The 54802-nt window shown below is 35.0% G+C and overlaps 2 protein-coding genes across 2 annotated transcripts; both read right to left on the bottom strand.

The window, feature by feature from the left end:
* Positions 1-5538: 5538 nt before the first annotated feature.
* Positions 5539-27292, bottom strand: LOC110096285 (serine/threonine protein phosphatase 2A regulatory subunit B''beta; the record flags this gene model as incomplete). The annotated part of the gene is given in 7 exon segments (XM_028692912.1): positions 5539-5680; positions 19757-19847; positions 20063-20168; positions 20621-20720; positions 20806-20911; positions 21214-21462; positions 26611-27292. Coding segments are annotated over 7 exon segments (953 nt in total), but the record flags the coding sequence as incomplete, so codon positions are not given.
* Positions 27293-28858: 1566 nt separating this feature from the next.
* LOC110096278 (casein kinase 1) lies at positions 28859-47870 on the bottom strand. Its single transcript, XM_020822141.2, has 15 exons — positions 47726-47870; positions 47146-47627; positions 46999-47039; positions 46257-46326; positions 46029-46177; positions 45787-45882; positions 40931-41001; positions 33327-33388; positions 33176-33239; positions 32990-33074; positions 32632-32758; positions 32475-32548; positions 32330-32390; positions 32086-32213; positions 28859-29671 (listed from the first exon to the last, which is right to left on the bottom strand). Exons 2-15 carry the CDS (start codon positions 47219-47221, stop codon positions 29369-29371), a joined length of 1407 nt encoding a protein of 468 aa, XP_020677800.1. The 5' UTR covers positions 47222-47627; positions 47726-47870; the 3' UTR covers positions 28859-29368.
* Between the last annotated feature and the right edge of the window lie 6932 nt (positions 47871-54802).

Raw genomic sequence — 54802 nt, 5'->3', positions numbered from 1 at the left:
AGAAGATCTCAACCGGAGGGGTTAATTTCAAATACTTTCAAATGCCACTCAAAAAGTCCAAAAATCCAAAATTCAAAATATTTAAAATTGAAATAAATCCATCAACGCAGTTAAAGCAAAATCCATCCGCCCTCCGCAACAGTTTGTCGAGGCGGACAAATTTAAATAAACTCTAGCTCACAAAGAGCGAAATGCCTAGTCGAAAATATCACTAGGATCCATTCTCAAACAATCTCTTGCCAGTAAGGGCGTGGTACGTGTCCTCTAACCGGCAGTTTCGCCGCTAAATGGCACTGCAGGTAAACGGTTATGACCCGGGGCCCTCTGAACCGAGTGGTTTTGCCGCCAAATGGCACCACAGATAGCGGTTATGGCCAGAGCCAATACGCTCCTTAATGGCGTTAAATCCTTGAGATATGAATCAATAGGATATGATCGATAGGGCACAAAGCCCTCTGTTAGCTAAGGTGGATTTAAATTTGTCCCCTTAGACAAACATCAACCCCGGTCTACAAGGTCCCCTTGGACGAAGCAACCCATGGCTGCCGACAAGGATCCTTCTGTCAGGTTGGGTCGACTACCTCCTCTGACTAAGTAGACCAGGGACCATGATGGCCCGGGATGACGGAACCATGGGATCTTGATCGGGTCCATCATCCATTCCCCCACCATCCGCTTTAAGTGCTAGATGGTGAAAATTTCTATTTTAAATACCAAATCTTCCAAATATCCAGACTTCCCAAATTCACAAACCCAAATCCAATTTCTACCAATATCAAAATCCAAACCCATTGCTGCTACTATATGCCAGATAACATGTATTTCTATACATATCTGATCGACGACTAGCCTTAATCGAAAGTTCTCTCTCATTATCGAGAGAGGTAATTAACTATAGGGGCTTGCGCCTATAGGAAACCAGAACTCAGATCATAAAGTCCTCGCAAATGAGGGCGAAATCTCTGGGTAGTGTCTTATCTACAAACCCATCTGCCTTCCAAAATTTACCTCGGAACTTAGTTCGTTAAAACTCCCTCGCCGAATAAAGAAAGAGCGAGCGGAGGCCGGGGCCGAATTTTCGGAGCCCACAGTGAATCACCAACTAAGATGAACATTTCACCACCCACAATAGCCCGAGATACTGCAGGCTGAGCCATGACATGGAAAGGAAGAGTGGTGAAAAAATAACGATTCTTAGGTAGTAATGGTTCTTGAATATTCACACTGATGACACCAATCCCCACATAGATTTTTCAGATAGTTGATGGAAGGAATGAACAGCAGCCACAGATTTCTCTTTGACTAAATAGAGAAGAAAGGAGTTTAAGTGCAAATGAGTTTCATATAAAAACCTATAAAGCAACGCAAATGAAACATTTAGGCTTCGTTTGGAACGACTTTCTTACTTCTTCTTTAAACAGTTTTCTAGTACCTAGAAAGCTGCTTTAAGAAGTAGAAAGAAAGGCGTCCCAAACGAAGCCTTAGTCCTCAAATGTAGGATGGTTAAGGGTCTAAGCCTCTAGAATTACTACTACTACATAAAATAAGATGCACAATAAAAACACAAAAATCAAAATCCACAAGTGATCAATTTTTTTTAACTAAGATGAAAACCATTCACTGTTAACATTAAAAAAAGGGAACACACTTCTTTCAATGTAAATAATAATTTAATATTTACTAAATTTTAAATTTCAAGCAAAAACAAAGAGCGGATATAAAATTTCAGCAATAATTAAGTTTCACACCAGAAAAAAAGAATTTGACCTGTATCACAGTTGCCAACTCTCAGTCACCCACACAAAACCAATGTTAAATTAAACATGAAAAAAAGGAAAAACCAACGCCCACGCCAGTACAATGAGACTCACCCCAAAAGTAGCCATTAATACTTGTGAAACACTTGAAGAAAATACATCCAATCAGCACAAATATAAAAATTAAAAAATTTTGAAATTCTTATTGCAATACTAAATGTTCAATGATTTAAATATGCCTCAAGTGTCTAATTTATAGCTAATAAGTAATAAAGGACAAAAATTAAGAAAGTTGGAGGTAGCAAAATACAGAGATATTCAAATGGTAGTTAAAATTATTTATTATCATGCATGCATTGAGGGTAATTAGAAATTAATTAGGGTTTTGAATAAGACCACCAAGTTTTAAGATAATTAATTAATTAATTAGATATTCAAATGGTAGTTAAATTTTACTATTATTAAGATTTTAGCATTATTAAATTATGATAATCAACCAAGTTATAATTAATTAATTAATAATAGTAATTAAAAACAGTGTGCCATTTAATCTAATTAAAGATCAATTAAGGTTTAAATTAAGCTCATGAATATTTTAATCATATTAATTATGATAATTAAGTTGATAATTGATCAAAGAAAACAATAATTAGCTATTTACTTAGGTTAATTAGGGATTAATTTGGGTTCTATTAACACTATTAAAGCTTTATTTGTTAGAATTATGTTTATTATACATAGGATAATTAACTACAAATTATAAACAATAAATAAATATTTATTATGGTATTATATATTAATTAGGATTTTAATGAAGATAATAATCTAAGGTGGTTATAATTAAAAGAGTAATTAAAAAATAAGTCTTACTAATTAATTTTATATAACTAATTAAAATATTAACTAAACTAATAAGTTATTATTAATTAGTGCTTATGGTGATATGTTAATTTAATTAAGGTTTAAATGATATTTAATCGGATTATTTATACTTGAGATTAATTCAATTTTAAATAGGCTGAATTGATAATTACTTATAAATTAATTAGGTTTTTAAGTTTAGTTGCAAACTTAATTTATATTCTAGTTTTGCATATAGAAAATAAGGAGATAACCCAAACGTGTGTTTGTTTCAAGCGAAAATTCAAAAAATAAGAAGTTAAACAAAATAAAAACGAAAGCAAAACAATTCCAACCATGGTCTAGGTAATTATTTTTCCCTGCACTATTACTAATTTAGATATGACTGCTCATGTAATAAAGTTCCGTTCACTTAGAGATTGTAAGCAGCCGTTTCTTATCATTGGGAGTAGTTAAAGTGGAACGTTACCAACTGGGGTTCAGGAATTTAAAATATTCAGAAGAGTTAAATCCATAGGGAGAGATTAATCCGTTGGGAACTATGAAAACTGTTTATCAATATATTTTATTTTCAGTAGGGTTAGATTGGCAACATCCAATTGAGAAGATGTGAAGTTTGTAGGTTAAAGTTGTTACTACCGTTGGAACTTTTTATTTGAATTTTTAAATCTTTGCTTAGAGGTGAATATTTGATGTTTCATGCTCAGAAAAAAAATTGGATGGTCAAGATTTTGAGCTGGTTGGGCTACTACTAAGAAGAGTTAATTTAAGGATTAACATGGTCATAACTATAAAGTCTCTATGATAATGTAAACATTAACAACGATTCAACATTATCAGATCACAATAGCTGGAAATCTATGGAACCATATTAATATTTCTCTTCAACATAAGACCAAATACATTTATGAATAGAACATCAAAAGCAGCATGAACCACTAAAATAGCATATCAGAAATTTAGTGAAGGGGGGCAACAGAAAGTATATTCCTCATGGAGCTTCCTTTCGGATATAACAAATTTTAGGAATCTGTTAATTGATTTCTCACCTCAAAACCATGTTGATGTCCTCTTCCTCATCAGCATGTTGCATAGCAGCAATTAGATTTCCACGCTTAAGCTCTCTAAGGGTTAGATGACCATTACCCGATCTATTCACATAGTAGAATATTCGATAGATGACAGTTTCAGCTGGAAAAAAGATTTGGATCGTGTTTAAATGAGCATGAAAAATGTTAGTTCGTTGGAGAAATAAGTAGCACAATAGGAACTGAATCAAGCAGAAGAGCTCCTAGATTTCAATATTCAAGCAGAGGTACAAGCGTTTAAAGAAGGGCAGTCAAACAATATGGATGAATGAACCATTGCAGTACCATGCCCTTGCATAAACTAGATTTAGGCTTCGTTTAGGACGGCTTTTTTATTGCTTCTTAAAGCGTCTTTATAATAAAAAATTAAAATTTTTATACTAAAAGTCACTTTAAGAAGCAGTAAAAAAGCCATCCCAAATAAAGTCTTAAACTCAGCTTAACATAAGATTCACAAGGAAATTAAATACATCATAACAGTAATATTTTTTTTTTAAGATTAGATATAAAAACATAACATTAGACAAGGAAGAAGATTTAAAAGCAACAATATTTCTTAGGTTTAATTGAATTTGGGTTCACAGTTTCTAAAGTATAGAAGTCTCTCCACTTTTATTCTGGGATGCAGGCTTGACCGCTCTTTTTAAAAGTGCCATTAACCAATATCGAAAGTAAGGACCAAAATACAACACAACATAAAAGTAAAAGGGTATTATATATTAATTAGGATTTCAATGAAGATAATAATCTAAGGTGGTTATAATTAAAAGAGTAATTAAAAAATAAGTCTTACTAATTAATTTTATATAACTAATTAAAATATTAACTAAACTAATAAGTTATTATTAATTAGTGTTTATGGTGATATGTTAATTTAATTAAGGTTTAAATGATATTTAATCGGATAATGTATACTTGAGATTAATTAAATTTTAAATAGGCTGAATTGATAATTACTTATAAATTAATTAGGTTTTCAATTTTAGTTGCAAACTTATTTTATATTCTTGTTTTGCAAATAGAAAATAAGGAGATAACCCAAACCTGTGTTTTCTTCAAGTGAAATTTAAAAAATAAGAAGTTAAACAAAATAAAAACAAAAGCAAAACAATTCCAACCATGGTCTAGGTAATTATTTGTCGCTGCACTATTACTAATTTAGATATGACTGCTCATGTAATAAAGTTCCGTTCACTTAGAGATTGTAAGCAGCCGTTTCTTATCATTGGGAGTAGTTAAAGTGGAACGTTTCCTACAGGGTTTCAGGTATTTAAAATATTCAGAAGAGTTAAATCCATAGGGAGAGATTAATCCGTTGGGAACTCTGAAAACTGTTTATCAATAGATTTTGTTTTCAGAAGGTTAGATTGGCAACGTCCAATTGAGAAGATGTGAAGTTTGTAGGATAAAGTTGTTACTACCGTTGGAACTTTTTATTTGAATTTTTAAATCTTTGCTTAGAGGCAAATATTTGATGTTTCATGCTCCAGAAAATAATTGGATGGTCAAGATTTTGAGCTGGTTGGACTATTACTAAGAAAGAGTTAATTTAAGGATTAACATGGTCATAACTATAAAGTCTCTATGATAATGTAAACATTAACAACGATTCAACATCATCAGATCACAATAGCTGGAAATCTATGGAACCATATTAATATTTCTCTTCAACATAAGACCAAATACATTAATGACTAGAACATCAAAAGCAGCATGAACCACTAAAATAGCATATCAGAAATTTAGTAAAGGGGGGCAACAGAAAGTATATTCCTCATGGAGCTTCCTTTCGGATATAACAAATTTTAGGAATCTGTTAATTGATTTCTCACCTCAAAACCATGTTGATGTCCTCTTCCTCATCAGCATGTTGCATAGCAGCAATTAGATTTCCACGCTTAAGCTCTCTAAGGGTTAGATGACCATTACCCGATCTATTCACATAGTAGAATATTCGATAGATGACAGTTTCAGCTGGAAAAAAAGATTTGGATGGTGTTTAAATGAGCATGAAAAATGTTAGTTCGTTGGAGAAATAAGTAGCACAATAGGAATTGAATCAAGCAGAAGAGCTCCTAGATTTCAATATTCAAGCAGAGGTACATGCGTTTAAAGAAGGGCAGTCAAAGAAATGGATGAATGAACCATTGCAGTACCATGCCCTTGCATAAACTAGATTTAGGCTTCGTTTAGGACGGCTTTTTTATTGATTTTTAAAGTAGTTTTCTAGTAAAAAATTAAAATTTTTATGCTAAAAAACCGCTTTAAAAAGCAGTGAAAAGGCCGTCCCAAATGACGTCTTAAACTCAGCTTAACATAAGATTCACAAGGAAATGAAATACATCATAACAGTGTAATATTTTTTTTAAAGATTAGATATAAAAACATAACATTAGACAAGGAAGAAGATTTAAAAGCAACAATATTTCTTAGGTTTAACTGAATTTGGGTTCACAGTTTCTAAAGCATATAAGTCTCTCCACTTTTATGCTGGGATGCAGGCTTGACCGCTGTTTTTAAAAGTGCCATTAAACAATATCGAAAGCAAGGACCAAAATACAACACAATATAAAAGTAAAAGAAAATTAACGCTGAGCCCCAAAAAGCAATTAGAGCCCATAGTATATAGGGCCCCAGAGGCAATTGAAATTGGTGCATATTTTAGTCCTTACATGTGCTATCAATGAGGCCTCGAATAGCAGTCTTCAATAAGAACCTATATATAACAAAGCATAACAACAGAACTTACATGACTTCAGAAAATTGTGGAGGCCCAAAATTCAGGAACCGGCAGTATTTCTAAACAACTTTCTCAAGGCAATCTTTAAATGATGCATCTAGTTAGCAGCCATTTTGATGCAGTACAATTTCCTTTAATATTTAATATTAAGTCACAAGACTATTTTTGTGATTGTCTTTATTTATATTCTAATTAATTAGTAGATATCAGATATGTCCATTTAGTTCTAAACAGGCTGTACACATTACATATATACAATAAGGACATTTTTTTCATAATAGTCAATATGTATTTTAGGTATTTGTTGTCGTGAGTCGAGATAAAGGGTTCCAATCTTGCATTAGGGCGCTTGATGGTGAGTTATTGAATATTGAACAAACTTTTGGGATATTTTCTCTTTAAGCCTATGCTATTCAGCTCTATCTCCACTTCGCATGTTTCTCTCTCTCTGCCTCCATTTCTTTTGATCCTCTTCGCTTCATTATTTGGTATCTTAGAGCATTTGCATCCCATTGCATCTAAATCAATCTCTTTCACCCACCCATACGCTCATATATTAGTCTTTGAAGCCAAAGTTGACCACCCTCTCCACCTTAACATTCAAAACCTTACCCCAGCAAATTGATCAACCTCTCGGCCACACAACCACCCAAGCAAGCTTCGTGATCGCATTGCCAAAGCTTGCATAAGCTTCCATGCCCCCCAACGATACTCCAAGGGTTCTCACTAAACCCTATCTATCAATCAAGCGTGCATGTCTCATTAATGATCCCAATCACGATGGGTGGAATGATAATCCATCAAAATTGTCCACTCTCATTCTTCCCTAACACATAACCTCAAGCCTATTGCTACATTGTCAGAATCACACCATAATGCTCTACATGCCCATGCCTGCAACAGCTCTCTAATCATGCATGTGACTTTAAACAAACCCTCCTTGCTCACAAATTCTAACCCAAGCACACAACACATGCTCAGTTGTGCCCTTACTACCATATGTAAATTGATCGAGATCTACAACAATGACAAAACAGTCACATGCCCCCTTTCCTTGCACGTCTTCTATAAAGGCATCAAAAGGCTTCCAAATATCCTTTCATAGCTGATCATGTTATTGATGATGGATGAAGACCGTCTTTTACTAATATTGCAGATATAGTGATGTTCTTCTCCTTTGTCTCTTTTCTTTAGGATAGATTTTTTATTCATTACCTCATCTTTAGAATGGCCTTCATATCGTCTCTCCTCTTTGAGATGGATCACGCCAACACCATAGTACAATTGAAGAACTCAAGATCTTCTTCTGGCAAGAAACAACATTTTAACTCTATAGAGTAGAGCTTTTATAATCCAAGGGAATAAATGTCGTGCAAGTTCATTTAGTATTTAGTAACAATCTTTTTTTTTTTGTTCCCCTTTATTTGTATTCTAATTAATTATTAGCATAATTATAATGTGTTAGATACCTCCATTTAGTTTTAAATATATTTTTAAAATGTTTCAAATATTAATTTCTTTCTTAATAGTCTTTATGCATTTTATGAATGAATAGGTAGTCTTGAGTCTACATAAGAGGTTCAAATATTATATTAGGGCACCTGATTGTGAGTTATTGAATATAGAATAAAATTTCAGGATATTTTCTCTTTAAGACAATAGTTATTTTCTTCCATCACCCCTTCTCACACCACTCTCTCCGTCTCTTTTATGTCTCTTCCCTTCAATTCATTTAGCATTAACTACAAGATCAACTACCAAATAGAAATCATTAGTAAACTGTTTATTACTTGAAAAATCATATGCATGCAACTAGAGATATGCATCTTTTATTTATAAATAAATAAGCTAGATATAGGCTTGCCACTTGACCAGGCGTTGACCCAAATTAACTAGAAACTAGACGAAGACATAAGAGAAACTAACTATTATATTAGTTACTGTTAGAATTCATAGAATTTGAGAAGGGTAAAAATACCTTCTACTTATTATACAAAATTATCCCTACTTATAGATCTATACAAGATGTCTTAATAAAGAAATAAATAACTTCTAATTGATACATAATTGCCTCAATATAATCCTTCCTAATTCAGCTACCCAAATATAGAAGGATATTGGCGTGATCCAAGTGAGCCTCCCACGGATTCTCATCCTGACCGTGAGATCAAATGCTAAGGGATGACTGAGATTTTGACAGTCCCCCTCAAGTTGGAGACCAGCTTGCAATTACTCGCTCAGATGTAGAGCTGCATTGGTTATGGATAGGATATCAACCACCAGAGAAAGCCGGCAATGAAGGCCGATGATGGAAAACTATCCTCAAAATTCCGACAATTAAGGTCGGTTGTGGGAACCTGTATTTCTCATAATTCCAGCAATAAAGGCCGGTAGTGGGAACTTTTATTTCTCATAATTCCAACAATGAAGGCCGGTAGTGGGAACCTTTATTTCTCATAATTCCAGCAATGAAGGCCAGTGGTGGGAACTTTGTATTCCTTTGAAATTCAGCAATGAAGGCTTCACGGAGAAAATTTCTCTTGTCGACAATAAAGGTCGATGATAAAGATTTTCTCTCCTTTTTCACTAAAAAAGATTTTTTTTTTTTCTGTCCGACAATGAAGGTCGATTTTTTTTATTTTTTTTTTTTTTTCCTTCCCGATTTAATAAACAAACCGGGCCGCCGACTCTTAAAAGGAGTCGGACCGGGTCGCTTAGGGCAGGCACGCAGGGAGCTGCTCGGCTCCCTTGGTTCGCAGGATGCTTCTTGGTTGGATTGGAACGCTCCTTCGACAATCTTCCCTTCCTGTCAGATCGAGATGCTCGACTAGGCTCCTCTCCTTCGACGATCTTTCCTTCCTGTCGGATCGGGATGCTCAACTATGCTCCTCTCCTTCGACGATCTTCCCTTCCTGTGGATCGGGTTTGCTGCTTCGCAGGAGGCTTCTTTGGCTCCTTCGTGGCCGTTCGTCTACGCTCCTTCGACAACTTTTCCGTCTATGGCAATGAAGGCCTTTCTTCACGAAGGTTTTTCCTCTTGAACCCCTCCGACGCTCTGATACCATGTTAATTTGAGAGGTACGAGAGGGAAAAAGCTTGTCTTTATTCATTACAATCTTCCCTATTTATAGATCTATACAAGATATCTAAATGCGGAAATAAAGATTACATATTTAATACATAAAAATCTTTCCTAAATTCGTTCCTTCAGTATGGCATGATCCATGAGAGCATCCCAATGATTGATCTTTGTGTCCATTGGATCCTTTGCACAGGGAACGGTTGGATTTCAACATGCACTTAATTCTTCTATAATTCGCACAATCTTCTGCATCACCTTTATTCTTAAAAATAGGAATTGACACACTATATATATATATATATAAGGAGGGGAATCAAAGAAGTGGACAAAAGTGCACATCAAAAACCAACACTACAACAAATCAGGCTAACCTAGAAACGCAATCCAGCTTCAGAGATCTCAATAAAGAAGATACTCATAAACTAAAATTTCTGATATCCCTATAAAAACCACCTGCATCTTCTTCTCTAGCACTTTCAGATAAGTTTTCTATAAACATTGGATTAAGTGCCTCTAGAAATTATTTGAAAAGATTATGGATCATTGACTCAGGAACCACAAATTACATGACACACTCTACTATCCACTTCATCAGTTGATAGTTCTCTTACCACAGTAGTAAGCCAAGGAGACATAACCTTATCTCCCTCCCTCACTCTAAAAAGTGTGCTCCACGTACCTCAATTATCCACAAACCTAATCTCCATACAAAACCTTACCTGCGACCATAATTATCAAGTCTTATTTAACCCTACTTGATGCTTATTTTAGGACCAAAGATCGGGAAAAAGATTGGACTTTTTAAGGAGGAGGATGGACTATACTACTTAGAAGACCTGAATGAATCTAATATTATTAATAATGGTTAATCTATGTTATCCATATTTGATAAAAAATCTACTATTTGGCTTCCCCATTTTAGATTAGGACATCCATCTTTTGGTGTTTTAAAAATATATACTTCAAACTTTTTTATAAGTTGAAAAATGAATTTTTTTTCATTGTGAAATATATGAGTTAGCCAAGCATAAATGGGTTTCTTTTCCAAACAAACATAAGGGATGTAATACTCCCTTTCACCTTATTCATAGTAATAATTGGAGACCCTAAAAATTTTCTAACATCTCAGAAGCTCGATGGTTTGTATCCTTTATTGATGACTGCACTTGAGTCTCTTGGATCTTTCTCCTTTAAAACAAATCTCATGTAAGCACTATCCTCACCATTTTTCATACCATGATCCAGAACCAATTCGGTATAAAAAAAAAAAAATTTCGTTCAGACAATGTTAAAGATAGCTTTAACCAAACCCTATCCTCGTACTTTCAAAATGAATATATCATTCATAAGTCTTCTTGTATTCACACCCTACAAAAAAATCGAATTGTAGAAAAGAAAAATAGTCACCTTCTAGCCTCCACCCGTGCACTTTTATTCCACCACACTGTACCCAAATCTTATTGGGGGAAGCCCTTCTAACTGCCATATATCTCATAAACCGACTACCTTTAAAAACCTAGAGACTAAAAACACTAATAGACATTCTATCTTCTTTTTACCCCAAATTCTGAACTCATAATAACCTTACAACCAGAATCTTTAGGTGCACTACTTATGTTTACATTCATAGCCAAAATAGAGAAAAATTTGATCCAAGAGCATCAAATGTATCTTTGTTAGATATTCCTCCACCCAAAAATTATAAGTGTTATCATCCATCAATAAAAAAAAACTCTTGTATATGTTGACATTATCTTTGATGAATAAAACCCTATTTCACCAAACTTCATCTTCAGTGGGAGACTGAAATTGAGGAAGATGAGGAAAGTGAGAAATTGAGGAAGATGAGGAAAGTGAGCTTTTCCCTCTTGACCTTCTAGCTCCACCTCAAATCAATCCACAGACAACTAAAATCAAATCCAGGGAACTAAGGACAAAGCTATTATAGATAACAGGAGGTTTGGGAAAATGTATTCTAGGCGTACAAATTCATATTATGCTCTAGAGCATATCCAACAAATTTCAATTTTGTATCCTTGATGCAGGCAAACTAGAAAGAAAAGTCAAATAGGAGAACACTAGGACAAATGAAAACCAACTCGATTCAATCTAGATTGCAAAACTCCAAACAAACACCAAAACAAACGAAAAGTCGAATCAAACGAAACAAAATTATAAAATAAAAAGACAATCCTCAGAACAACCGGCAAGCAGTTTCCTCACACGCAACGAGAAGTAGGAAAAATATGATAAAGTGCTTAGGCTTGCAAACCAAGGGTCCACCACAGCAAAAATGATCCAACGTCCAACCAAACTCCTGCAAATGTCTCCAAATCAGCCAACAAACATCTTCCAATAGCTCAAGAAGAAGGATACAAGTGAAGTGGAACTTGCGTAGAGAAGAAAAGATTAGAAGTCAAGACGAAATAGAGAGGAAGAGGTGGAACAAGCTCTCAAGCTTTTCCAAGAGAAGAAACCCTCGGGTTTTTAGCAACTTATCTCAAGTTAATCAACAACCTCTTCATGACAAAAACAACTCATATTTATAGAAGAAAAGGGAAGTCAAACAGCCAACTTCCACCTCCAACCGAACCAATCAGGTCAGGGGAAGAGGAAGACCAGCAGGCAACACAAAACAATTCCCAAAAGACAACACAGGAAGTCACGGAAAAATAGCCTGGGAAGAAACCGAAAAGCCAACACAGAAACCGGGTAAAGGCAGCCACAGGAAAGCAGCCAGGGAGGAAATCGAGAAGGCAACCCAGGGAACCGAAACCAGCACCCAACAACCAGTCACGGGAACAGCACAAGGGAAACAAACGAGGAGACACAAGAAGGGGAAGAGGCAAGCTCCAACTCCACATAATGAGCTAAAAGAAGAATACCTATTCAAATTTATGAGCTAAGTAGTATAATTACTCCTCCAAATAATGAGCTAAACATCAGTTCAAGCATTAATGAGCTAGCACCAAGAAGATCACAAGTTTTCAGCTCAAAACCAAAGCAGCCAAAGCCCAACCCGAGAGCAGACATGACCCAAATCGAGAGGCAGCAAGCAGTCCAAAGAACAAAAGGACCTAAAATGCTAACAAACTCAAGACTTGCCATGCCCAAGCACAACCTACCATGATCATTGGATGTTCTCCATCATTGGATAGCATAAAAAAAAAACATAAAACACAACTATAATATTCAAATTACATCAAAACAAAAAAAAGCCAAAATATGAATACATCAATTCCCCCTGGTGGGAGAATCTCATCTCCTGATGAGAAGGCTTCCACAATTTTCTGATAAAAATTCGGATGACAATTTTTCAACTCATTAGCATTCATCCAAGTACAGTATGTCAAGGGAAGATTCTTCCATTTTGCCAAAAACCTCTTATTTTCGTCATGTCTAGTTTTAGTAATCCTGACATCAATAACATCTTCAACATGTTCATCATTATTTGGAACTGATGTAGAGAGTGGCAAAGTTTCAACTTCCACAGAATCATCATAATTTCCTTCATACAAAGAATGATCAGAAACATTAAACACATGAGAAGTGACAACAGTAATAAGAAGATTTAAGAGATAAGCATTTGTGTCCAACTTTTGACGCAGGAGCGTCCATATAATAAAATTGTATTTTCTTGTTAGTGATTGGTGTAGCTCTATTTCTTGTGTAGACTATTATGTGACTACCTGAAGTCTATAAATATAGGCTAATGTCTTGTAATAAAGATAGATTTTGAGATATGAATATGATGTGAGTTTAGTCTCATGTGTTTACTGTATCCTAAGAGTGATTCTTAGATGGTGGATCTTTCCTCCAAGAAGTTCTTGGAGCGATGTCCGGCGACCGTCACCGGATTGTCGACGTGGATTCATCGAGCCCCCTACCTGGCCGGTGTCATTTGGTATCAGAGCCGGCAAGTTGCTGGCGTTCTTGTCCGTTGTCGTATCGCCTCCGTCGCCGGCGTCATTTGGCATTGTTCTTTTGTATCCTGAATTTCCTCAGGTGACGGTACCCTGTGCTGGTCTTGGGTCCAATCTCTGATCCCTTTCAGGTGGTGGTGTTCTCGTGTGGTTCTTGATTCCAAGATTTCGACGAATCAAGCAGCCGATTGCTCCAGTGAGACGAATAATTGTAATTCACAATTGTATCGCATTCCCTGTGTTGATCTTCGTTCTCGTGACCGCGACGTCTCCTCCGAGTCCGGCAGAGATACTGGTGTTGCCGACGGTGCCCATGAGTTTTTCTGATTCGGAAGGAAGAATCAATTTCTTGGTGGTGAAGCCAGGCGAAGGAAGTAGATGCTCGTGGTGACGTTGCTCTGTGGAATAAACCAGCTGTCACCTCTCCAAGAAGCAGGAGCGGTGTCATTTTCTTACCGGAAGATCTTCTCATCTACAGTACGAGAGAAGAAAAAAAAAGTTTGTTCTTGTATACCCACTGGAGTTCAGGTGGCAGGCCGACAGCCACCTTCTACTGGCTGGATCGCAATAACAAATCCCTGTAATAAATTGAAGGCAAGATATTTTGTTCTTGAAAACCAAATCCTCTTCGTGTAGTGAGGTGGTGCTTCCTGAGAGTGTGTGAGTTTTCTCTACTCTGGGACGTTCCTTTTTGTTGGTGTTGGTGCTCAACGCAAGTCTCAAGCTCTCTTTGTTTTTTATGTGAGATCCTCTGCGATCCGGCGTCAAGTGCTAGGCTCACAAGAAAGTTGTTGTTAGTATATTCTAAGCCACCAAGAATCATAGAATTCTAATTCTTGGTTCATAAATTAACATAGCAAGATGTGGTCTCGTCAGACTCGGCAGCGATCATGTCAAGAAGCAGAAATCGAAGATCTTCTACAAGAAATCGCCCGACTCAAACTAAGATTGTCAAGGATTGAACGAAGATCCTTACAAACCGACGCCGACGACGAGGTCATTTTAGATGATCAAATCTCATCCACCCCACCCTCGATCGAGTTCAGCTTCAAAGAAATTGAAGATCCATTGCTGAAATCGCCGTCTTTGCCTTTCTTTGATGAACCCGTATATGACGTGTATGAGGATGACATATTCGATGGAGTTCTTTATCTGGATCAACCCATAGATGATAAAGATGAAAAGAGCAAGCCAATTCAAGAGGATATTGCTGAAAAGAATAATGGTGGAGTCGACCGAAGTGTCGAATGCAATGGAAATGTTGATACCATAATTTCTGCATTTGAAAGTGTTCATGATGGATGGGTTGTTATTGAAATCAATGAAGGAGACCATGTTCTTCCTATCTTCACAGGAAAATGCAAGGAAAATGTGCTTTGTATTGATCTGACCGTTGTTGATCTTGTGGTGGCAAGAGGTGCAAGAATTGGAATACAAGTATTTCATTTGATTATGCTACATTTAAGCAATTGAAGATTGGTAGGAAACTTGACACCGGGTGGAAATATCCAGACCGATTTAGCCAACCAAACCCACCTCCTTATGGTGGCCAATCGGATCTCTTTCTACAAGCTCAAAGTTCCCTCCTACCCCGGTAGAATGACGCAGGAGCGTCCATATAATAAAATTGTATTTTCTTGTTAGTGATTGGTGTAGCTCTATTTCTTGTGTAGCCTATTATGTGACTACCTGAAGTCTATAAATATAGGCTAATGTCTTGTAATAAAGATAGATTTTGAGATATGAATATGATGTGAGTTTAGTCTCATGTGTTTACTGTATCCTAAGAGTGATTCTTAGGTGGTGGATCTTTCCTCCAAGAAGTTCTTGGAGCGGTGTCCGGCGACTGTCACCGGATTCTCGACGTGGATTCGTCGAGCCCCCTACCTGGCCGGTGTTAACTTTCGTAGAACATGAAAAGGCCCAAATTTCTTCCTGTTTAATTTTACAAAAGTACCAACAAGAAATCGTTGGCGACGAAAGTAAGCCATAACCAAATCTCCCTCCTCAAAATAAACTTCCCTCTGATATTTGTCAGCAGCAGATTTGTATTTAACATTAGCAATTCGAAGTTTTTCAAGGACTTGTTGTAGGACAATTTTGATATGATCAAAAGTTTCAGAAGCTTCAGCACTAACTTTATTAGGCAAAGGCAAATAATTTCTATCTAAAATGTGAGGTACAGGGCCTATAGGCTGACCATAAATAATCTCAAATGGAGTTTTACCAGTGGAGCGAATAAGAAAATTATTGTATGCAAACTCAGATTAGGGCAATATCAAATCCCATTGAGATGATTTTTATCCAGCAAGGCATCTTAGTAAATTCCCTAAGCTTCGATTGACAACTTCAGTTTGCCCATCGATTTGTTGATTATATGCACTACTAAATTGAAGAGTAGTTCCTAATTTTGCCCAAAATGTTCTCCAAAAATGACTCAAAAATCTAGTCTCCCTAACATAAGTAAATGTGTGAGGAATATCATGAAGACGAACAATTTCTTTAAAAACAAATCAGCAATATATGAAGCATCAGAAGTTTTCTTACATGGAATAAAGTGTGTCATTTTGCTAAATTGGTCCACAACAACAAAAACAGAATCAAACTTTCTAGTAGTAACAGGCAACCCCAAAACAAAATCAATGGAGATATCCTCCCAAGGCTTATTTGGAATAGGAAGAGGAGTATATAAACCAGTATTTTGCGAAGTTCCCTTAAAAGCTTGACAGATTTTATATTGTTTTATCAGCTTATAATTTGCTTTCTCATATGAGGCCAGAAATATTTTTCCTCAACCAAAGCAACAGTTTTTCCTTGCCCAAAATGTCCACCCAAACCCCCACTATGAAGTTCTTGCACAAGTTATTCTCTTAAAGAATTTTTTGTTGCATCATATGTTGCCAATCCCCTTGATTATCAGTCATTTTTTTATTTTCTAAAGAAAGACTCACACCAACCAAGGATTTGCTAACTCGCTCTAATACCAAACTTGATGCAGGCAAACTTGAAAGAAAAGTCAAATAAGAGAACAATAGGACAAATGAAAACCAACTCGATTTAATCTAAATTGCAAACATCCAAACAAACATCAAAACAAACGAAAAGCCGAATCAAATGAAACAAAATTATAAAATAAAAATATTATCCTCAGAACAACTGACAAGCGGTTTCCTCACATGCAACAAGAGTAGGAAAAATATGATAAAGTGCTTAGGCTTGAAAACTAAGGGCCCACCACAGTAAAAAGGGTCCAACGTCCAACCAAACTCCTCCGGCAAATGTCTCCAAATCAGCCAACAAATGTCTTCCAATAGCTCAAGAAGAATGATACAAGTGGAGTGGAACTTGCGAAGAGAGGAAAAGATTAGAAGCCAAGACGAAATAGAGAGGAGGAAGAGGTGGAACAAGCTCTCAAGCTTTTCCAAGAGAAAAAAACCCTCGGGTTTTTAGCAATTTATCTCAAGTTAATCAACAACCTCTTCGTGACAAAAACACCTCATATTTATAGAAGAAAAAGGGGAGTCAAACAGTCAACTTCCACCTCCAACCGAACCAATCAGGTCAGGGGAAGAGGAAGACCAGCAGGCAACATAAAACAATTCCCAAAAGACAGCACAAGAACCGGGTAGAGGAAGCCACGGAAAAACAATCAGGGAAGAAATCGAAAAGCCGACACAGAAACTGGGTAGAGGCTGCCACGGGAAAGCAGCCATGGAGGAATCCGAGAAGTCAACCCAGGGAATCGGAACCAGCACCCAGCAACCAGTCACGAGAACATCACAATGGAAACAAACGAGGAGACACAAGAAGGGGAAGAGGCAAGCTCCAACTCCACATAATGAGCTAAAAAAATAATACCTTTTTCAAATTTATGAGCTAAATAGTGTAATTACTTCTCCAAATAATGCGCTAAACATCAGCTCAAACATTAATGAGCTAGCACTAAGAAGATCCCAAGTTTTCAGCTCAAAACCAAAGCAGCCAAAGCCCAACCCGAGAGCAACCAAGGCCCAAACCGAGAGGCAGCAAGCAGCCCAAAGAACCAAAGGACCCAAAATGCTAGCAAACCCAAGACTTGCCATGTCCAAGCATATCCTACCATGATCATTGGATGTTCTCCATCATTGGATAGCATAAAGAAAAACATAAAACACAACTATAATATTCAAATTACATCAAAACAAATAGCCAAAATATGAATATGCATCAATCCTTCCATAAATTCTCACTTTCACATAAAAAATTTTTGGGTACACTAAATGATTTTCATATTTCTAATGATATTTCTGAGGTCTTATGTAATGAAAATTAAAAAAGTGCAATGAAATATGAAATATAGGTCATAGAGAAGAACGATACATGAAAGATCACCGACCTACCAATAGGAAAAAAACCAGTCGGCAGCGATAGGGTATTCTCTGTGAAATACAAAACTGATGGTACATTGAAAAGGTATAAGGCATGACTGGTGGCGAAAGGATACACTCATATGTATGGCATGGACAACCAAGAAACTTTTGCACTGGTGACCGAGATGAACACCGTGAGGATCCTCCTCTCACTAGCAGCTAATTACAACTGGCATCTGGAACAGTTAGATGTCAAAAATGCATTCTTATATGGGAACTTGGAGGAAGAAATATTTATGGAGATTTCATTAGGATTCAAGAAGAAATCTGAGGGAAACAAAGTGGGCAGGTTAAAAAAGACTATATCGGCTAAAGAAGTTACTTAGAGTTTTGTTTGGAAGATTTTCAAAAGTTATGCTACTTAATGGTTATCGACAGAGCCAAGAGGACCATACATTATTCTTCAAGCACTTAGACTCAAGGGAAGTCACAATTCTATTAGTTTATGTAGATGATATCATCTTGCCTGGAAATGATGAAAACAAGAAAGTGATTTTAAAGAAATGTCTTGCCAAGAAATTTGAGATCAAAGATCTTGATAGATTAAAATATTTTCTTGGAATTAAAGTGGCCCACTCCAACAAAGAAATCTTTCATAACAAAAATACATTAATGATCTTCTTAAAGAAAAAGACAAACTAGCTTGTAAACCAGCACCAACACCAGTAGAACTAAATCTCAACTTGAGGAAAGCTAAAGAAGATCCAAATATAGATAAAGGATCTTTCTAGAGACTTATAAGCATGATCAGCCAGTTCATGCAAAATCTAAAACAGACTCACATGCAAGTTGTAGTCAAATTACTACACTATCTTAAGGGAAACCCAGGTAAAGGGACTTCAGAAGAGACTGTGGAATCATCCCATAAGCATATATTGATGTAGATTACGCAGGATCACCAGTAGATAGACGATCTACCTCAAGATACTGCACATTCTTTGAAGGAAACCTTGTTACATGGAGGAGTACAAAACAGAAAGCGATAGCAAGGTCTAATACATAAGCAAAATAAAAAGCTATGGCCTTGGGAATATGTGAGCTACTATGAATCAAATGGATCAAAATGATTCTAGAAGATCAAAGGATTAAGTGGGAATGAACCAATGAAGCTACACTATGACAAGAAATCAACAATCATCATAGCTCATAATCCGGTGCAGCATGAAAAGACCAAGCACATAGAAGTTGAAAGACATTTCATAAATGAGAAATTAAATAGTGGTCTTATATGTATCGATCATGTCTCATCAAAAGATTAGCTTGCAGATATTCTTACGAAGGGATTCGATAACTCTATCTTTCTGGGACTGATTACCAAGCTGGGAACGACAGATTTGTATTCCTCAGCTTGAGAGGGAGTGTTAAATCCAAGCCATCCCTTGGCATTTTGATCCCACGGCTAGAATGGGAATCCTTGGGAGGCTCACCTATTAAATCTCAAACGTCTCTTGGCATATTGATCCCACGGCTAGGATGGGAATCTGTTCCCATTCGTGGGAGGCTCACCTGTTAAATCCCACCCGTCCCTTGCCATTTTAATCCCACGACTAGGAAGGGAATCCGTGGGAGGCTCAACTAGATCGTGCCGATCTCAACTGTTGGATTATATTAGAGCAATTATGCATGATTTTGTAATTATTTGTTTCTTTATTAAGATATCTTGTATAGATCTATAAATAAGGATAGTTTTGTGCAATAAAATGAAGCATTTTTCCTCTCCAATTCTCTGAATAACACATTCCAACAGTTGAGAGGGATCGATCATGTGGAACTTAACCCTCATTGAGAACAGAAAAATAGAATTAAAGAGTACTAGTCTTACCAAAATAACATAACATGAACTTGTGGAAACTATTACAAACAGTTATTATCTTGCTGGCTACCGAGAAAGCTCACCGTATCTTTCCTGAAACTCAGGAGTACCCTGTAAAAATTCCAATCCTGGATGAGTTGCCAAAAGTTCTCTGAGTACAGGTTTGAAGTCCTCCTGTCCAATTCATTTTAACCCACTCAGAAATAGAAAAGTAAGACCATGTAGCAGCAAGTTCTTAAACAACTTGCTGAACTGAAGAGTAAGAAGTAGAAACAAAGGATTGATATGTATAAAAACGCTAATAAGAAGATCCTTTGTGGTAAGAGCTAAAATTTTCCAGATGAAAATGTTTCCCAAAAAAAAAGATGATTAAAGGTAAAAAAATTGACCTGAATAAGGTACTTGCGATCCGAAGGCTTCAAAATATTAAATATTTGAGTTGCCGTATCCATAGTCATCATATTGCTATTCACCCAATAATTAACAAATGCATCCCTATCATCATACCAAAGTCGAACTTGCAAATTAGAGATCATATAGATTAAAGAACAAACAAAATAACTTGTGTTTACAGTAACATAATTTCAATAAAAAACGCATTCACAGGCACTAATTCTATCAGCCACCAAAAAGAAATTAAAAAAAACATGAACAACAATAAGATTTATCCTCACAGCTTCTCCATTCCTAAATATTTAGGGTAAGTCTGATGGTGATGAATGATTAGCTAAAAATAATATATAGAACATAAATTGATGTAAAGACTGGCAAACAAAGATGAGTTCAACCCACTGCAGTTTACGCTAGATAAAATAAACGAGTTAAGAACTCTCCTACATAAAACAACAAGCAGTTATGGAAAGGAAACTCCCATATAGTTGATATTACTACAAAAATCATTATACTAAATACCTCTTAGAAATTTAGGGTAAAAGAAGATTGCACACCTATTTACAGTTCCAGCACATTCTGCGTCAATCTTTCTGAAAAGAACACTAGAAAAGAATGACGGCAGCTTGCAGATTTCTTTTGTAACAGACTTGAACTCTGATGTCATTTAAGAAAATTAGTTCACTACTTGACCTGCAATTCAATGTGAAAAACAAAATAATAAAATTGGAATGTCATATACCATGAATTTGCAATCCATCCAACTTGCCGGAGAAAATCTGAGCAATTCTTTCTAAGCACTGGTCTTTTAGTTCTTTTGGGGGCGGCTGTCCATTCTGAAAGTAGAACTGTCCACACATGCAATGAAACGTTGAAACAGTATGAAAGGTGAAATAAAAATATTCATATGAGCTAAATGCCCTTTAACTCTTACGAAAGGAAGAAAGTGATTTTACAATAAAGGCATAGGCTCTATTTGGAAGGAATGAAAGTTAAAGAAATAAAATGAAATACAAGCAATTTATGGGTTTAAGCATGAATAAGCAGTGATTCATTTGAGATCTTCATCTTCTTTTTTTTCATTTCCTTTCACTCAAACTCTCAGCATCCAAACAGAGCAAGAGAAAAAAGGTGAGAAGAAATTTCATACCTGAGGGATGACTTCTTTGGCTGGCTCTCTAACTATTTTTAATGGAGATCCCAGAGACGATGGCCCCGCAGGTGAACCTCGTTTCATGAAACGAGGAGATCCAGAGCTGCTTCTAGGGGAAAGAGGTGGTACACTGCCAGCAGGGAACATAGAAGGCAATGCATTGCTAGTAGCAATATTTGCACCACCAGTGATGCTAGAAACATTCAATGGCAATCCAGCCTTTGCATCTTCAATTAAAGATTTAACCTATAAGCCAAGATATACATTTCAGAATAAGTTGAAAAACAATAAGATCAGGTCTTCAGATCAAATGAAGGCAACCAAAAAAGGAAAAGAACAATTCATGCAACAATGTACTAGTGATAGGGATAAATGGAGGGTAAGGGTGCAATAAGCAAAACATGAATAGAAGTGGGTTTTATTTGATTCAATTTGTTAACCATAAATCCGAAACAAACCTAGCAAGTTCATTAAAGATAAACTTGTTCAACCTCGGCTAGTTTTATTATCAAGTTGAACATGAGCAAACACAAACGGCAAGCCAAGTCAATAACTTTCTAAGATTTTAATTAAAATTCCCATATCTTCAGATCCATCATTTTTTCTTAAATTTATGGCTTTGATTGAATAAAAAGGTCAATTAATTGTGATTTCATAATATGGTTTTTAACTGCCATGGAGCATACAGCATGCATCGTTCATGATGTTTGGATTGTATATTTACTGGTTTTTAATGGTAAAATGAACAAGTAAAATAAAATTTAAGTACATAAATATACATTCATGCATATCAAAAAATTAAGTTATCATCAATAAAAATATACTCAAGTAGCTTTTGTTTGAAATTAGCTCATTTAGTAAAGGAGTCAAGAAATTACGTTCAAGCTAATTTATGAGCTTAAAAATTGAGTTGCTCTCGAACTTAGAGCCTTTTTTACGGCCCTAAGAGTGAGTTATGCTCAGCTTTAAGCTTCCTTTGAAAGATGTCATGAGCAAAGAATTGGGATAACATGTATCTTCTACAGAGGAAGCTTGCTAATTCTTAAGTACAGGGAAGTTATTCTACGCACATTTAAGGAAAGTCAAGGGATAATAGCAAAACATGCCAGGTAGGGCTTCCAACTATAACTTTCATAGCCAAAGCACGCACCAAAGTCGTAAGTTTAATACAAGATATTAGTTTTATTAGTTCTATCTTCACACTTAAACTTGGAGCGAGCATGAACAATAAATAGGGAAATACAAGTTAATATGTTAATAGGAAATACTTGAGTTCACAAGTAATCCTATCGGAATTACTAGAGTTTGCAAGCAACCTTAACGATAAATTGGTAAAAACAGCAAGAAAGAATACAAGAATGCCAACGAAATCAACCCAAAAACAATAGATTGTATTAGGGAAAATCAAAGCGAAGCAAACATAAAGCAAAGATACAATTAATCCTCAATTCGAGAGGAGGATCGTTCTCTCCCAATCTCTATACGATGAGTCCAGAGCCCAAGACGCCAAGCAAAACTCCAAGAGAACAACTCAAAGCATGTCTTCCCTAACCCTAGCCTCCCCTCCTCTTTTAATACATATCTTCCTAATAAAACCAATAAAAGGTTTCCTAAAATAAACCAATATTCAAATAGTTTCCTTATGCAAATTCCGCCCCCTTCCCTCTCTCTCTTTGCCGCCCTAGGGGTCCCACACGCTTGGGTGGCATTCAAAGGAGGCGGCTTATCCCGCCTCCTATAGGGCTAAACCGGCCCAGGTTGGGCCGGTTGGACGGTTCAGGCCGAACCGTAACATATCTATTTCAAATCAACATTATACAACTCCAAGTAAATGCATAATCAAAAATCTTTTCAATGTTAGGTATATGAAATAGAAGGATATCAAATAATTTCAACATACTTTGTTTAAGATCAAACCACCTGCGGCTTAAACACATTATGCAAGCAATTTGAGTGCCAAATGACAAGAAACAATTTTCACCATTTTTATAAAACAAAAAACTCAAATCCAAATATTTGCTAGCCTATTGTGCCATACCAACTCCGATGGAAATATCATTATGAATTTCCATAAACTATGAGCTAATATATTAAATGGTTATTTTAACTATGGCATGCATATAGCAGGATAGAGCTGGTATAGTAATTCATCTAAATTATAAGTTAATATCAAATCTAAAAAATGTCATTGCCACACAAGACCCAGCTACGAACCACAATCTTGCTCCAATCCAAAACCCCCTAACAATGCACAACCTCTCAGCAATCCACTAGGTCCCATACTCATTATACTTATTGTGACCCACAACTTTCCACCGTGCCCATCATCGATATGCCCATGCCATATAACTGATTTTTATTAACAACCAACCCAATACAAAAAAATGAATTTCACGAATTTATTTTACAGTCAACCAAACAATCCTACGAAATCAAAATGCATTGTATCAAAGTTACACTGCACTTGAAATATATCAATAATTCAATATCCTAGATGCTTGCAACCAAACAACCCCTTATGTTGTTCTGGAGAATTTAGCTCATTACTCAAAAAAGGCAAGTACCCATATGTCAACTTTCACCTTGAGGGATTTTGCCCTGTTTCCCTTCATCATTAACAAGCATGGTTGGAATGGGAATGCAAGTTCTGAGTATATATTTGTCAACAACACCGATGTCTTTAACTCCTTTGGCCAAATTTAACAAGTGCTCTAGCCAACCCCACATAGTGGGATAAAGGCTTGATGTTGTTATTGTTGTTATTGTTTTATTCAAGACGAATATGCATCTCCTCCACTTCCAAAATATTTAATTTGAATATTTTTGCAAATACAACAACAAAAACAATATAGCCTTTATCGACTATATGGGGTCAGCTGCATGAATCTTTTTTTCCTCCATTGTGTCCTGTTAAGTGCCAAAATCTCATTTAAATCTAATAAAGAAATGTCATTTCTAATATTTTCTAACCAAGTCATTTTAGATCTACCTCTACATTCCTTAACATAAGTCAAATTTAATACATCTACTCTCCTAATTGGGTCATCGCAAGGCTACCATTTTATGTGACCTACCCATCTAAGGCGACTCTCTCTAATCTTATCTTCCACTGGAGTTATTCCAACCTTTTCACATCTATTCTCGTTTTGTACCCTATCTCAAGAGTAAAGACACTCATCCATCTAAGCATCCTCATCTCTGTAACACTTAACTTAATATTATGCCTCTCTTTAAATAGCCAACATTATACGCCATAAAGCATTGCAACTCTCACCACCATCTTATAGAATTTCCCCTTAAATTTGAGGGGGTTTTTTCTATCAACTTTTCTATCACTCAACAAGCCCGATGCATTCCTCCACTTTAACCATCCAACTTGAATTCTACTAATAATATCCCCATCTATTTCAGCATCACTCTAAACAATAGTCCAAGATATCTAAAACATGTACTCTTATTAATGACTTGATGACCCAAAGTTACAATCCTCCTACTAGATCTATTACTAAACTTAAACCCCATAAATTTAATTTTAGATCTACTCTAACAAAAACCTTTAGACTATAAGGTGGACCTCCATAATTCAAGTTTTTACCTTCAACTCCACCTCTCATCTTATCAACAAGAATAATATTATCAACAAAAAAGTATACACTAGGGTTCAACCTCTTGCAAATGTCTAGTAAGAACATCCATGACTAAAGCAAAAAAGATATGAGCTTAAGGCTGATCCTTGATGTAATCTAATGGAAATAGAAAAATACTTGGTCAAATCACCTTGTGTTTGAACACAAGTAACAGCTCCTGCATACACATCCTTAATGACTTGAATATAAGCATTATTAACCCCTTCCTTTTCTAGAACTCTCCATAGCCCTTCTCTTGGAACTTTATCATATGCTTTCTCTAAATCAATAAATATCATGTGTAGATCCTCCATCTCTCTATACTACTCCATCAAACCTCTAAAAAAATGTATAGCTTCCATAGTAGACCTATCCAGCATGAATCTAAATTGATTTTGAGAAACATTAGTATCATGTCATAACCTATGGTCCATAAAATTCTTCCATAGTTTTAAAGTATGACACTATAATTCACACAATTTTGTGCATCACCCTTATTCTTAAAAATATGAATCAACACAATCATTCTCCACTCATCTGGCATCTTTTTAGTCTTCAAAATAATATTACAAACTTAGTAAGCTAAGAAATTCATTCAGCTCCTATCTATTAGAATATCATTAGGTCCAACAGTTTTTCCACAATTCATTTTCTTTAAAGCCTCTCTACCTTCGGTTTTACTGATACGCCTATAAAAACAAAAATCTTTGTTTTCATTTAGGGTGCTAAGGTCACTAAAGTCAATCATATTCTCACAAGCTTCATTGAAAAGTTTAGCAAAATATCTCATCCACCTTTGTTGAATATCTTCTTCTAATAAAAGTCATTTTTTTATCTTCATCTTTAATGCACTTCACCTGAACGGCTGAACTAAATCCATACAACTCCTTGATACAACAACAACAACATCAAGCCTTTGTCCCACTAGTGGGGTCGGCTACATGAATCCTTTTTCGCCATTGTGTCTTATTAAAAGTCAACTTCTCATTTAAATCTAATAAAGAAAAATCATTTCTAATATTTTCTAACCAAGTCTTTTTAGGTTTACCTCTACCTTTCTTAATATAAGTCAAAACTAATACCTCAACTTTCCTAACCGGGTCATCGGAAGGCCTCCATTTAATGTGACCAAACCATCAAAGGCGACTCTCTCTAAACTTATCTTCCATTGGAGCTACACCAACCTTTTCACATATATGCTCATTTCGTATCCTATCTCTAAGGGTAAAGCATCCTCATCTCTACAACACTTAACTTAATATTATGCTTCTCTTTTAATGGCCAACATTCGGCACTATAAACACTTTCATTGTCAGGTCCCAAGTCCTGGATGAGAAAAGTGAAGGGTTGCGTTAAGTAATCGACAGCCAGCGTAAAACTTGTCGAATAATCATGACATAACAACTCCTTGATATCATTGAAAAATTAAATCTTTTTTTTTTCTTTTTCTTTCTATATTCCATCAGTTAAACACTTCAATTCATCCGCATGCACCTACCTTTTGAAGTTTTTCCTCTAGCTCTACATGCCAATTACGCAGGTAATTTCCATAAACATGCAAACAGGTTCAATAACCAGAAATGGGAATTACTGCCCTGACAAAAAGAGTACAGCACTACCCTAATTGATGGAAATTAAATAAAAGTGAATGATAATCAAAATTCTTCACCATTAATTAAACATAATTTTGATCCGCAGCAAGACTCAATTTGGAATAATATTGACAACAACAATAAGTGCGCGACAACAAAAGCCAAAGAATCCATACCAGACGAACAGTCTCTGGGAGAGAAAGCCACTGGGAATATAGCTGCTCCGCAACACAAGGGTTTTCCTTCAAGGCCAGGGGAGAAACCTCCGCCAGTTGAAGCAGCTCAGGGTCCAAAGAAGCACCGTCCTTTGATAACTCCACATCCATCCCAACCATTAACTAAATCTCTCATGTAACAATTATCGCAATAAACCGGCAGGCAGACACCAAAATTCGGATTCCGCCGGCGCGCACAAACCCTAGTTTCGCAAAACTACAAATCTGACCCCATTCCTACCAGAATCCATGAAAAGCTGAACCGACGCACCTGCTAAACAGCCACGGGTCATATCCTTGCTCACGATGCCAGAATCCTCCAGGGCTCAGCACAACGCGATACAAATCCAAATCCTCGCTATCGAAAGATAGAACCGGCCGTTTGAGAGGTAGGAAGCTATAAACAGCGGAAACTCGGATCAAGGCGACGATCGACAACAATTGCCGGGGAAGTCAGAAGAAATGGGCGCTGTGCCTTCAAATAGCTCAGTGGAAAAGCACGAATTAGGGAGAAAAGTCCCGATTTTTAGAAAAGAAGGCTAGGCACCAATCAAGATACGGGAGGGGTTTGAGCCAACTTCGCAGTCCGCGTTCCTGATTCATGCAAGCACCTGTCACGGTGCTCATCCATATATGGATGTGTTAAGGTCGTTGATCTTACTATGGATTTAGGTTTTTGATACTTCTAGATATTAGGTCAAGCTCATTCCTATTCGAGCCAAGCCTAATTGATGAAGAGTTTAATGCAAGTCTAGCTAACTCTTTTATTTTTATCTTAATTTGGTTTTTACCAAAAAAAAAATCATTTTTCACTTTTAATTAAACTTAGGCTTCGTTTGGGATGGCTTTTTTACTGTTTTCTAAAACGGAGTTTTATTACAATTTTTTTATTTTTGTACTAAAACTCTGTTTTAGAAAGCAATAAAAAAGTCGTCCCAAACGAAACCTTAGTGAGGCTAAATGATTAAATAATACCCTTCACAAGATCATTTGGACTATGCGCTAGTATCTTTTGAATGTATATATAATACTAAAATTGCATATTTTCATTCATAAACAAATATTTCAGAAGAGAGAGCAAACCATTTAGAATTTAACTGCAAAATGCAAAAATACATACATGAACAAAATGTTATTATGTTATTAATGTTGTTATTAATACTATATTTCTATCTAAACACTATTAATTATTATGTGCAATACATCTCTCATGTTTGGAAAAGCATATTTGCTATTATAAATTAGTCGAAATGAAAAAATATCATAATATTCTGATATAATTTATATTAAATAAATTTAAAAACTTATTAAATTTTATCTAAGATTAATACAATACAAATATTTTATATTTAGTGCTTTAATTGAAATCAAGTCAAAGCTAACTTCTTGATTCTTAGGTCAAATATTGCTTTCTTCAAGAATGCATGGGTAGATCTTTTCACTTGAGGATTTGAAAAGAAAATTTTGAATTTTCTTGGTAAGATCTGGTTTCAGTTTGTGATGTTCAAACACATTCGGAGATTAATTCGGATGCGCCATATCATCCAATGCACTAAGGCGCATCTAAAATCTGAATTTGTATCCGGATGTGTCCATACACTGCACGTAATAATTTTTGCAATTGGTGACCATTTTGCATATCTTTTTTCTAAGAAAATCAAACCCAAGCTTTTTTGTCAGTTAAATGCCCTCTTACTGTATGAAATAGATTAATGATTCGTTTGAGACAGCTTTCTTACAACTTAAAAATACATTCATGAGCATCATATAGAACATGTGACATTCCCAGCAACTTCCAATATATTTAGAACAGCTGCATCATTTTAAAAAATTGATAGTGAAATTATTATAGAAAAAATAACTTCTCTATTATTATAATTAAAAATGATTTTTAACCAAAAAAATTCTAAAAAAAAAGGTAAAAAAAAAAAGACAAGAAAGCTGTTGCCAAACAAAGGATTCGTTTGAGACAGTTTTCTTACTGCTTCTTAAAACAGCTTTCTAGTACAAAAGTTAAAATTTTTGTACCTAAAAGCTGCTTTAAGAAACGGTAAAAAAGTCATCCCAAATGAAGCCAAAATTGGGATTGTTATCTTCCGAGCAAAGCAACCAGACTTTATAAGCTATTTCAAGGGAAAAAAATTAGAAGAAATAGCAACAAGACTGATTATGGGCTACCATTTTCCTAGCTTCACTGCTGCAACAAGAATGATAACAAGTCTGAAATAGGAAGTGAATTTAGAAGGTTCTATATGTAATGGACATTTCTCACATACAATTGTCTATCCGAGATGACCAGACGCCCTCTCCTTATTTGGAGCTCTGGCACAACAGGATCATCACCACATAACTAAACAAGAATAGCCCCTTCTTTCCATCTTCCTTATGTTTATCAATGTGAAAGTTGGTAAAGGGAAAAATATTGAATTGCTTTTGAACCCGCACTTCCAGGAATCAAAGCCTTCAGTTCGTCAAAGGCAAACACGATTAAGGTTTCGTTTGGGAAGACTTTCTTGTTGCTTCTTAAAGCAGCTTTCTAGTATAAAAATTAAAATTTTTATATTAAAAAGTTGGTTTAGAAAGCAACAAGAAAGCCGTCCCAAACGAAGCCTAAGTGAGGTGAAATCCATACAGTTCTAGTTGTGCTGGGAGCAGGCTGATGAAATCCATTTGATCAGCAAGAAAAAAATGGTTTCCCAGAGGAAAAACCTTGAATCAGTTACTTCCTCTTATCTGCACTAACAGAGAGGAGCTCAAAGTTTCTGACAGGATTTTCAGCACGGGAACTTCTTGTAAATGCAGTTCGAGAGAGCGAGGTAGACGCCGCAGCTGCACCAGGCTGAGCAATCCTCGGTGCTACGGCGGGCCGGCTGCTGCTGCTGCTAGAGACCATTCTGCTTGCACGACTTGTGAGCTGCTCACTGGGCTCAGCAGAGCTTTGCCGACTGCTTGAGATTACAGCCCTCTTGGAGGTGCTACCATGTCGAGAAGAGGGTGCTCTAGCTTTATCGGAATCCACAACCTTAAGAAGCAGAACAAGAACATGAAAAATTTTTTAGGGAAGAAAAATCCATATGCAAAAAAAAAAACTAAAATCATTCAAAACAAGTCCATAATGATCGGCAGAATGTCGTTAATATAATCATCAAATCAAATGTGGCGTTAATCTTGCACCAGTTACATATTAATTTAGTCCAAGATTTTTTTAAGTATTCAATTTAATCCCTCAACCAGTTTGAATCAATTTGATCCTACCGTTAACTATATCATTTCTTTGGACCAAAATAGGAGAGAAGCTTTCCATGAGAGCATGAGCATTTTGAACTTTGTAGGATCAACCTCTTAATAGTAGCTCAAATTAATATGATTAACTATAAAGTTCACTGATGAAAAGGTTACCTCCATCATGACAAAATTGATAGTAAGACCAAACTGGTTCATATTTAATGAGTTGAGGTAATAAATTAAACACTTGAAGAGTTTGAGACTAAGGTTTCGTTTGGGACGGCTTTTTTTCTGCTTCTTGAAACTGTTTTCTAGTACAATTCTATTACTTCAAGAAGCATAAAAAAGCTATCACAAACAAAGCCTAAGATGAACACACCTAAAAAGCCTAGAAACCATTTTAGTTATTTACTTTGCAAAAAAATGATTCCAAGAAAACATTGAAGCCTCGCATAAGTTATGCTTGAAGGGTGTAGAAGCTAAGCCACAACCACTCTAGTTATTCTAGAAATGCAGCCTTATTTTTCTATCCTACATATACTTCGTCGGAATCGTTGTAAGACCCGTGATGCACAACAATTCTTATTTGAAAAAATTTCATGCACAGGATGCATTGTTCATCAATGAAGTGTACTCTGCCTATTTGCCTATTTACAGGATGTGTCCCAAGTTTTCTTTTAGCAATTAATATAAACATCATTTAGAGCATTCAACCCATGATGTACAATAAGTTTGACCATTGTCTTACTTGAAAATCATTCAAGTGATTTCAACTATCTGAGATGTATAAAAGGGCCTAGCATAACAATTATTCATATGAATGCATTATCCTTAGTGTACTCATGAATTTATATTTTAAGTTCATTGCTCACATTCTGTCTGATTGTACGTATGTTACAGATCTAGTGGTGAGTGTCAAGGGTTAGAATCTCTCATAAGTATGTGACTTGTATTTTACTCAAGTGGGCCCCATAGGAAGTCGCTCTTTCTATCTATAAATAGAAGCTTGCCCTTGTTCATTTGTTAGTCCAAGTTCGATTCGCCAAGTAGGCTTTAAGGACTATGAGTATTAAGAAGAGTTTTTATTAATACAGTCAAGAAGTTTCATGCTTACAAGCAATCTTTCAGGTTTATCTTACATTCCTTTTTAGTGCAATCTCTGATTTAACGTAATGTTATTTTAATTTTTAATTTATGTTTGGATGTTCTTTTAATTTTGTCCTATTTAAGTCCTTGTCAATGTAAATTATGGCAGCTTCTTAGCATCTCCCTAACATAGGAGTGTCTTCAAGAGTGGTATGTTTGCCCATCATGCTTAATAGTCAGTGTCGTGAGACATCACGATTGGGGCCTTCTATCCCATCACGATTACGAAAAAACATGCATAGGTCTTCGTATACCTATTCCGAACCTTCAATGTTTCCCCACCATATCAAAAAAGATAAGCACAATTAATATTTGAATTTTTCCTGCCATATTAAGAAAAGTGAGCATAAGGTTTACACATTATTTTGCGAGTGTCGCCTATGAGCTTCTCTTGTCGCACTAAGAAAAATGTGCACGAGTTCTGCTCATTGCACCAAATTTGTCGCATTTAGGATTTTGAGATTTTTTCATAATTGCATTTTTTAAGTTGCGCATGTGAGTGACAGAGTTGATGACGAACAGGACAGAGACAACGAGATTTGCGTGGCAAATACACACAATAATAATGTAAGCTGCTTATTTTAGTTTAACTTCAGTTAGAAAACTGATGTTATACTATAATAAATTGCAGATAACCAAGAAGCATTTATTTAATAAGGTATCTTTAACAAACTTTGTAGCATTGCGCCGTGAAATTATTTAAGAACCGGTTGAACAATTTCTCAGATGATTAAAATGCTTCCATTTCAATTAGGCACCTCAGGAGATTTCAACTAAGCTATAACCTACTGAATATGCGCAAATTTCCAGCCGTTAGAAATTTCACATGCAAACCAAATTTACCGGAGAGGTCTTTTCTGAATCAGTTGCCCGATATTATCAAAAGAAAAACAAAATTTGTGGACAGGCTCACTAAAAATGATTGCAGGACAATTCATGAGTAATAACCAGTAAGCTCCACTTTTTTAAACCAAACATCTTTTGGATCATAAATATGTTTTGGCTTGGCACTATAGTAAACAGGGACGAACTAAAAAAAACGCACATGAAATCAGAATAACTTGCCTCCTTGGATGACGTATCCTCTAAGGTTTTGTGCTTGGAATGGTCTCCATGATGACCAGCACCAGAACCACCCCTCCGAGTCAATGCTTCAACTGCACCAGAGAATCTATCACGAATCTCCTGTCCCACTGGAGAACGAAGCACGTAAATAGACTAAAGCCAGCTGCACTAATGAAGCGGACTGAAAGAAAAAAAGGAGGTGGGTGAGTGTGGGTGGGAGAGAGAGAGAGGGAGAGAAGAAAACCTGAAGTCCTTTCGGCTCTTTCCACTGAAGGTCCAATAGCTCCACCTGCTCTTCCCCCAGGCTGCTAGGAGAAGACAAAACAATAGCCAACTGGTCCGAGAAAGCATTAAAACACAATGGAGCACAAACATATATAGAGCCATACCTTTGCCCTGACATTAGCACCGATTTGAGGATACTTCAATACAGTCCAGTCAAAAACATAATCAAACTGATAACCTGCAGTACAATCAGATAAAATCTTATGATGAAATAATTTTCCATACAGCTTTATACAACTGCATGTAAGAGAAAAATGCTACCTTCTCTAATAAAAAGATCACGGAAAAGCCTCTTCAAGTATGAGTAATCTGGTTTATCTTCAAATCTCAACGAACGGCAATAGTGAAAATAAGATAAAAATTCAGGAGGATGTGACTTGCACAATACCTGGTTTTAAAGATAAAGGGTGTCAATTACCCCATGTACCATCCACTAATTAAGGTTTCGTTTGGGACGGCTTTCTTACTGCTTCTTAAAGCAACTTTTTAGTACAAAAATTTTAATTTTTATACTAGAAAGCTGTTTTAAGAGGCAGTAAAAAAACCATCCCAAACGAAGTCTAAATTGGAGTCAGAACAACTAAGGAAAACCAATTTAAAAGAAGCATGCACCCGTTACCTCCACAGGAGTAAGCATTTTCTTTTCACTAATTTTATCATACTTCTGCTTTTTAGTACCAGCTTTCAATCCCTGCCAAGGAAGGCTGGGAAAGATAATATTAGAAATTGAACTTCAAGGCAAGAATAATAATCAGGTAAATATCACTAGAAGTAATAAACCGAGATGCTTCAATCCAAGTCTAACCTTCCTCTTAAAAAGTACATGAGTACATAACCAAGAGATTCCAAATCATCCCTCCTGCTTTGCTCTGTACATAAATCATGGCACTTGAGTGAAATAAATTTTTACAAGTATAAGAACAGAAACATTACAATCATCTGCTATGAACACTAACCAACTCCAAGATGAGTGTTAACGCTTGCGTACCGAGCTGTTCCAGTCAGATTTTTGTTCTCTCTGTTATAAAGGAATGAAAAATATCTTATCTATATTACTGGAGTAAATATATGATTCAAGATGAGCCTAATGAAGGAAATGAGCATAATTACACAAATTCATTTATTGCATAAGTGTGTATTTTAGGTGTTGGCAAGTTCAATTGAATTAACATGTACTATTTAATTATTTGAAATCATTAAAAAGTGCTTAATTTGGTTAATCATGTTAATTATGAGCTAATTAAGTTATTATTAAAAATTTATGTTATAGAGTAGAAATTAGATCGTAAATATATCATCATTTAATATGGCACATTGTTTAGTCAAAATTATATACAACCTTTATATATTATTTTACATATTTTTGAAGTAATTACAACATTAAAGGAATTATAAAATTATTATCATCCTCTTTATTTATATGATTTTGGGCGTCACAGAAAATGCTACACCAAGGTAATACATCTTCAAAAATATATCATGTGGCTAATTAAATTGATGAGAATGAGTACATGGGGAGAAAATCTCATTGAGCTCAAGTCTGGATGGGCAAAACCCATTGAATGCGAATCGAGGTCAAACACCTAAAATCATCTAGCTGAAGTGTAAATTCGACCACATGAAATCAGCCAATTAAATGGTGAATTTGGCCGCCTAAAGTCGACCACCTGAAGGGAGAATTCAGCTGCTTGAAAGTGTGAATTCGACAAATTGAAGTCAGCAACCTAAAAGGGTTTGCAGGCCTAGTAAACAAGATCTTGTAAGGCCTTGACAGTAGTGCAAGGAAACTAGCAAGAACGCATTATAAGACTACGCAGCCCCAGGTACGTTTGAAGCTGACACTAGAAGGTAATTAAAAAACTAAAAAAATATCACAAGAATCGTTTACAATGATAATTAACTTCCAGAATGCTTTCCACAAAGATTTTTTAGCAATGGGCAACGCTTCTATGCTCTAAATTGCTGTTTGGTCCTCCCTAATCCTCAAGCTGTTAGACTGGTCCAGCAAGTCCATACGAGACCGGCTTTTATCTATCAGAGGCGGAATGCGGAAGTTCCGCCCCAGATACCAGAAGGTCCATACGGGACCGGCTTTTATCTATCAGAGGCGGAACGCGGAACAGAAGTTCACCCCAGATGCCGCGCGAGTCCGACTCCTTCCAGTGGGGTCCAACAACCAAGTGAAAAAAGAATTTTGGAGGAAAATTTGAAAGGAGCGGCTGTTTAGAGATTTCCTTGTGAATTGTTTGCTTTAAGTAGATTGTTTCCCTAGGGTTAGGGAATTATAAGTTTTGGCTGAAATTAGATTGTTCTTATGTTTGTTTTGGGCTCTAGCAGCGTCTAGAGATTGGGAGAGCCAGATCATCCTCTCCAATTGAGAATCCATTGTATCTTGTTGATTTTTTTCTATTATTATCAATTAAATAGTTCTTCATCCAAGTTTTCTCAATCTTTGATTCACCAAGAAAAATTCTTGTTTCCTACCACCGTTTCCTGCCAAATGAATCCTTCCCAGTTTGAATAAGCTGCAGGTCATCAGGATTGATGAACCAAAGTCCAGAGCACTGCAGTGCTTTAAGTTTTTCAGGCCTAAACGTAGCAGAAATGATTTAAGTGAATGCTGCCTTGTTCGATCTCTTCCCCATCATTTGCTCCTTGGCCGTGAACCTCCACTCTTCAAAGAGAAATGGCCAAAGCTAATACTGGATGGAATTTTCATCCACAGGAATTTCACTGCTTGAATATTAAGCTTCTTGCAACCCAAATGTCTTCTCCTTGCTCCAACAAAGTCTTGGGCTTCCCGATTAAAGAACTTTTGGATTGAGCTACTTTCCCTTCCCATAAGCTTGCAAAAATTCATTCAGAATTGAAAAAAAAAAAAAAACACAAGGCAGTTATCTTGGGATTTTTTTTCTTCTGAGGAACGCAACAGCCAACTGCAGCTTGCAGCAGGAATTGAGGTTACAGTACACTAGAATTCTGTAGGTGACGCCCAGGGCAGCCACCGGGAGACGAATTCTGAGTGCCAAAATCAATTTTAGCAAAGCCTTGGACTCCAATATAACCACCACTCCTATGGAAATAAGTTTTCCTGGCGTTTTTTTTTTAATTTATGCTATAAGAACAATATAGACAGCCACTTAATGATATCGGGACAGCAAGGATAGATAAGGAGGAAAAATATAAGCTTTGATGATCGTTTGAAGTGAAATCCCAAACTCCACTATGATCTCTTCCCCTTCTCATCTCTCCAAACCTGGAGAATCTACCTCAAAATAGGGAACTGCTTCCCACAAACTCAGATAACCTGAAATTAACTTTTCCAAAAACTCTCCCTCTCAAATATAAGGCTTGGGCATTTATAAACAAACATCTATTAACATATAATCACCTTAACTAAACTACCCAATCTAATGAAGTGAGGCAAAAAGAGTCTTACATTTAATTTACAATTTATAAAAGAACCACCCCCCTTAATACTATGTCAAGACTTTATCCACTCCATAAAAAAGGAATCTTGCTGTGGTAAGATCAGATCATCAGAATAGTGAAAATCCTAGGCGGCTGGACATCTAGGCATGAATTTAGGGGAAGTGCCAACTCACGTTAAAATTTGTCACAATTGTTCTATAACTTAGTTTATTTACTTACTCTTTCTTATTTATTTCCTTATATAATCATTTAAGCTTGCATGATAAATTTGGTGAACATAGATTGTTTTTTGTGGTATTGTATGGATTAATGTTGTGATTAAAATTTAAATTGCTCTCACTTAGCGCATAATCTTTATCATCATCATAATACCATATTAGTTTGGACAATTGTATAAATTAAGATGTTAAAGTTGATAACTAGTGTAACTTGCTAATCAATTCACATTTGAGCTTAATAATAATAAAATCACTAACTTACTTTGATCATTATTGTACACAATAAGTTTAGTTGTAAGGTGTCTTTAACAGGATTGAATTAATAGATTACTAGCGCGCATAGTATTAAATATATCAGTTTCATAAATTATATTATGACAAATTATTTGTACACCCTTTATAGTAGTTTATACATATTGTGTATTTATCAATTTCTACATTTGTACATCTAATTGTGTATTTTATAAGTGTTATACAATTTTATTCCAGTATTTTTATTAATGCAATTATTTATTTTATTCAACACTTATTTTAACTTATTAAAAAAATATTTTCAAATGTTTTTGACTCTTAATAGGACACAATGGAGAAAAAAGATTCATGTAGCCGACCCCACGTAGTGGGATAAAGGCTTGATATTGTTGTTGTAAAAAAATATTTTCAAATGTACCAACTCAAATCCCCCCCTTAATGTGCCATTAGACTCTCGGCCCTTAAAATTACAAATCATAAATGCAACCTTTATTTCATGCAAATTATTTCCCAAGCTATTTTCTTCAATGATATAATTTTCTAGTTATTTCAATGGATGTCTAAGAAATAAGAATTGTAATCCTAAAAAATACATATAATAAAATACATCATTTTAAATATCATTTATAAGAATATTCATAACCAATGCAAAAAGATTTAGATTTAATATTAATCCTTGATATAAACCTGTCAAGATTGGAAACTCGATCAGTCCAGGCTACTTTTAGTATAGTCAATGTACTATTAAATATATAATAACTTCACCATACCTTGCATGCATTTTTTCCTTATGTAAGCTAAATCAAATTCCATGGTACTTTATTATATGCCTTCAAAAAGATTAACAAAATCATGTACAAATTCTTTCTTTGTTCTCTATGCTTTTTAATAAACTATTTTGGTACAAAAATCATGTCCATAATATATTTTCTAGCATAAAATAAACTGAATCTCCAAAATCAATGCAAATTTTTTTAAGTCTATATTCCATTATGTTCTTCCATAATTTTATTGTAATATTAGCCATCTCCTTTATTCTTGAATATTACTACCAAAATATTTATCCAATTATTCAGCAGCCTCCTAGCTGATGGAAATCTTAGGGATTACATTAATTGAAAGCCTAAACCTTACGTACTACAATGAGCAAATTTGGTCTAATGTTTTATTTTTATTTTGATCTTTTCTGTTTTTTCTATTTTATGATTTTATTTTAATATAACTGCTGACTAAAAGAATGAAATATATACTTGATTAAAAGTCAAATTTTAATCTAAATTTGAAATTGAGCATAGAATTAACCGTAATTAAATCTATTCCTAAAGGGGAAATTGAATCAATCATGAAAAATGCAATTGAAGAATGACCGAGCAATTTGATAATGCAAATCATGATGATATTGTCAATGAAAATTATCCTCAAGTTGAATGACTAAATATTTTCTTTGATTTTTGGCTTAGTGATATAATATCATAAAAAGAAGCATATTGAGAAATATAAGTTACATCAATACAACAATAAATTTATTTGCCAATGAATGCCTTAAAATAAACCTAAAACATAAAACTCTTATATTATGGTCAATAAAGTGCATGGTTCATGATTCGCATTTAAATCATGTATGTTAGTTTTCTTTAAAAAGGATATCCATCCATATTTGTGATTATTATGCTTCTATTTTCATTCGCATCTTACATTCTACTAAGGGGTTGTTTGCAACAGGATTTATGCAGGATTTTAAATTCTGCCAAATGTGATTTGAGCGCCTGGTAAATCACATGACGAAGTAAACTCTTTGTTTCCCTATTTTTGTTGTAAATCCCGGTTTTACTAAATCCTTTGGTTTGGCGGATTTACGGGATTTGGCTGAAGAAGAAAGTGAAAAGGATAAAGATAACCTTAGCAGCAAGCGAGCTCCCGTCATGACTTCTGATCTGATGTCGTAGAAGGATGCAAAGAAGCTTCTTTAGCGACTCTTTCAACACACTATCTCACACAGTTTTCAAGCTTCATGTGAAGCACACAAGATCAAAGCAGCCACGAAGAAATGGAGATGAGGAAAAACAACAATAATGAAGAAATTGAGAAGATGAAAGAAAACACTAGATTAATTAAATAACTAGTAATTAAAAATTAAAATAAATAGTTTAATTAATATAATTTGAAAAAGAAATAATTATGATATAACATTATAAATAATAATTAAATAATTAATAAATAGTAGAATATTTAAATGATTAATGAGATATTTAATAATATAATTAATAATTAAAACTAATTAAATAATACTTTAAAATTTAATTAAATCATTAATAAGAGTATTAATTAAATAATTAGTTATTTCAAAAATAATTAACTAATTAATTAGATAATTATTAATATAATTAGATATCAATTACTTATTAAATTAACACATAAATAAGTAATTTAATAAATAGTACTATTATTAGTAATTAAACAATTTAATAATTAAGCTAATTTCTAATTCAATTATTGATCATTATGACTTATTAACCATAATTAAAATTGAAATTAATAAGAAACTCTTACTTAACACGCAATTAAATTCATGGCACATCAAATTTAATTTTTAAATGAACCTACCACCTTAAATCATGAATTACATTGACAAATAGTTTCATAAGATTTAATAGAATGTAAAAACTATTTTGCCAAACATATTTCAAGATTTAACATACCAGGATTTACCAAATCCTAATTTTGCCAAACAGCTCCTAAGAATTAGTTATATATTTGATCAATATTTCTTAGAATGCAACTTAGTATTTTAGCTCTTTGATTATTTATTTTATTAAATACTCATCACTAATATGATTTTCCTAAATTGCATTAAGATATTTATGGATCATTAACTATTAATTACAACAATTCTAATTTTTTTGCTAATGTAAATAAGAAGTTTAAACTAGATAATATGGTGATAGTGCATTTAAATTCAAAAATATTTTATTGTTGAACCTTTAAGTTAAACGTAAGAAAGGCATGAACATTTAAAATTTACAATGCATTGAAACTAACACACATAATTGAAGCCTTAATATAACAAATTTAACCTTATTTCATGAGTTGGATATCAATTCCTCAAATGCATCTACACTTTACTAGCCAAATTTATATAACTTGTTCATGAATTACTTCTAGATGATGAAATTAAGTCCAATACAAATAGTGAATTCCAAAGCTATTTTGAACACAAGCGTGACAAACTTGTTTGTATGACTAATTTATTACTTTGTATAAAGCACAAATTTATGCTCTAAATCAAATGCTAAATTTTTTTAACCCAAATTTTACCAAGCTGGACATATTTGAAAGAGATATGAGAGCCTACACTAGTTGAAAATGCAAATCTTACATGCTTTGACGAGAAAATTAGCAAATTTGTTCCCTGTTTTATATTTATTTTGTAATATTGTATTTCCAAGTTTGAAAATTTATTTTAATATGCATGTGATGATGTGACCTACAAGAACGAGATTTGTTCTCTTGATGAAGCTCCTAATCTAGTTTGGCTTACGTGGATTGTTAAGGCATGGGCTACTTTGATTTTATGTTTGATGGATGAAGCATGTATAACTATCAATTGCAATTTATCTCACCTGTTTCACAGTTCTGTGATTATTATTGCTACCAGGAGTTTGGCAGATTTAAGCAGATCTGTATCATTCAAATTAGCCCACATTTAAATGCCACATGTTTATAGTTTGTGTAGCTTCTGATTTTTTCATATTTATGAGTTTACATTTAAAAAAAACAATTTTTTGTATAATTAGTTGTCTTTGATCTATGCATCCTTATATTTATTTATGTAAACAACATTCATTGCTTCATCCAAATTGCATTAGGAATTCCAGGCCATCAAACTTCCTGAATCATTAGCATTTTAAAAGATTTTTCTAGTTTAAGCCTAACAGGAAACTCAATTCAAATTAAAAGATCTAACAATTTGTCTATCCATTTTTCTTCTTAATACTTCAACATTAATTGTATCTCTCATTAGCAAATCTTTTACCATCTATTGGACAGACCCAAACCAATAAATTTATTTCAAATACATTTTCACATTAAGTGTTACTCCAATAGGCCCTCTAAAAATAAACATTTCTTAATTTATCATGCACAGCTTGCAACAAATTCATTTTAGCGCTCATATTATTGCCACCCAAATTGACTAGCAAAGACTTCTTGTTTAAGTCAATAAAACATTGCTATTTTAATCATAATTTTATCAAATTTACCTATAAGTCTCCAAGCACTTATCCCTTTCAATTGATCAGGATTAACTCTAAAAGTTCTATCTCTATATGTATCCTTAAAACTCTTTGTAATAAATCTAAGCTAATTAAACTTGTCACACTAAAACATTATTTGATCTTATAAACTCATTATTATCCATTTCATACCCACTGAAAATAAAAATCTTATAAATGATCTTCATTGCAAATGTATGAAGACTTGAATAAAAGTTGTGAAAAAACATGACAACATAACTGTAAACATCAAATGCAATGCTCAATAAAAAAGAATGGAGTCATAAATTTACCTCAAAATAATGAAATTTAGTGGTAAGGCTAATGATCATGATGTAATAAAGTATTCTAAATGCAACAAAAATATAGAAATAATACAAGTTTCACCTGTACGGAATATGCTTATGAGTCTGCAGATCTCTATATTTCTTTGCAAGACCATAATCAATAATATAAACCTACGAAAAGATTATACAAAAAAAAAATTAATAAACGAGAATTAAATTTGGTTGAACTGCAATGCAATCAGCTGCTACCATAGAACAAACACTAAACATAATAGGTAAGGCATTCCATGAATCTAAATGCATATCATAGAAATTATGGAATCTTGCAAATCAAAAACCATGAAGTGAAAAGCACCCAATCCAGCATGTAGTTGTCATAGAAAAATATTGCCGACAAATAATATCTCGTAATCACATGCAAAAACTAAAATGATAATTTCTAGCTGAATCCCTCGAGTAAATGAGATGTATCCTCAAATATAAGACGTGCAGGAAGAGATAAACTGAAAAGTTCAAAAGGAACTACATTTAAGAATCACACCAAAACATGGCTGGTAACTACCATAAGCCCCACATTAATCTAGCTGTGTGGGTGGGTGGAGATTTAATGAGGTGGTGTGAGAGAGAGCTATTGGGTTGAGATGGACATTTTAGATAGAGAGATTAGATTTGGACTGCCCCTCCCCAACCCATGCTGATGGGTTAGGGTTGGGATTTAGTGTGCAAGTGCTTACCATGAGCAAATACGATGAATACACAAAATAATAGTAAAGAGAACAAGCATCACAGGAAGACACTAAGCTTATGGTTCGACTAAATTAATTGTTGGAATCCACAAGAGAGGAGAGAGCATCTACTAAACTAAAGAGAAGCTATACAAATGTACAAAAATAACTGTGGCACAAGAAAACACTATTCCTCAAACCAAATACACCCAAACTCATCACAGAAGAGATTCTTCAAATCTTTCAACCCACATCAAAAAGAGGATCACAAAGAAGACATACTAAACAAAGAAGATTTAAATAATAGCAGAAATTATTGTGGTCTCAGAAAGGCACATGCACTAGTGATTTTCTTCCACTCTATTCAATTCTTAGGAGTAACATGGGATTTTAAAATCAGATTGAGATGTAATTGCAAAATAACCTCACATAGCCATCACACATAACTAATCATAGTTTATTTTAATTTTAAAGGATTAGGATTTCTCATAGGTACAAGCCCGTATGAATAATTACACACTCTCAACTAAGGAAATAAAACCATCTTATGAGGGTTTAGGAAATTGTCAACATTTGAATGGAGATGGAAGGAGATGTATGATCAACCAAATCACAATCCAATGGCTCTGCATCCCAAATCGATCTAGTGGACCTAGTCTGGCAAATTTAGAGGATGTTGAACCATATCATCTAAAGAGACTAATAAACAACCATTACTTCTCTCCTTGCATATACCTCAAGTACACTAGCATTTTCTTATGAAAGAGGACATGTCCCCTCAAGACGTGGTCCAAAGTTTGCCTTTGAAAAAAAAACAAAGGGATAAAGGAAGAAAATATGGTTAACTGCGGTTTAGATGTTCAAGGACTTAATTTCAAAAAGTTTAGTGACTAAGCTCGTCTGATTTACATTTTGGGATTTCGGTGTGGGAACCTACTGGTCTGCAAATTAAAGTCATCGAGTTAATTCTAAATGAATACAATGCTAAGTTCATTAGAGTTAACCAGAGGTAATATAAGCTGATTGAATCTTTTTAAATTTTAAGATTAATCTTTCTATGACTAGATTGATTGAGGTTGAAAGGAACTGACCAAAATCAATTGTAGTCCTTTCCAAGCAATTGTGTTCTTTTGACACCATGAAAGGTTATTGGCACGTCTATCAACTTATCAATGTAGCAAAAATCCAACGTGTCGACGTGGGTCTTGTTGTGAGACCAAAAACCAAGGTGCTTGAGGAAAGTTAAAACACACCATTGAATGACAAGACCAAACAAGAATGAAGGTAAACAATTGCGCACTTAAAAGCTACTCGAAATAGTATATTCCCATATATTTATCGAATCATCAAAAAAAATTATGGAGAAACCATGTTTCTACCATGTCAAAATCAAACTCCATGGTCAAATAAAAACTTTTACTCTCTTTCTCATCCCTTTCAATTCACTCTCCTCCTCTCATGTTTATATTTATTTATCTTTACACTCGTAACTCATCTCTATTTTCAAAAGCAATAATAGCCTTCACTTTTTAAAGTCCAGTCCAATGCCTCCAACACTTCTTTGTCAATGACCATTATTCGACTCTAGAATCTATTTAACTAAAATATAAATGAATTGATACAATATTTGTTTATGTATGCATTTGTGTGCTTCTCGCTTCATGTCTCTAAAGTAAGCATCTATTCCATTAAAATTTCCAACAATAAGGCCCAAACTAGCCACTGAAAACCAAGACAAACTTCCCTCCAATACCTCCGCAAACAATAGATATAACAACCTCAGATAATAGCTCTCAAGAAATTCTTTAGCACACAGGTACACAAAAAAGAGTGAAACATTCCTTCATCCTACTCTCTCAGCCTTTGGATTTCACTTGTCATGTCACACCGAGGATCTATGTGAAAGGATTTATATTTCTCTTTTTTTATATATCTTTATTATCTTGTCAATTCATTATATTCATTAATCAACCATTGAAATCAGATCAATATCCAAAGCTAATTAATTTCATCACAGAGAACCGATAAACAGCGGAAAACATAATTCAAATTATATACTCTAGAATTACATAATAACGATAGAGCTCAAAATAATATATACAATAGTGACAGAATAGTCACTATGGCTACAAAAGAATATATAAACCAAAGAACTGAAATAAAAGCTACACTTGCATCATTGCATGCATACATAACTGCCGGCTCCTTACCTGAAATCATTTAAACCACGTAATGAACGAATACCCCAGCAAGTAACTAAAATCTTACAACTGAAATCAATACAAGAAGAAACGAAACAATATGTTGTAAATCGTATAAAGAAATTTATGCATGAATATATATGCTGGTTATTTATACTGATTGCTCAGTTTATAACACATCACATCGCAGTCCACAGTATTAGTAACAATGATCTATATTAGTAACAGTGATCACTATCATCAAGAACAGTACATTATCAACAGTAAACGACTCAGTATAATGTAAGTTACAATATCAATACATTAATGAGCAATCATTTAGTAATTAGTATTATATAGTCAATAATCAGTGTTCTATCATATATTCATTTGAGGGTATATTGAAGGTATCTTGCTCATGCACTTATAACTTACTATCAATCTCTAGCTCCTTATGACTCCCAAATCCCAATCGTTTCTCTAGAATTGTTGTTTTGGAATCGTTATATCATTTGTATTTATAGAGTTATCATCCCATAAATCTGATACCAATCAATATCTCCTCTTCCATCAGTATCAATATAATTATTAATATAGTACATCCTTTCATTTCTCAGTCAAACCAATATTATATTCCAGTACCTATTAATCATTTCAACATATCATACAGTTCAGTACATCTTACCAATAACAATATATCATTTTTCACTTCAATTTCAATACACATTTCCACACACATTCCATATAGAAATTCCTATACACAAATTTAACCGGTAAAATATAAGTAAATCATATCAAATCATTCATAATGGTCAAATCTATAGCATATCAAAAGTTACACAGTGAAAGCTTACGAAATTAGGACATAATGCAATTTTAACATATTTAGGAGAGATAAATCCATTGAAATCAACATCATCAAAAACAAAAGTAAGATGATAGTTACTTACAAAGTTAGAATACTTTTCATAAAAGGAACGATGGACGGAAATGACCAGATGGCCCTTCTCTCTCTTCTTCTCCCCACTTATCCTTCAATTCTTCCCAGCCCAGCATGTGAAGTGAGGGAGTGAGGGGGCGGTGCAGCGATATTTATAATAAAATATATTAAAAAAATAATATTAGTTGTCTAGTGCTGCAGCGCTCAGTCTCAAAGCTACAGCGCCGCATGCAGAAATAAGATTTACTGTAAAACAGAGACACCAGTGCCGCGGCGGCAATTTCTGACACCGCAGTTCTCTCAACCCTAGCGCCAAATCGCTCACATGTACAGGGCCGAAAAGCTCTAGTTCAATCAGCAATTCAAAAATTCACATTTTTTTATTTAAAATGATTTTTATATCTTTGGGTTGTTACATGTTATACCGCAAATGATGGCCAGAAAACCTTCTTTAATTAACACTGAACATATAGTTCCTTACAATTTTCTTCCCCTTGTGCAACATATATGAAAATATCATTGTTATGATCAATTGATCGCATGTGAACTCTAGAAAAGCAACACGACCATGATAGATGCATTAGGAATTGATAGATATCTAAAGAACTAGTTCACTGGTTAATAGTAAAAATTTGGCAAATAAATGCCTAGGAGGACACATGAGTAGACCTACAAATAGGTAGTAGGCATCACACAAAGGGAAAGGGATGAGATTTTATTGTAGATTGTGAAACTTGACACTACACACTAAACTATGTCGAAGAAGAGTTTAAATGACAGTTCATAGTAGCAGGATAACAAAATATGTTTTTATGTTATTATTTGGAGTTGCTTGAACCTAAAAGACTGATATAGTTGCAAATCAAGAAATATTGTGCAAGCTATAGATCTTGAACCGGACAGCTGTTGCAGCATTCTGACAGGTAATTAGAATGGCCAACAAAAGGCACAGATTTTCCAAATAGACAACCGACAAATAATGTGAGGGTTGCTAGCAAATTTATGAAACAAAATGAATTGGAGAGGGAAGGAATTTTACTATAAACATGGTTTTGCAGTAATGATAATTATATAGAAGTAAGAAACCCTTGAACATTGGTTGATAACATACTTGATTGGCTCTTCTTCCCAAGCCCATTAGGAAGTTGTCTGGCTTAATGTCACGATGAAGAAAGCCTCTTGAGTGCATATATTCCACACGGTTAACCTACAAAAAATAATCAAGAAAATATAAGGTTATGGCCACATACATTATGAAACAAAAAAAAAAAGAAAAAGAGGTGTCTGTTACTTTCTTTTATACAGTCTATAATTCATAATAACAAAAAGAAAAAGGCAGAACTATGAACTGACCATCTGATCAGCAAGCATGAGTACTGTTTTCAAGGAGAGCCTCCGATTGCAATAGTTAAACAAATCTTCAAGACTAGGCCCAAGAAGGTCAATGACCATCACATTGTACTCACCCTCCACACCAAACCACTTCAAGTGAGGAATTCCAGCTATTTCAAAATATAAAAAGCAAATAAATTATAAGTCGGAACGGAAATACACATGATAAGGATGTAAAAAGCAACTTACTTCCACCCTGGAGAACCATGTAAAGTTTTGATTCATAATGAAGCTGAGGATGCTTGGTTTTTACAGATTCCTACAAGTAATAATATAAATCGTAATTTGAAAGAATATTTAAGAACAGAAAAAAAAAAAAGAGCACCAAAACTAGGGAGCGTTTAATTAAAAATTACATTTTAGATTCAACCAGAAGCATTCTTTGAGTTGAACAATTCAGCAAGTGCATAAAAGCAAACACTTGGGACAATTTCTCTAGGCATATCAAAATTAGTAATTCCTCCAATTTTGATTAGCATGTACAAGGGTAATCTTTCAATACCCTCCTCATATAGATAATATTTTAATGAAATTATAACGACAGAACATCATCTGTCAAACCAATTAGTGAAGGCTTCTGTAAAAAAAATAATAATAATAACTCAAATCAACAGTGATATCTCCAACGTTTTCTAAGATGGTTACGCAACTGTTCAATGAAAACAAGAAAATCCAGAATAAAATGAAGACCAGAATCATTCAGGTCTGGATCTCCTCCTTGTTGGAAATATCCATTTAGAGTAAGTAAAGCAGTTTATGATTGAACATCTATTTGAAAATTGAAAGAATTTAAAATATTCACTATAATATCCAATGATCGACTATAATTCATTATGAAAAAGTAATAAAAATCCTTAGTAGACTTTAAAATACAATGACTGAAAAAGTTTACTATAAATCAAAGAAACTGATGAGAGATGGATGCACTTACCAGCTTGATGGCTACCTCTTCCCCACTCTGGATGTTGACACCTAAACAAAACAAACTACAAGTAAAATAGCCGATTCTGACCGGCAAAAGCGTGAAATAAAAGAAAAAAGTTAGTTAGTAAAGCAAAACTTTGACTGTTCAACATACCAAGATACAGTTCTCCAAAAGATCCGCTTCCAATCTTTCTTCCAAGCTTAAACTTTCCACCGATGGTATGATCCATGACAACAGCAGGATCAAGAACGTCCAAGAAAGAGCAGAAAATATCCAAGATAAACACTCACTCCCTAAACTATTGCAGCTTCAAGAGGAGGGATCCACCTTGATAAAAGATTCAAATACTTCAAACCCTCAAAATCAACACAAAAAGTTTCCAACTTTCTCCATTCACCGACGGCAGATCAACTCCAGAACCACATATTACGCAAAGCAAGCATTCACTTCGAAAACAAACACAAGCAGTGGATTCCCCAAGTTCCAAGATGCCAGAATTCGACTACGCTGAGAAGCCAACCTCAGGAAAATATTCACATTGCCGCGGAAAATCAGCCGAGCAAAAACCCGCCCAACGATCTAAAGCCGAAAAGCCAAAATCCCTCACTTTCCCCCTTGGCGGATCGATTCCAGCCCTAAAATAGGCAAAGAATGTTATCATTCGGCGCAAGTTGCGCCACTATGCGCAGCAACAAGAGTCAGATAAAAATACTCATCAGGTAGATAAACTCACGAAAGGATCAGCAAAAATTCCTCTCAATTCTCCCCCTCTCCCTTTGCCTCGGAGCCAAAACTGGAAGAAAACGGTGGAAATGGGAGGAATTTGGTTGAACGGTGAGCGATATCTACGATCTCAGAGGGCAAAAAGCTAACGTGAAATTGTTATTATTGGTAGAAAATAAAAAAATAATTTCATTTGATAATTAGGATAATAAATTTTTAATGATTATATAAATTAATATTTTATTTATTTTAAAATGCATTTTTAAGTCTATTATATTCTAATAATAGACTTGATTGATCTAATTTTTCTATGATATTTACAGTTTGAATGATAAAAAAATCAATTATTATTCTGAAAATTTTATTATTTTTTAATTAGAAAATAAAATAATTTTTCAAAATAATTTATATTTATAAAACTTTAGTTTCGTAATTATAATTTAAATATCATTCTTTAAAATGATTAAATTATTACAAAATTAGTAATTATGGGATGCTTCAATTAATGTCCTCAATCTTAAGAAATACTCTAAAGATTTGTTTTATAAGGTAAGTCATTACATTGGGGGTAATGCAATAAATCATCCTTGTTATATATTCTTAATTATAGCTTCTCCAAATTTAGTTCATATTTAATTACAACAATAAATACATTTTATTTTCTTACACAAATATATATCTTGTAAATAAAAGTATGGATATTTTATATCAAAATATTCTTATTTTAATATCATATATTTACAACTCATTATTTACGTATATACCACTTTAAAATTTTAAATAGATCATATCTAGTACTCCATTAAGCTCCACTTGTCTCTCTGTCGCCCTTCGATCTTTGTTTGTAGGAACCCTCTCATATGTCTCCAACCTTGCCTCCATCTACAGCTCGATCATCAATCCCTAAATCCCGGTCTAATAGAGTTTGGCTATTACGATTTCTCCCTCCCTATTGTTTTGATTTTATTTGAGCCCTTTTAGGGCTTGTGTTTCTAAAAAAAACTTATCAAGTACTTTTAGGATCTCAATCTACTATGGTTAATTGTTGCATGGATTGCGTATTAATTAACTTATTTTTCTCTTTCTCTACTAGTTTTTTTGTTAGAGATTCTTGATTATTTTACAAAAGTCGTTCACTGAATTAATATTATGATCAGTAATGTTAGTCCACGTTTTTTTTTTTAAAAAGTGATAAAGTATATATAACAACCCAAATTTTTAATTATCAAGGTATTGTCCGTTTTGGTCTAATTGCCTCACAGTTTTATCTCGTTTGTCTAACTTTCCGGAATGTCACACATCCTAAATTTTCTCTGGAAAAAGCATCGGTTAAATGTGGAGTCTCTTAATAAAATTTCAATCATTACACCAAACGATGCATCGATGTTTAAGAGTTTCACTTATTTCTACTTAAGGGATTTCACTGTATGTTTCGATGAACATAAGATGAAGTTTGGATTCTAATCACATCGATCCGCATAAGGGTATCAAATTCGGGTTGAACCCGGAAGTGACCCTGGTTCTAAAGGTTTGACTTGAACCCGACCTGATTTTGCAAACATGTCAAAAATACGAACCCGAACTTGACTCGAGGAAGCGACGTGGGCACACGAGGGAACGCGCAATCAAAAGTGGGCAGATTCTTTTCCTGGTCAATCCAAGTTTCCGGGTCAACCCAATTCCGACCCAATTTTTGAAACAATATGGTTTGTTGAACTCGAAACGACAAATAGGTTGACCATAACCCGAAATTTTAGAGTCGGTTTTCAGGTCATGTCAAATATTGACACCCCGTCCGCATATATATATACTCCCTTACCCTCCTTAATTACAATTCAAAAAGCACAATAGACTACAATCTTATTTGACAATATAATTAATCATCATTTAAAAAGACCATTGTAAAAATAATTTTCATAAAAAAAATAAATAAACAAAATATACACCAAATCAATCAAAATCTCTTGTCATACAAATACTCAGAGTAAACAATTCAAGGAAAATATTAAGTCAATTGTAATACGCAAAACTCCAATTAAAAATATAATTAAAAACCCCCTTCTTAATATTATATGAATATCATAAAAAAACATCAAATGAGAGTTGACCATAACTCAAATAAATCATAATTTCCCCCTTAATTAACTCCTTTTTGCACACTTTACCAAAAATTTAACATTTTGTAGTATAAATTTTAAAATAGATGAAATTTATGTAAATTGTAAAGTTAAAGATCACAGCAATATAAATATTAAAAGCGATATTTATATAGAATTGTATTAGCATTTTATTTACATGGGATTCGAATTTTTAAAATATAAATAATTTAAATAATACTTCAAAAATATTCTAAAGCAAGCAATAACAATTTAAACTATCTGAAATTCAAAGATAATTTTGTATTCAAACGGTTGACGACCACAATTTAAACTATTAAGGAGAAAATACGTAGCTTTTTTTTAAAAAAAATCTTTAATGCATAGAGTTTATTGTATTTGTTTACTGAAAAATTACTTTTGATATATCATCAAAAAAACTATCTTGATCGAGCACGAATCTCGAGGCTAAAATCGAGTTGGAAACTTCAAAAATTAAATTGGAGATCATCTGAACTCCGATTTCAGCAAACTTATAGTCAAATTGAATGTCTCAGAAATACAAACTCAACGACACCAAATTCAACTCAATCCGAGCTCAAATGGGTCAAAAATGAAAACTCGAAACATATTTGGAAGGTCAAACTATAATTTGGATTACCAAACGGTTTCCAAACGTGACATGCTTATAGTCAGATTGAGTGGCTCGACGAGACGTGTCCACAAGCCGAAGACCGTCAAATTTTGATATCATTAAGACATTCAAATATCCATTAAATGGTCCACGATCAAGGGATTTAACATCGGCCGTCCATTCAAACCACTCCAAATTAACCCTTGATCTTCCTCTTATCTACTGGTCATGCCACTCTTAAAAAACTATAAATAAATTCCTCATTTCTCATAGAAGGGGAACCCCCATGTGGGGAAGGAGACCCCAAGCAAAAAAGAGAAGAGAATGAAGCAAGGAAGCAAGAAGAGAAGAGAATGAAGCAAGGAAGCAAGGAAGTAAGAAGACAAGGAAGAAAAGTAAGAGAAGGAAGAGAATTCTCTCACCACTAGACTCCTCCTCTACCCGTCGCAAGATTTCTACCTGACGTCGGAGCTCTGCCCGTTGTCGGACTTTTGTCGGACTTCTACATGATGTCAGACTTTCGCCTGTCGCTGAATTTCTACTCGACGCCAGAGTTCTGCCCGTTGTTGGACTTTCATCGGACTTCTACCCAACGTCGAATTTCAGCCCGTCGCCGAATTTCTACCCGACGCTGGACTTTTGCCTGTCATTGGACTTATACTCTTCACCATATTTTCATCAGTCTTATATCTGACATCGTACTTCAATCTGTCATTGGATTTCTACCCAACGCCAGACTTCTGTCTGATGCCGGAGTTCTTCCTGCCGAATTTCCGCCCATCGTCGAAATTTTATCCGACGTCGGACTTCTGCCAGTCGCCAAATTTATGCCCATCACCAAATTTTCATTAGACTTCTACCCGACACCGGACTTCCGTCTGTCACCGAATTTCTACTCGACGGCGGACTTCTACCTGTCACTAAATTTCTAATCGACCGCCAACTGACTCCGTACTTTTACCTAGTAACTAACTAACGTCGAACTTCTTCCTGATTGCCAATTTATGTCGATTTTTCTGCATGGCCACCAACTAACGCCAACTTTTGCACGACCACTAATTGATGTCGAACCTTCATCACTTTTCGAGTAAGGTCCTTCTGACCTCCATCGCCCGCCGACTACAGTCCTTCTAACCTCTGTCGTCAGACAACGGTCCTTTCGACCTCCGTCGCTCGCCGACTACATTCTTTCTGAATGTTGCAGCCATACAACGGTCCTTCCGACCTTCGTCGCCCGCCGACTGTAGTCCTTCTAATCTCTGTTGCTATACAATGATCCTTTCAACCTCCGTCGCCCGCTGACTAATGTCCTTCTGGCCTTTGTCGCCAGACAATGGTCCTTTCGGCCTCCGTCGCCCGCCGACTACGATTCTTATAACGTTTGTAACCAGACAACGATTCTTTCGACCTTCGTCGCCCTCCGACTACAGTCCTTCCGACCTCCATCACCAGACAACAGTCTTTAGGACCTCCGTCGCCCGCTGATTGAACCTTCCAACAGCGCTTTGAGCCCTTGATTCGGACTCATTTGGGCTCGGATTAGGTTGATCTTGGTGTCGTTGGGTTCGTATTTCCGAGACACTCAGTTTGACTGTAAGCTCGCTGAAATCAGAGTTCGGGTGCTCCCAGAATTAATTTTTGAAGTTTCCCACTAGCTTTTGCCTCGAGATTCGTGCCCGATCAAGCTAATTTTGTGATGTCGTATCAAGTATAAACAGTAGGGGAGTAAGTGAGCCAAGCTGACTCACGAGCCAGCTTGAGCTTGACTCGTGAACAAGCTCGCGAGCCGAGCTTATGAAGCCACAAGCTCGAGTTTGAGCTTGATGAGGCTCGCGAGCCGACTCAAATCAGTTTAAATATTTTTTAAATAATTTTTATTTATTTATTAAATTTAAAAATCTCGCCTCTATTATTAAAAATCCCGCATGCGATTTTGAAATTCTCGATAGTGAATTCATAGAACAAGGCAGACCACACGTGTGTAAGCCTGTTGGAGCTTGGAAGCTCGCTCATTCTTGGAATGAGGCGGACCACTCCCTTGTGAATTCGAGGAATGGACAACCGCGAAGGCTCGTTCGTTTGCGGAAGGAGGCTCAAAACTTCAAAGTCTCGTGAACGGCTTGAACTCGTTTACAGTGGGACAAGCCGAGTTCGAGTCCACCTTTTGAGCTTAACTTGAGCTTAAACTCGAATTCAAGCTAACTTTCCGAAAAGCCGAGTTCGATAAGACCACTGCTCAACTCAACTCGACTTGTTTACACCACTAATAAATCAGTCAAGTTTTGGAGAGTGTTTGGCCTCTCAATTAATATTTTGAAATTTTCAAATATGTGTTGAATACTTGAATTAGGTTTATTTGGACTCAAATCAAATCACTTTTGGTGTCACTCGATTTGTCTTATCAAGATATTCAATTCTGGGTATAAGCTTGTTGAAATTGGACTTGGGATGATTATGAATTTAATTTCAAAAATTTCAATTTAAATATTTTCTCAAGATTCGTGCTGATCAAGTGAATATTTTTAGAGATGTGTCAAAATTGAAAACAATTATAAACAAAATTATATGAAAAGACTTATCGGGTACAACTTAAATTATTGTAAAAGAAAGATATAGAGTGGAATATTAATTTAAATGTTATATTTTTAATATATGAAAGTCAACAGTACTTTTGTATAAGATAATATATTTACTTGAATGATAAAAAACTTTGATATTACAAGCAATTAATTGTTTATTAGTAGGATTTTTTTTCCAGGAATTTTGATTTTATTTGCCCTCTAAAAGTGAAAATTGATGCAACGATAGAGTTTAGGCAAACATTGGTCATGTGGCGGCGGTTCGACAACAAAGGTCAAGTGGCGGCGGTTCAATGGCAAAGGTCGAATAGCGGCAATCCGATAACAAATGTCGGGTAATAGTAGTTCCACGATAGAGGTCAATCAGAGGCAATGTTTATTTGAATATGATTCGTCGAGGATGGCTCAATGATGGCGGACAGGCTGTGGCCTGATTGTGGCGATCAATTAAAGAATTCTTCAAGCCATGAAGCTGTCACACCCTAAATTCAGAAGGCGGTGCACATGCAATGCGGGACGCGAAGGAATGTTTATTTTATAGTCACAATAATAAAGATGCTTATAAAGTAATATAAGCATAAATTGGTATTAGAGTAATATACTAGCCAATAGATTGGAATTAAGTGCTCTTATCTGCATGGTGGATAATTATGGGCTAAGAAAACTAACGAGGACGTTAGTATCAAAACGAGGGAGATTGTAAAACTCTTTACGAGAACAAAACTAAACTTTTAAGCATCGATGCACCTTTTGATGCAATGATTGGAGTTTCATTAGAAACTCCAAAATTAACCGCGCTTGCATAGAAGCACTCCTAGAATAGGTGACTTACTAGAAAGTTATACCAACAAGAGAAGACATGAGACAATTAAGTTAAAATGAATAATATCTCAATAGTTGAGAGTTTAAATTTTTACGTAAGTACTCTTAAATCTCAAGCCAATAGTTCTCTTCATATTATAGAGGTATATTTATAATTTTAGGCATTGACATACTTTGTAAATATAGTCAAAATCTGGAACACTATTAGATGGCCAATATTAATTCTCTTTGATACGTCATCTCAAAATTATCTTCATCGGGTACGAATCTCGAGACAAAAGCTAGTTAGAAACTTAAAAAATTAATTTCGGGAGCGTATGAACTCCAATTTCAGCGATCTTACAGTCAAACTGAGCGTCTCGGAAATACGAACCCAACGACACCAAGATCAACCTAATCCGAGCCCAAATGAATCCGAATCAAGTGTTCAAAGCGCTGCTGGAAGGTTCAAACCGCAATTTGAGTTACCAAACGGTCTCCGGTTTTGACGAGCTTATACTCGAATCGAACGGCTCGACGAGAAGAATCCAACGAGCCCAAGATCATCGAATTATGACGTCATTAAGGCTTTCAAATGTCCAACGAACTGTGCATGATCAAAGGATTCGATATCGGCCGTCCATTCAAACCACTCCCAATTCGCCCCTGATTTCACGACTATTTACGGGCTATGCCACTCCAGAAAAACTATAAATAGAGCCATCATTCTACACCAAAGGGACTCAAGTGAAGAGAGAGAAGAAGAAGAGAAGGAGAAGGAGAAAGGGGAATAGGAGATTCCTCACCTCCTCGACCACCGCCGCCGGAGTTTTTCCTGCCGCCTGAAGACGCCGGAACTCTGCCGGATTTTCAGAAAACACAGGGAATTCGCAGGATCTTGTGAATTTCGTGGAAGAGACAAGTTGTATTTGGATTATCCCGACTTGTGGGAAGAAATCCGCCATTTGTAATCTACG

Source organism: Dendrobium catenatum, unplaced genomic scaffold (assembly GCF_001605985.2).
Source record: "Dendrobium catenatum unplaced genomic scaffold, ASM160598v2 fragScaff_scaffold_186, whole genome shotgun sequence".
NCBI lineage: Eukaryota > Viridiplantae > Streptophyta > Magnoliopsida > Asparagales > Orchidaceae > Dendrobium > Dendrobium catenatum.
This window is presented reverse-complemented; position numbering and strand designations above follow the sequence as displayed.

What these genes read in the sequence shown, in the direction of transcription:
- LOC110096278 (XM_020822141.2), bottom strand. Translation starts at nt 47,221, where the DNA reads ATGGATCATACCATCGGTGGAAAGTTTAAGCTTGGAAGAAAGATTGGA. An exon ending in AAGAGCCGAAAGGACTTCAG is followed by an intron (nt 32,214 to 32,329) that starts GTTTTCTTCTCT and finishes TTCGTTCTCCAG; the next exon opens with TGGGACAGGAGATTCGTGAT. An exon ending in AGGATACGTCATCCAAGGAG is followed by an intron (nt 29,672 to 32,085) that starts GCAAGTTATTCT and finishes CTGCTTCTTAAG; the next exon opens with GTTGTGGATTCCGATAAAGC.